At 43.1% G+C, this 60,948-nt stretch overlaps 3 protein-coding genes and 1 long non-coding RNA gene across 6 annotated transcripts; 1 reads left to right on the top strand and 3 right to left on the bottom strand.

Annotated features, from left to right (window-relative positions):
* Positions 1-6,204: 6,204 nt before the first annotated feature.
* LOC147912728 (leukocyte immunoglobulin-like receptor subfamily B member 4) lies at positions 6,205-8,773 on the bottom strand. Its single transcript, XM_087422328.1, has 5 exons — positions 8,758-8,773; positions 8,534-8,650; positions 7,734-7,786; positions 6,653-6,817; positions 6,205-6,573 (listed from the first exon to the last, which is right to left on the bottom strand). Exons 1-5 carry the CDS (start codon positions 8,771-8,773, stop codon positions 6,430-6,432), a joined length of 495 nt encoding a protein of 164 aa, XP_087278454.1. The 3' UTR covers positions 6,205-6,429.
* A 2,382-nt stretch (positions 8,774-11,155) lies between these two features.
* Positions 11,156-12,486, bottom strand: LOC147912727 (leukocyte immunoglobulin-like receptor subfamily A member 6). Its single transcript, XM_087422327.1, has 4 exons — positions 12,438-12,486; positions 12,177-12,212; positions 11,718-12,005; positions 11,156-11,559 (listed from the first exon to the last, which is right to left on the bottom strand). The coding sequence occupies exons 1-4, from the start codon at positions 12,484-12,486 to the stop codon at positions 11,189-11,191; spliced, it is 744 nt and encodes a 247-aa protein (XP_087278453.1). The 3' UTR covers positions 11,156-11,188.
* Positions 12,487-12,611: 125 nt separating this feature from the next.
* LOC147912726 (uncharacterized) lies at positions 12,612-40,903 on the top strand. Its single transcript, XR_015549421.1, has 4 exons — positions 12,612-12,678; positions 32,469-32,660; positions 37,006-37,131; positions 40,141-40,903. It is a non-coding gene; the product is annotated as an uncharacterized LOC147912726 (long non-coding RNA).
* Positions 40,904-51,588: 10,685 nt separating this feature from the next.
* On the bottom strand, positions 51,589-56,165 carry LOC101405632 (leukocyte immunoglobulin-like receptor subfamily A member 5). Of its 3 annotated transcripts, none has more exons than XM_087421179.1 (6): positions 56,036-56,165; positions 55,837-55,872; positions 55,367-55,651; positions 54,917-55,219; positions 52,081-52,131; positions 51,589-51,927 (listed from the first exon to the last, which is right to left on the bottom strand). In XM_087421179.1, the coding sequence occupies exons 1-6, from the start codon at positions 56,067-56,069 to the stop codon at positions 51,791-51,793; spliced, it is 846 nt and encodes a 281-aa protein (XP_087277305.1). In that variant the 5' UTR covers positions 56,070-56,165; the 3' UTR covers positions 51,589-51,790. The 3 variants fall into 3 exon arrangements, 2 of the variants coding, with proteins under 2 accessions (XP_087277305.1, XP_087277306.1); XR_015549420.1 differs by having other exon boundaries at positions 51,880-51,927; positions 52,081-53,221; XM_087421180.1 differs by lacking the exon at positions 55,837-55,872.
* Between the last annotated feature and the right edge of the window lie 4,783 nt (positions 56,166-60,948).

Below are 60,948 nucleotides of genomic sequence, written 5' to 3'. Positions count from 1 at the left end.
CTGCCAGCAGTGTTTGTGGGTGGATTGAGATCCTGCCTTATCTACTGTGAACTCCTCTCCATTTCTTTGTTCTTAGCTGCCCCGAGGAACCAGCTGTGCTGATTCCCTCAGCAGGACAGAAGGGGGCTCTCACGCAGCACCTGGAAAGGCTGCAGAAGAGACACTTACATTGCTCTCTCCCCCGCTTGGGAGAAATCGCGGGTGGAGAGGTCTCTGTGTGCTGAGCTGAGCCAGCTTGTGGGAAGGTGGTGCAGGGGGAGTGATGCTGTTCTCTCTACCCTTTCCAATGAGGTTGTTCTCAGATTGTGTGCTCTACCGGCGTGCTGAGACCTCACACCTGGAATCCAGAGCTTTTGTAAAGATATTTCCGTCTGTGGATGGTGGTTATATCGTGGTTTCTGTGGGCGATGAGTGTTGGACCTTCCTATCCCACCATCTTGCTGGTGTCCGTCGTTGTCATTTTACTTTGTATTTCCCTAATGACCAATGAAGGTGAGCATCTTTCCCTGTGCTCACTGTCTTTTCATAGAATTACCTCATCTTTGCAGAATATCTTTCCTGTAGAAATGTCTACTCAAGACCCTTGACCATTTTTTAAAATTGGATTTTTTTTGGTGGTTGACTTGTATGATTTGATACATATTCTGGACCAGACCATTATCAGATAGATAGTTTGCAAACATTTTCTCAATATGTACGTTTTCCTTTCACTTTCTTGATAGTGTCCTTCGATTAACACATATTTTTAGTTTTGATGAGGGTCAATATACCTATTTTTTTTTTGGTTTATTGTACTTTTAATGTTCTTTCCAAGAAAACATTGGAACGCCAAGGTCATGAAGATTTACCCTTATGTTTTCTTCTGTGTTTCATAGTATTAGCTGTTAAAATGATCCATTTTGAGGTCATTTTGGTGTATGGTATGTGATGAAGGTTCAACTTCACTCTTTTGCATGTTTTCTTTTTGCATTCAGTTATCCAACACCATTTGTCACAGACACCAAGTCTTAGCGATACTGTGTCTGTTTGTCAAGGTCAAGCAACCGGTGAGTTTCCTTCTGGGAATAGAATCAAAACAAGCCTGACTCCAACATCTAGCACCCTCTGCACACAGCTGCCTTCCACTGATTCCCCCTCACTGGGGTCTGAGAAGAGACTAGCCCATGTGAGTATTGTTCAATCTGGAATCAATCCCCATGTGATCCCTAAACCAGGACCTGATGGGGTTGTCCCCATCTCTGAAATAACCCCCAAGTCCATATTGGTGGCCTCCATCCCAATTCAGATTGTTTGACAAAAATGGAGTCAGAAATTCCAGTGGCCATTTAAATTTTTCAGTTGCATGTCAAGCGATACTGGGAAAGGTGTTTTCTGAGGCCCATTTTCTCCCCCAGGCAGGGACCCATTGTTTGAGTGGACTTTGTGAGGCTAATCAGGCAGGTGGTGGTGATGTTTTGAGGAAATCACGTTGCCATGATGTGACATATCTAATATCTAACACATCAACAGCCACTTTGTTGGAAGTTCAAAGCCTAGTTCAGGCTGTAGATTGCACCCCCTACTTCAATCCCAGCTCAGTAAATTGTATGGAAAACAAAGAGAGGTCACAAAATAGAAATGCAGTGTTTACCAGTATGAAAATTGGACTCATGAGTCACCAGTGAAGGTCAAGAAGAACATCACCAGATTTCCAGCAGTCCCTGTGTCTTCCATTTTGAATAAACCTTTCGACATTGCATTCTATTTAACCATTAAAAGGATTTTGTGGGGTTCATTCACTTCTTTTACTTATTGGGTTTATCTTAGGCATGCCTACATAATGACAAATGACATCTCTTTCTGACCTTTATGTAATGAAATGGCCCTGCTTGCCTCCTTTTGACAATCTTTCATTTACTCATCACTGTGTCTGAAAATCTATATACGTTCTTCTTTGTAGATTTAATCTGTGAGTTTGCAGTGTCATATGATATTCCATAGTAGAGATATACCACCATCTTCCTTATTCTAATTTATGTATTTTTTGTGTTTTATGGATGTTGGATTATTCTCTGACTGTGCTGAGCTTGAAATAGCAGCACCCTGAGAACCATCATGATGAAGGCAGACATGCCCATCCGGATGAGATTATCCACGTGTAATCTTGGTTGTTTGAGGCTAGAGATTGAAGATGTAGAGATCACAGTGGTCAGGGCAGACTGAAATCACCTCAGGATACCTCTGTGTTCATCCAGGGCACCTGCCTTATGTTGATAGGACTTGACCCTCTGTACCCCGCCCCATACTGAGAATTTCTCCTTACTCATTCCTCTTGGAGTCTGACTTGTTTTGTGATGGTCTGAGGGTATCAGCTACTCCTAAGAGCCAGAAACAGAGACTGTGGATGAGGAGACTTAGGAATGCTTAGGTAATCTCTTCTCTGATCTCCAATGAGTCTCTACAACCAGCTAATGCCAATCTCAACAGCTTGAGGTGAGCATCTCCAGGGTCTCCTCTTCTGACTAATTAGGAGACAAAGAAGAACATTCGGGGCTTCATTTTGTCCTGAGAATCAGGAACATGAAGGAGTGAAGGATTGGGTCTACCTTTTAGTTCCTCCACCTCAGCCTACTCCTTTCTGTCTCTGACTCAGGATTGTGTATCCCCATGTCACATTCCTTTCTTCTATCTATCGATCTATTGTTTTTAAAAACACACAATGCAATATCTACAACACTAGAAAATCAACCTAGGAGCAATGAATACCACAATCAACATAACCTACAATTACTCATTCAGTTTTTGGTCTATATAGGGTTATTTATAAGAAAAAAGCAAAATGAGATGTACCATATACTCCTGAGGGAGAAGGGTGGAGGTGTGGTAAAAGGGGGGACAGTTAGCCCACATACACCAAGTGAGTACTGTGAGGGTTGAGGTCCCCCTGAGCCCACACTCTGTTCCCTTCTGCCTGTGAGGAGGACCCCATAGTGGGATGGGACCAGGCTCCTCCCCCTTACCTGTCACCAACAGCGGCAGGGGGTCGCTGCACTCTGACCGGCCCTTCCAGCTGTGATATGCACACTGATGAGCTCTTGGATTTGATGAAGAAATTGGCCTTATCACTAGAGAGCTGTGGGGTCCCTGCATCCGCTAGAAGGACTCCCTTTATACAGGTGGTAGACATCAGCGTGCAGAGACCCCTGACACCAGATTGTCACAGGGCTTCCCTTGGTGACCATGAGGGCTGGGTGGGCCCAGAAGAGGACTGGAGGGTGACTCCTTGAAAGGAATCAGCCTCGCAGTGGCACGGGTGTCCTTCCCCTCAGCTTCCCCAGCTGTCACTCAAGGCCCCTCCCAGACTGGTCCGGACCCTCCGTGCTCTCCCCAGCTGCCAAGAGGGATTCATTGAGCTGAAGCAGGAGGTCTGGGGGAGGACCCTCCCACCTATTGCTGGTCCCGTGGACCCCCACACAGCCCTGAAAGAGTATGTAGAAATAATACATGTAACAAGTACAACGTAAAACAGTGAGGATAAAGAGACCTATATATTTGCAAGGTTTCTACCTTTCACTTGAAGAGCAAAATACTAACTCTAACTTGACTGTGTAAAGTCAAGTGTGTATATGATAATATCTAGCACAGCCATGTAGACAGCATTCAAGGAGGTATAGTTAAAACATCAAGAGAGAAATTAAAATAGAATATTAAAAATATTTTTTAAAGTCAAGAAATGATATGGAAGGGAAAATAGAAGAACAAACAATAGAAGAGAGAAACAGAAAAAAAAATAAAATGCAATTTTAAATCTAAATAACAATCTAATTGTAATTGTATTACATATAAATGGTCTATACACAGCTATTAAAAGGCAGAGATTATAAAATTAGTTTAAGAAAAAACAACCACAAATAAGACCCTACTATATGCAATCCAGAAAATATTCCATTCTAATATAATGATTAAAATCGTTTAAAAGTAAATGAATAAACAAAATGGGTGATCCTTGGAAACATTATGCTAAGTGAAACAAGCCAGACACAAAAGGTCATATATTGTGGGATTCCACTTATATGAAAAGCCTAGAATAGCCAAATCCTAGAGACAGGAAGTAGAAGAGAGATCACTGGGGGCTGGTGGTAAGGGGACATAGGGAGTTATTGTAAAGAGCTTCTGTTTGGGATAATGAAAATGCTCTGTAAATGGACAGTGGTGATGATCGACCAACATGGCAAATTTAATTTAATACCACTGAATTGCACACTTTAATACGGTTAAAATGCTAAAGTTTATGTCATGTGTATTTTGCCATATTAACAAAGTAGAAAGATAATAAATGTACTATACAAACACTAATCTAAAGAAAATTTAAGTGCCTGTATTAGTTTCCAACTGCTGCTGTCACAAAATAGCACAATCTTAGTGGCGTAAAACAGCATAGATTTACTCCCTTACAATTCTGGAGGTTAGAAGTATAAAATCAGGCTCAGTGATATAAAGGGAAGGAATAGGGACACATTCGTCTACTTCATCTCAATCCAGAACCGGAAGTCTGAAGTGTAATTAATTTCTATACATTGATCATGTATCCAGTGATATGGGAAAATTCTTTTCTAATTTGAGTAATACATCTTTATATTATTTTGGATTTTCTATGCATAAAACAGTGTAATCTGAGTAATATAATATTATTCTTACCCATTTCAGTGCCTATCACTTTGATTTATTTTATTTAGTTGGTTGGTTCCTCCAGGGCCGTGCTGACCGGACGTGCTCATAGGGACACACGTGGATAACTCCCATCATGGGGGAACGACTTCAGGTTCTCACCATTAAAAATGAGGTCTAGTGTTGATTTTTAAACACGGCTTTACAACTCATAGGAAATTCCCTTTTATTTCTGATGAGTTTTTATTTTCATTATGAATTGTTGGTGTATTTTATCAAAAGCTTTGCCTGCATCTATCAAATGATCATTTTTTTTTACTTATTCTGCTAATGTGTTGGATTATATTGATTGATTTTTAAAATTTTAAGCTACTCTATCCTTACAAAAAAAAAAAAAAAAAAAACCTCAGTGTGGTCATGATGTAATGATGTAATGTCCTTTTTATATATCTCTGAATCTTACTTGTGAATATTTTGTTTAGTGATTTACATCTTTGTTCATGGAGAGATCTTCTCATTTTGTGATTTCCTTGTCAGGTTTTGGTGTCTATATTTTCCTAGGTTGATTTGGGGTGTATTTCTCCTTTTTCTATTCTAAGAAAATTTTTGTCTATGTTTGGGGTGTTTGTATGTGTGTGTTTCCTAAGTGCATAACTGTTTCGAAGAAATCACCAGTGAAGCTCCTGAACTGATACACTTATATATCGCAAAATGATTACCACCATAGCATTAGCTAAAACCTGCATCCCCTCACAGAGCTTCCATTTCTTTTTTGTACTGAGAACATTTAGGGTCTACTCTCCTAGCAGCACTCAATAATATGATACAGTCTGATTAGCTATAATCACCATGCTGTACATTTGATCCCCAGGACTTCTTAATCTCATAACTGGAATTTTGTGCCCTTTGACCAATTTATCCCCATTCCCCCAACCCCCACCCCAGTAACCTCCATTCTACTCTCTATTTCTCTCTGATCTTTTTACAGTCCCAGTTCAGTTGTGGGACTATTTTTGATTACAGAGTCAAAGTATTTAATGTACACATAAGGTGATACATATTTTCTCTTTATTCTTATATCCATTTTATCTAATTTTTATCATATGCTTGCATCAAATTGTTTTTAATGTTCTGTTACTATCTTTTGAAAGTCTATAGGATCTGTAGTGCCATCTACAATTTCATTCCTTATATTAGAAATGTGTGCCTTTCTTTTTTTATGGGGCACTGTGACTAGATATGGTAAGTTTGACTAATGTTTTCAAGAATGAACATTTTCGGCTTTGTTGATTTTTCTGTATATGTTTTTTGTCCTCATTAGTAGCTGGACTTATTACTTCCCTTCTTCTACCTTCATTTAGATTAATTTGCTATTTTTTCTAAATTACTGATGTAATACCTTAGATCATTGATTTTTTAGGCTTTTTCTTTTCTAATATATTCATTCATGGTTCTCAGTTTTCCCATTTCATAGGTTTGATTGTGTAATATTTACATTACCATCCTATTTAAAACATTCTCTCACTTCTGGTTTGGATTTCTTATTTCACTCATGGATTACTGAGAAGTCTGTTGCTTTATTTCCAAAATGTGGGGGTATTAGTTATCTTTGACTACAGAACCAAGTGAGTCCCAAATTGTCCCATAAGCTCCTTGTGGCCCATGTTAGGAGTCCAGGCTTGCTGGGGGTCATTAGGAGGTGTCCATTGGGGCAGCTCCTGTGCCTTCTGGGGTCCCTGCAGCCTTCGTCCCTGGAGGGTGGGGCTCTGGGTCCTTCCTGGGCTAGTGGATGGCCAGAGCAGCATACACGCTGGGCTCTGCTGGGGGATCCTCTGACTGGGAGGAAGGGGGTGTTGTCTTCCATCTAAGGGTCAAGTGGTTCAGCTGTGCGTAGGTCATGTCCTGGGGGTCTTCAGATACAGCAGCCTAGAGCAGGGGGAGAGTGGGGGATAGGTGTGTGGTTGGGGTGGGGGCAGCCTGGGGGCCTGGAGAGGATGGGACCCACCTGTCTGTCCATCTGTCTGTCCTCTTCTGCTTGTCTGTCCTTCATGTCCAGTGATTCCTCTGACAGGGGGGAAGGAGAGGTTGCCACTCCCCATCTGAGTCTTGATCTTGAGCGGTTCACCTGGGCATATGTCATTCTCTGGGGGTCTTCATCATGGGGGTCCTGCTGGAGGTGGACAGACGGACAGAAACAATGTCTCCCTGATCTCAGTGCTGACCTCCTCCAGTCAACTGTCCACACTGTTGCAGAGTGAGGTCACTTCCTGATGGAATCTTCAGGGACGTCCTGAGCCTTGGACATCTGGATGCTTTCTACCGGTCTGATTCTTATCCTAACACACTATTGCTCACTCATTTGCTCCAGTCACATGGCCCATCTTCCTGAAAAAGCATGTTGCTGCCTCAGGACATTTGCATCTGCTGTTTCTTCTGCTACACCCCCACACACTCTATCCCTTTTCCTTAGTTTATTTTCCTGAGGATTCCATCAGGAAGTGACCTCACTCTGTAATAGTGTGGACAGTTGACTGGAGGAGGTCAGCACTGGGATCAGGGAGACATTGTTTCTGTCCATCTGTCCACCTCCAGCAGGGCCCCTATGATGAAGACCCCCAGAGAGTGACATATGCCCAGGTGAACCGCTCAAGATCAAGACTCAGGTGGGGAGTGGCACCACTCTCACCCACGAGGTGAGTTCAAGAAGTGCTGCTGTACCTGCAGCACCTGAATGGAGCCAGGTAAACAATGAGGTCCCTGTGCACACTGTTGGGTGAATGAATGAAGGGAGCCTAAGGGACTTGCAGGTCATTCACTCATTCATGCATCCTCTTGAGACCTGGGGGTCCACTCCAACAACCAAAAGGTCAGATAGAGGATGTGGATCCAAGAAAGGGGATCATGAGGGAGGAGCCACAGAAACCAGGAGGAGTGAAGTCACAGCATGACGACCCAGGGTGCCCGAGAGGAGAGGTCAGTGTGCGACGCTGCTGAGAGTTGGGTGATATGAGGACAGGAAGTGTCCACTGGATTAAGTTTGACAACAGGAAGGTCTCTGGTGGCCTGGACAGGAGCAGGGGTCTCACCTGATGGTCCAGCTCCACGCCCTCCTCAGGCTGTGTGTCCTTCACGGTAGCATCTGCTGGGGCAGAACAAGGGGTGTGTCTCTTGGCAGGATTCCTGAGATCTCTCGGGGCTGCAGGCCCCCCTCTGCTCCCAGATGGGCCACTGAGACCCAGCGGGGAGGAGATGTGCCTGAGGTCACTCATGTGGGATTTCAGTCCTTCTCACCCCAAATCCCCAAACCCTCCCAGCCTATCCCCCGATGGCCTCCTGAAACCTCTGTGCCCACCCCCCCAGGGTGGCCCCTCCTCTCCTCTCACAGAGGGTCTCTTCCTGGGCCTCAGCAGCTGGGCTGGAGCTGGGGGAGGAGACGGGAATTTTAGGGGCAGAGAGGGACTGAGGGGGAGTGGGAGTCTGGGGGTCTCCTGGGCAGGAAACCTGATCTGCAGGCCTCTGTCCTTGGGCTCTGGGTCTGCAGCCCCTGCAGGGAGTTGGAGATCAGCCTGTCTCTGGGCTGGGTCAAGATGGACAGAGTCTCAGCCCTGGGAGGTCATGACCACCCGCCCTCCACACGGGATTCGAGAGGAAAGAAGGAAACCTTACACACTTTTGAGCATGCTTTAATATTTCATGAGATTGAAAAGATGAAAGAAATTCTTCAACGCATATATGTGCTATATTAAGTGTTTTCTTTAGGAATACTTGATTTGAAATTCTGCAAAGTCTATTTCTTGAGCTATTTTCCCACCTCCTTGGTTTCCCTCTGGTTGGTTCCCTAAGCCCACCTCTTCCTGAGACCCAGGTTACCGTGTTTCCTACTCACCTGATGTCCTGTGTTTGCCCTGACACCGGCGTCTGATGAGGAGGAAGAGGAGGAGGGAGAGAACCAGGACGAAGGCCACCGAGACTCCTATCAGATCCTTCAAGTACCACTTGAGACCTTGGGCATGAGTGAAGTCATGAATGAGCCAATGATGCCATTTAATTTAGAGCCTACTGTGTGCCAGGCTTCTGCTGGGACCCGGTCATCCATCTCCTCTAACTCACAGCAATCATGCAACATGGGACTGTCAACCTCCAACCCAATCACTTCACAGATGTGGAAACTGAGGCACAGAGAGGTAAATTGCATGCCCCAGGACACCCATCTTGAAGTGGCAGAGCTGGGACTGGAACCCAAGACTGTTGGTTCCCTTGGATTTTTTACATTATTTTTATGCTGTCCCCTTACCCTCCAGGCAGAACACCAGTGCAGAGACCTGTGCACCAAACGCGATCCCTCCCCCTTCTCCCCATCTCCCAGCCAAGGTCCATCTCCCACTCTGCAGATGCCTGGCCCCCCACGCGGGCCCTGTGTAGACATGGAGTGTGTGTGCATCTGGGAAGGTTGGGAAGGAGGGCTCTGTCCTTCCTGAGCTCTAACTGGGCCAGGCCCCAGGCTGAGGGCTTCCACCCTGAGGGAGGTGATGGGAGGCCTGCTGTGCAGAGAGGAACCTGGGACTCAGAAAGGTTCATGACTTGTCCAAGATCCACAGGTGGGAAGTAGCAGAACTGGGGTTTGAATCCAGGGGGTGTTCTTTCCCTAACTCCACAGCTGCTCCTGGGAAGGCTGAGCGCCCCTGAGCTTATGGAGGAGAGCTCAGACACCGCCTGTGTCCCCACACACAATGTCCAAGCAGCCCTCTTGCCCTCTGCAAGTGGAGAAATTTGTCTCCATGAGAAAGGTAAACTTTTCTCGTGTCACCGTCTCAGGAAATGGCTGAGCCAAGACCAGACCTGAGCTCCTCCCACGTTCCACCCCCAGACAGAGACCCTCACTTACCCCACCTTGCTGCTGACTCCCTTGGGGAGAGTTGATCCTCAGAGTCTCCTGGGGATCAGGATGGGATGTAAGTGGGTGGCTGCCATTCCCCCCACTTCAGCCCAGCTGCCCCTATCCCATGATGAGTCCCAACATCTCCCTCTGCCATGACCGCCCCATGCATCATCCACTCCCACAGAGTCCCTGGAGCTCTGTGGCCCCCTTGCATCTCTGTTTGACTCCTAGCTCCCCCAGGAGAAAAGCCGTGCCACAGCAGGAGGTCCTGATCCCTCTAGGATCCTGATCAGCCTCTGCTAGTCATCCACCATTGTAATCTCTCTGGGTGAGGGGCTACTAGGACTGTAGACTGGAGGAGGATCAGGAGGGGGTGCCTCTGGTCTTTTCTTCTTTTGATCAGCCCTCAGTCCTCTCTGGCCTCCTCCACTCACCAAACTCATCTGGACCTTTGGGATGAGGATGAGGATGAGGCAATGATGGGAATTTCTCTGACTTTTTCCATCCCTCTGAGAGGTGAGATTTCCCTCTGATTGACTCGCCTTCTGTGATCCCCTCACTCCCAGTGTAGAGCTCCCCTGGGGACAGGACCCTGAACTGACCATGAGGACACAAGGAAAAGGTCCTCACCTGAGATCAGGAGATTCAGGGGGTCGCTGGGGAGTGACAACAGGTAGGGGGCGGTGCTGTTTGAACCATAGCACTTGTAGGTCCCCTCATGATCTGAGGTCACAGGGCTGATGGTGAAGTTGGCCTGAAACGGTGCAGCCCTGTTCTGCAGATGAAGGTGCTCGGGAGGAGCAGATGACCCCTCCTTGGACAGATGGAAGTTATCCAGCCAGATCTCAGAGCGACACTGCAGGGTCACGTTCTCTCCTGAGGACACTGAGGGCCCTGGATGGGCCGAGAGGGAGGGTTTCTCATACATTCCTGGGGGAAGAGGAAGATCATGGTGTATAGAGAGCTTTCCTTGACCCTGAGCTAAAGGACCACCGTCCTCTCTCCAGGGACTCTGTGTGTGACACCCTCTCAGTTCCTCTCAGTCCCTCAGGGTGGGTCTCTTCTATCTCCTTGCCTCTCACTCCTCCTTTATCCCTTCCTCTCCCTAGACCACTGCCCCATCTCAGCCTCTGCTTCAGGACCCTCTCCCTGGACCCCATCACCACCAGGGGTGACCCTGGGCCAAGCACCCTGAGCAGACAATCAGGACATGGGGCTCCTCACCCGCAATCAGGATGTCCAAGGGGGCGCTGGGGACCAACCACACATAGGACAGGTTGTGTCCTCCGTAGCATCTATACTGGCCCCCATGGGTGCGGTTCACATGGCCCAGGGGGAAGTCAGGGTTGTGCTGCTCATGAAAACCATGGGGGACTGTGAACCCCTCATCCTTGGTTAGAGCGAATCTATCAAAGCTGGTCTTGGAGTGACACCGGAGAGTCAGGTTGTCTCCAGATAGCACCAGTGAGCCAGGGTGGGCTGAGAGGGTGGGCTCCCTGTACACATCTGCAGAGAAGGGACAGCAGGATTGAAGGGGATGCACACCCCACATTGCCCACTGGGGCCTGCAGTGAGAGTTCTCACTGGTCCCTCCCAAAGCCCCCTGTTCTGTGGTTCAGGCCCCAGGAGGCCATGTCACCGACCCCCATCACCCACAGGGCTTTACTGGGCACCGAGCTTAGGTGAGTCACTTTGGGGGTCCCAGGAAAGAGATGGTTCAGGGCATCCCTCACCTGTGACCTTGAGATACAATGGGTCACTGGGGTGTGACCACACATAGGAGTTGAAGCTGGGAGAAACATAGCATCTGTAGATCCCCCCATGAGAGGTATTCACAGGGCCCACAGGGAAGACAGCCTGCCCCCTCCCATGATAGGTCGTTGACTTCATGCGTCTGGGTGGGTCAGCTCCTCCTTCCTTCAGCAGATGGAAAGTGTCCAAGGTGGTCTCTGAGCTACAGGAGAGGAACACGTTCTCTCCTGATGCCACCACAGGGCCTGGGTGGGATGAGAGGGAGGGTGCACTGTGCACTCCTGAGGGAGAAGGAGGGAGCTGTGTTAAAGGGGGACCATCAGCCCACATACCCCAGGTGTGGACTGTGAGGGCTGAGGTCCTCTGAGTCCCCACTCCATTCCCTTCTGCCTGTGAGGATGACTCCACTGTGGGAGGGGACCCAGCTCCTCTCCCTCACCTGTCACAAACAGGGGCAGGGTGTCACTGAGCTCTGACCAGCCATTCCTGTGGGTGTTATATGCACACTGATATAGTCCTGCAGTTCGGGTGCTCATAGATTCAATGAAGAAAGCAGCCTTGTTGCTGGAGTCCTGTGGGGCCTCTGTTTTCAAGGGTTTGGAGACCCTCAATTTATACAGATGGTAGACATCAGCCTGCAGAGGCCCCTGACACCAGATGGTCACAGGGCTCCCGTTGATGACCACTGGGCTGGGGTCAGCCCAGATGGAGGGTTTGGGGGAGCCTCCTGGAAAGGAATCAGACCTGAAGTGTCAGTGGAGTCCTTCTCCCCTCAGCTTCCCCAGCTGTCACTCAAGGCCCCTCCCAGACTGGTCACCATCAGCCCAGACCCTCTGTCCTCCCCACAGCTGCCCACGAGTTCATTGGTCTGAAGCAGGAGGTCTGAGGGAGGACTCACCTGCTTGTACCCGGTTCCACAGGCCCTGACAAAACCCTGGAAGAGAGTTCCCTGTTAGAGCGTGTCCCCACCCCCCACCACACACATAGAAACCCCAGGCCTGGTCTCGGCCCCTGAGCACTGGGGTGAGATCTGGGGCTGAGAACACTCTCTTTCCCCAATAAGTTCTGCCCCACCTGACCTCCTGAGTTCCAGAGTCTCTCAGGAACCAAGACTAGGAGAGGAGGGAAACCTCTCTCTCCTCTTTTTCCCAAAACTCACCGAGGAAGACAAGGGCAGTGAGAGTAGGTGTCCTGGCGCTGCCTCCCATGGTCCCCAGTGGTGCTTACGACTGATAAAAACCCAGAGTCTTGCAGGAAAGACGCAGGGAGTGTGACAAGGTACCGGATATACGTGACACATCATGGGTTCCTCTTCTGTGGTCTCAGAGGAAGGAGAACAGCCCCTGCCAGGGCCTCACTCTGCTCTCCCTGAAGGACGATTCTGAAGAGACTTTGTTAAGGTGGTGTATCACATTGATTTATTTGTGGGTGTTGAACCATCCCTTATCCCCGGTATAAAGCCCACTTGATCACGGTGTATGACCCTTTTAATGTATTGCTGTATTCAGTTTACCAATATTTTGTTGAGGATTTTTGTATCTATGTTCATCAGTGATATTGGCCTGTAATTTTCCTTCTTTGTGTTGTTCTTGTCTGGTTTTGGGATCAGGGTGATGCTGGCTTCATAGAATGAGTCAGGAAGAATTCCGTCTTCCTCAGTTTTGGGGGATAGTTTGGGAAGGATAGGTATTAAATCTTTGAATGTTTGGTAGAATACTTCAGAGAAGCCATCTGGTGCTGGACGTAAGTTTTTGGGAGGTTTTTGATTACTGTTTCAATCACTTGTGATTGGTCTATTCAGATTCTCAATTTGTTCTTGATTCAGTTTTGAGGGGTTGTATGAGTCTAAGAATTTATCCATTTCTTCTAGGTTATCCAATTTGTTGGCATATAGTTTTTATAGTATTCTTTTTTGGTTCTTTGTGTTTCTGTGGTATCCGTTGTAATTTTTCCTTGTTCATTGCTAATTTTATTTATTGAGCCTTCTCTCTTTTTTCAGAGTGAGTCTGGCTAACGGTTTATCAATTTTTTTTTATCTTCTCAAAGTACCAGCTCTTAGGTTCATTATTCTTTTTTTTTTTTTAATTTTTTGTTTATTGCAGTAACATTGGTTTATAACATTGTAAAAATTTCAGGTGTACATCATTGTACTTCTATTTCTGCATGGACTACATCATGTTCACCACCAAAATACTAATTACAACCCATCACCACACACATGTACCGAATTATCCCTTTCACCCTCCTCCCTCCCCCCTTCCCCTCTGGTAACCACCAATCCAATCTCTGTCCCTATGTGTTTGTTTATTGTTGTTATTATCTACTACTTAATGAAGGAAATCATACGGTATTTGGCCTTCTCCCTCTGACTTATTTCACTTTGCATTATACCCTCAATGTCCATCCATGTTGTTACAAATGGCTGGATTTCGTCGTTTCTTATGGCTGAGTAGTATTCCATTGTGTATATATACCACAGCTTCTTTATCCATTCGTCCCTTGATGGGCACTTAGGTTGCTTCCAAGTCTTGGCTATTGTGAATAAGGCTGCAATGAACACAGGGGTGCATGAACCTTTGCCAATTGGTGTTTCCAAGTTCTTTGGATAAATACCCAACAGTGGACTAGCTGGATCATATGGTAGTTCTATCCTTGATTTTTTGAGGAATCTCCATACTGTTTTCCATAGTGGCTGCACCAGTTTGCACTCCCACCAGCAGTGTATGAGAGTTCCCTTCTCTCCACATCCTCTCCAACACATGTTGTTTCCTGTCTTGTTAATTATAGCCATTCTGACGGGTGTGAGGTGATATCTCATTGTAGTTTTGATTTGCATTTCCCTGATAGTTAGTAATTTTGAACATCTTTTCATGTGTCTGTTGGTCATCTGTATATCTTCTTTGGAGAAATGTCTGTTCAGGTCTTTTGCCCATTTTTTAATTGGGTTGGTAGTTTTTTTGTTGTTGAGATGCATGGGTTCTTTATATATTTTGGAGATTAAGCCCTTATCAGATTTATGGTTTGCAAATATCTTCTCCCAATTGTTAGGTTGTCTTTTCGTTTTGTTGATGGTTTCCTTTGCTGTGCAGAAGCTTTTTAGTTTGATGTAGTCCCATTTGTTTATTTTTTCTATTGTTTCTCTTGCCCGGTCAGATGTGGTGTTTGAAAAGATGTTGCTAAGACCGATGTCGAAGAGCGTACTGCCTAGGTTTTCTTCTAGAACTTTCACAGTTTCAGGTCTTACATTCAAGTCTTTAATCCATTTGGAGTTAATTTTTGTGTATGGTGTAAGGTAAGGATCTACTTTCATTTTTTTGCATATGGCAATCCAGTTTTCCCAACACCATTTGTTGAAGAGACTTTCTTTTCCCCATTGTATGTTCTTGGCTCCTTTGTCAAAGATTAGCTGTCCATAGATGTGTGGGTTTATTTCTGGGCTTTCGATTCTATTCCATTGATCTGTGTGTCTGTTTTTGTGCCAGTACCATGCTGTTTTGGTTACTATAGCTTTGTAGTATATTTTGAAATCAGGGAGTGTGATACCTCCAGCTTTGTTCTTTTTTCTCAGGATTCCTTTAGCTATTCGGGGTCTTTTGTTGTTCCATATGAATTTTAGGATTCTTTGTTCTATTTCTGTGAAAAATGTTGTTGGAACTTTGATAGGGATTGCATTGAATCTATAGATGGCTTTAGGAAGTATGGACATCTTAACTATGTTAATTCTTCCAATCCAAGAGCACGGAATATCTTTCCATTTCTTTGTGTCTTCTTCAATTTCTTTCAGAAATGTTTTATAGTTTTCGGTGTACAGATCTTTCACCTCTTTGGTTAAGTTTATTCCTAGGTATTTTATTCTTTTTGTTGCAATTGTAAATGGGATGGTATCCTTAATTTCTCTCTCTGCTACTTCGTTGTTAGTGTACAGAAATGCAACTGATTTTTGTATGTTGATTTTGTATCCTGCAACTTTACCATATTCGTTTATTACTTCTAAAAGTTTTCTGGTGGATTCTTTAGGGTTTTCTATATATAAAATCATGTCATCTGCAAATAGTGACAGTTTCACTTCTTCCTTTCCAATTTGGATCCCTTTTATTTCTTTCTCTTGCCTGATTGCTCTGGCTAGGACTTCCAGTACTATGTTAAATAGGAGTGGTGACAGTGGGCATCCTTGTCTGGTTCCTGTTCTTAGAGGGAGAGCTTTCAGTTTTTCACCATTGAGGATGATATTAGCTGTGGGTTTCTCATATACGGTCTTTATTATGTTGAGGTACTTTCCTTCTATACCCATTTTATTCAGAGTTTTTATCATAAATGGATGCTGGATCTTGTCAAATGCTTTCTCTGCATCTATTGAGATGATCATGTGATTTTTGTTCTTCATTTTATTAATGTGGTGTATTACGTTGATTGATTTGCGAATGTTAAACCATCCCTGCATCCCTGGAACAAATCCCACTTGATCATGGTGTATAATCTTTTTAACGTATTGTTGTATGCGATTTGCTAGTATTTTGTTGAGGATTTTCGCATTGATGTTCATCAGTGATATTGGCCTGTAATTTTCTTTTTTTGTGTTGTCCTTGTCTGGTTTTGGTATCAGGGTAATGTCAGCTTCGTAGAATGAGTTAGGAGCTTCCCCCTCCTCAATTTTTGGAAGAGTTTGAGAAGGATAGGTATTAAGTCTTCTTTGAATGTTTGGTAGAATTCACCAGGGAAGCCGTCTGGTCCTGGACTTTTATTTTTGGGGAGGTTTTTGATTACTGTTTCGATCTCCTTACTGTGATTGGTCTACTCAAATTCTCTACTTCTTCTTGATCCAGTTTTGGAAGGTTGTATGATTCTAAGAATTTATCCATTTCTTCCAGATTGTCGAATTGGTTGGCATATAGTTTTTCATAGTATTCTCTTATAATCTTTTGTATTTCTGAGGTGTCTGTTGTAACCTCTCCTCTTTCATTTCTGATTTTACTTATTTGTGCCTTCTCTCTTTTTTTCTTGGTGAGTCTAGCTAAAGGTTTGTCAATTTTGTTGATCTTTTGAAAGAACCAGCTCTTGGTTTTATTAATTTTTCTATTGTTTTTTTGGTCTCTATTTCATTTATTTCTGCTCTGATTTTTATTATTTCCCTTCTTCTACTGATTTTGGGCTTTGTTTGTTCTTCTTTTTCCAGTTCCTTTAGGTGCATTTTTAGATTGTTTATTTGAGATTTTTCTTGTTTGTTGAGATAGGCCTGTATCGCTCTAAACTTCCCTCTTAGAACCGCTTTTGCTGTATCCCATAAATTCTGGCATGTCGTATTTTCATTTTCATTTGTCTCTAGGTATTTTTTGATTTCTTCTTTGATTTCTTCGTTAACCCAGTCGTTGTTCAGTAGCATTTTGTTTAATCTCCATGTATTTGTGGCTTTTCTGATTTTCTTCCTATAGTTGATGTCTAGTTTCATACCGTCGTGGTCAGAAAAGATGCTTGATATTATTTCAATCTTCTTAAATTTATGGAGACTTGTTTTGTGGCCTAATATGTGATCAATCCTGGAGAAGGTTCCATGTGCATTTGAAAAGAACGTGTATTCTTCGGTTTTTGGATGGAATGCTCTGTATATATCTACTAGGTCCATCTGTTCTAAGGTGTCGTTTAAGGCCAATGTTTCCTTATTGATCTTCTGTTTGGATGATCTATCCGTTGGTGTAAGTGGAGTGTTAAAGTCCCCTACTATTATTGTGTTACTGTCTATTTCTGTTTTTATGTCTGTTAATAATTGCTTTATATATTTAGGTGCACCTACATTGGGTGCGTAGATATTTACAAGTGTTATATCCTCTTGTTGGATTGTTCCCTTGATCATTATGTAATGCCCTTCTTTGTCTCTTTTTACAGTTTTTGTTTTAAAGTCTATTTTGTCTGATATGAGTACTGCTACCCCAGCTTTCTTTTCATTGCCATTTGCGTGGAGTATCTTTTTCCATCCCTTCACTTTCAGTTTGTGAGTGTCTTTAGGTCTGAAGTGTGTCTCTTGTATGCAGCATATATATGGGTCTTGTTTTTTTATCCAGTCAGCCACCCTATGCCTTTTAATTGGAGCATTTAGTCCATTGACGTTTAAACTAGCTATTGATAAGTATGTACTTACTGCCATTTATTAACTTTTTTTTTCTCAGTGTTTTAATAGTCCTTCTCTGTTCCTTACTTCTTCTATACAGAATTGATGGTCACTTTAGTTTGACCTCTGTCTGAAAGCTGTACTCTTTACCTACCCTCCTCCCTCCTTTTATGTTTTTGATATCATATCTAACCTCTTTTTTGTGCATTTGTATCCATTACGTTCTAATCGTGGAAATAGATAATTTTTCCTATTTGTGGTCTTCTCTTTTCCCCTTAAATCAGTCCCTTTAACATTTCTTGTAACACTGGTTTCTTGGTGACAAACTCCTTTAATTTTTCCTTATCTGGGAAAATTTTGATCTCTCCTTCCATTTTGAATGATAACCTTGCTGGGTAGAGTATTCTTGGCTGTAAGTTTTTTCCTTTTAGCACTTTAAATATATCGTGCCATTCTCTTCTAGCCTGTAAGGTTTCTGCTGAGAAGTCAGCTGATAGCCTTATGGGGTTTCCTTTGTATGTAACTTGACATTCTCTTGCGGCTTTTAGGATTCTCTCTTTATCTTTAATTCTGGACATTTTGATTATGATGTGTCTTGGTGTGGGCCTCTTTGGGTTTATCTTGTTTGAGGCTCTCTGTGCCTCCTGTACCTGAATGTCTGTTTCCTTCATTAGGTTAGGGAAGTTTTCATCTATTATTTCTTGAAATAGATTCTCTGCCCCCTTGTCTCGCTCTTCTCCTTCTGGGACACCTATAACACGGATGTTAGTGCGCTTGATGTTGTCCCAGAGGTCCCTTAGACTGTCCTCACTCTTTTTAATTCTTTTCTCTTTTACCTGTTCACCTTGGGTAATTTCTTCTAGTCTTTCTTCCAGCTCACTGATCCGTTCTTCTGTATCCTCTACTCTGCTTTTGAGTCCCTCTAATGAGTTTTTCATTTCCAGTATTGTATTCTTCATTTCTGATTGGTTCTTTTTTATATCTTCCATTTCTTTGTTGACATTCTCACTGAGTTCATCTATTCTTCTCCCCAGATCAGTGAGCATCCTTAACACTCTTAGTTTGAACTCTCTGTCAGGTAGGTTGCTCATTTCTGTTTCACTTAGTTCCTTTTCTGGGGTTTTGTCCTGTTCCCTTACTTGGAATGTATTCTTTTGCCTCCTCATTTTGCCTCTTTCCCTGTGCTTGTGTCTATGTATTAGGTAGGTCAGGTATGTCTCCTGCTCTTGGAGAGGTGACCTTATGTAAGTGATGCCTTAGGAGGCTTCCAGTGTGCTTCCCTCAGTTCTCAATGTTCCAGGGGTGGCCCCTATGTGGGCTACGTGTGTCCTTCTATTGTGGCCTGTTAGCTCTCCCTATAGGCGCCCAGGGAGGCTGAGTTATGCTCCTGGCCAGCTGTTGTAATGCTCGGCTGCTTGTAGTTGTTATGGGCCCTTCAGTCTCTTTATCAGGTGTGGGGAGCCCCAGCACAGTTGGCTGTAAGTTCTAATACCACATTTGTGTTGCAGTATTTCTTTTAAGTGAGTAGGCCCCCAGTGTGGCAGGTTGTTAGGCTCAGGGCCTTAGAATTGCTGTAAACCTCTAGCCTATTAGGTCTCTTGTCAGCTCTCTGAGGATTGCAGCTGGGTGGGGCTGCCCTCAGGCACAGGAGCACCCAATTGTTTCAGGCTTTGGAAGGTGGGGCAAACCTCCTATGTGGGTCTTTGAGAAGCACAAGTCTTCTGCAGCTGACAAGCCCTGTTGCCCACAGGTCCACACACACAGTCAACACAGTCCTGCCCCGTGTGAGCACCCCGACCTCCCCAAGTGGACCCAGTCTCTCCACGGCGGGAGCCCCACACACTCCACCACCACCCCACACTCTCCACCCGCTCCTTGTGCACACCCTGCCCCTCTCAAGTCAGCTCAGTTGCCAGGCTGCAGAGAAACCAGTCACCAATCTATGCAGGCCCACACGTTGCCTGAGGGCTTGTTGTTGGGTGGGGCCAGTCTCTAGGGTGGGCTGCCTGCCCTGGCTGAGCTGGATTAAATCGGTGCTCTAGCGGGTGGAGCAGACCCTGGGCTAGCAGGTCTCAGGGAAAACTCCAATGGTGTCTGTGTCAGCACGCTCACACCAGGCCACAACAATGGCCGCCGCCAATGTCCCAGTCCCTGGAGAGGTCTCACCCCTCACCGAGATGCACTCAGGGCCTATTAGGTGAGTCTCTTGTCACCGAAGCACTGTGCACCTTTCTTTCTGGTGATTTTAGGATGCTTTCTGGAACGGATGAGTTTGTGCGCGGGCCCTTTAAGAGCCCGCTTTAGTTTCTTTGTGAACCGGGTTTTCTGGGGGTGCTCCCCAATGCTTTAGTAGCAGGCAAAGTCAGATATTATGCTGCTGGTCTCAATTGTGCTGGGTCCACAAAATGCCCACAGCCGGGGCCTCCCCATCTCAGGGCCCCGTGCCTCCAGGGAGGGTGCGTACCTGTGAGCTGCTCCCGGCGGCCGTGAAGCTGGCAGCTTGTGAAGGCGGCGTTTTTCCTCTCCGGAAGGTCGTCTCTGCCTCTTCTACCCCAGTTAGGATTGTCCGTTGTTGCAGGAGTTCCTCTTATCCAGTTTTCAGTTCTGTCTCAGGGGTAATTTTTCCACGAGTAGTTGTAAATTGGCTGTGTCCACGGGAGGAGGTGAGTTCCGAGTCTGCCTACGCCGCCATCTTGACTCCGAGGTTCATTATTCTTTTCTACTTTCTTTCTTTTTTTGGTTTCTATTTCATTTATTTCTTCTCTCATTTTTATTATTTCCCTCCTTCTGCTGTCTTTGGGCTTTGTTTGTTCTTCTGTTTCTACTTCTGTTAGGTGTAGTTTAAGATTACTTATTTTAGATTTTTCTTGTATGTTGAGGTGAGCCTTTTTTATTGTGAATTCCCATCTTAGAATCACTTTTCTTGCATCCTATACAAGTTAGTATGATGTATTTTCTTTTTAATTTGTCTCTAGTATTTTTTAATTGCTCCTTTGATGTCTTCATTGACCCAATTGTTGTTTAGGAGCATGTTCTTTAGTCTCCACCTATTTGTGACTTTCCCAGCTTTTTTCTTGTAGTTGATTTCTAGTTTCATAGCATTGTGGTCAGAAAAGATGCTCAATATGTTTTCAATCAAATTTATTGAGGCTTTCCTTGTTTCCCAACATACGGTCTATCTTTGAGAATGTTCTATGCACTTGAGAAGAGTGTGTATTTTGCTGCTTTGGGATGGAATGTTCTATAATTTTCTATTAAGTCCATCTGGTCTAGTTTTTCATTTAATTCCACTATTTCCTTTTTGACATTCTGTCTGGATGATTGATCCATTGATGTAAGTGGAGCGTTGAGGTCCCCTACTATTATTGTGTTGCTGTTAACTTCTCCCTTTAGGTTTGTTAGTAGTTGCTTTATGTACTATGGTGCTCCTGTGTTGGGTGCATACATACTCATAAGTGTTATGTCCTCTTGGTGGAATGTTCCTTTTATCATTATATACTGCTCCTCTTTGTCTCTCTCTCTTTTTTTTCCTTTTTCTTGAAGTCTACTTTGTTTGATATAAGTATGGCTACACCTGCATTCTTTTGCTGGCCCTTCACTTGAAGTATTGTCTTCCATCCCTGCACTCTGAGTCTATGTTTGTCTTTAGAGCTTGGATGTATTTCCTAGAGGCAACATATTATAGGGTCTTGTTTTTAATCCATCCAGCCACTCTGTGTCTTTTTTTTTTTTGTTTTTAGTGAGGAAGATTGTCCCTGAGCTAACATCTGTGTCATTCTTCCTCTATTTTGTTCATGGGATGCCTCCACAGCATGGCTTGATGAGCAGTGTGTAAGTCCTCCCCCGGGATCCGAAACTGTGAAGCTTGGGCTGCCAAAGCAGTGTGAGCAAACTTAACCCCTATGTCACTGGACCAGCACCAACTCTGTGTCTTTTGATTGGAGAATGCAATCCACTTACATTTAGAGTGATTATTGGTATGTGAGGGCTTAATATCGCCATTTTATCTCATTTCTGGTTATTTTATTTTTCCCTTGTTTCTCTTCCCATGTATTTCTGACTGCTACTTCAGTTTGGTGGTTTTCTGTGATGATTTTCTCTTTATTTATGATTTGAGTCTCTGTTCTGATTTTTTGTTTAGTGGTTACCATGAGGTTTGTATAAAACTTCTCATAGGTGAGATAGTCCATTTTTTGATAGTCTCTTATCTCCATTAGCCTAAGCAGGTTCCATCCCTTTGCTCATCCCCATCTAAGTTATTGTTGTCACAAATTATTCCTTTTTGTGTTGTGAGTTTGTGTTTAAAATGACGTCTTTATAATTATTTTTGATGCTTTTCTTCATCTTTAATGTTATTAATGAGTGTTTGCTAACCTGTCCTGATAGAGAGCTGCAATTTTCTGATTTTGTCTGTCTATTCATCTCCTTGAGAAGGCTTTGTAAACCTTTTCCTTTTTGCTTCAATTGTCAGGGAATTCTTGATCATTTCTTATATAGAGGGCTTCATGGTGATGCACTCCCTCACCTTTTGTTTATCTGTGAAAGTTGTGATTTCTCCTTTGTATCTGAAGGATAGTTTCATTGGATAGAGTATTCTTGGCTGAAAGTTTTTGTCTTTCAGAATTTTGAATATATTATTCCACTCTCTCCTAGCCTGGAAGGTTTCTGCTGAGAAATCTGCTGACAGCCTGGTAGAGATTCCTTTGTAAGTTATTTTCTTCTGCCTTGCTGCCCTTAATATTTTTTCTTTGTCACTGACTTTTGCAAACTTTACTACTATATGCCTTGGAGAAGGTGTCTTTACATTGATATAACTAGGAGTTCTATTAGCTTCTTTCAATTGTAATTCCAGCTCCTTCCCCAGGTTTGGGAAGTTCTCAGCTATTATTTCTTTGCACAAGCTTTCTGCTCCTTTCTCCCTCACTTCTCACTCTGGAATACCTATAATCCTTATGATGTATTTCCTAATTGAGTCAGATATTTCTCTGAGAATGTCTTCATTTCTTTTTAGTCTTAGATCTCTCTCCTCCTCCATCCGAAGCATTTCTATATTTTTGTCCTCCAGGCTGCTGATTCTCTCCTTCATAATATCAGCTCTGTTATTCAGGGAGTCTAGATTTTTCTTTATCTCATCCATTGTATTTTTCATCCCCAACATTTCTGATTGTTTTTCTTTACAGATTCAGTCTCTTTTGTGACAAAGTTCTTGATTTCATTGAACTGTCTATCTGTATTTTCTTGTAACAAATTGAGTTTTTTATGATCTCTTATTTTGAATTTTCTGTCATTTAAATTATAAATTTCTGTGCCTTCAGGATTGATTTTCGGGTTCTTGTCATTTTCCTTCTAGTCTGGAGTATTGATATATTTTTCCTTACTGCTTGATGGCGTGGACTTGTGTCTGTGTGTAATGATAGTATCTGTTCACAGATTCCACCTGCCAGCACTGGCTACAGATGAGGAGCTGTGTATTCTGAGCCTGCCATGATCCCTGGCTTGCTCACTCTCAGCTGCTGCTTTCCTATCATATGTGTGGGCACTCTGATCTAACCAACTGGCTGAGGTGGAGCCCCAGGTGGGCAGAGGGGTGCTTTGTTTTGCCTGTGCAGTCCCTGGGGTGTTGTCTCTCTGCCCTCACTATCTGCTCCTCTGGGGTGCTGGCTTGATGAAGACACCCCTGCAAGAGCTTCGTCACCTCTGTGTGGGGCTTTCTCACAGCTGTGAGGGAACTTGGAGAGCAAAGGTGTTCCCATGGAGGGCCGCTAATCCCACCTCTCCTCTCAGAGGTGCACGCAGCCCCATGCCCTGGGTCCCTGCCATTGGGGGAGGGAGAGGAGATCCTTTACCTCCTTCCACTTGCTCTGGGAGATTCAGCAACTCCACCTTCAGATGTATGTCTGCGTGGGTCTCTCAGACATCTTTTGTGTTGTGTGGATGTCCTCTGTTGGTATATGAATATACTTTTCATTGTATCTTAGTGAGACGAGTGTAAGAGAAGAGCCCACTCCACCATGATGCTGACATCACCCCTGGAGCAGCTTTTTAAGTGGCATCAGCTCAATTGCAGGTGATGTGATGGCAGGAACCCAAGGGGGCTAAACTTCAAATCTGCCATTGGAGCGCCACAGGGAGTTCACACAGCATCCCAGTACACAGGGTACTTATAGCACCATGAGATCTGGCAGATCACAAGGCTATGGATGCAGGGTCCTGGTACTGCAGAGCCCTATCTTCTTCTGGGCTCCACTAAGAAATGCAGCCTTCTTAGTCACCTGATAAGGAGATATTGCTTTTCTCGAGTATGGTATACACTGCTTCCACTATGCAAATCCTCATATCCAGATTTGTGTCTTTTTTTTAGTGTGAGGTATTACAAGGTGTGATACAGGGTGTGTCTTAGCAGGACTCAGAGAGCTGCACCTCTATAGAGTTCACTGTTTTGGCAGGCCCTGATTCTTTGGATTTCTTTTTTCTTTCTCTCTATTTTAAATCTCCCACCATCTGGAGTACATACCAGGGCAACCAAAGTACTCGCCACCCTGTACTCATCAGGTCAAAGTAACAAGAGGTCACCAATATTGTGGACAATGTGATGTTCTGCCCAATGTCAAGATGCTAAGGGTCCCTTTGGACGATGCTGTGAAAGAGAGAGTTAGTTTATCCCTGGACACTGAGCATGTACTGCAGTCCATCCCAGGGGAAGAAGAGCTGCTTCTTAATTACCAGATCCTACACAGAAGCGACCAGAGGGTGCATAATTCTGTCCTAGTAAATGCATCCATCCCGCAGAGCAGCTTATAGGAGTTAGTAGTTGGTGAGGTCTGTGGTCCTCCACCATCCACCACCCAGGATCCATCCAGTTTTTCAGGGACCAGCCTGGTGTATTAAGCAGGGATACGGTGAGCCCACTTCTTTAAGTCTTTGAAAGCAGCACTAACTTCTAGTCCACCTGAGTGCAGGGTTGTTTGTGATGACTATGCCAGGCACTATGGAAGTTATACTGTTGAGTATACAGATTCTGTTTCCTTTCCTTAAAGAGTATGTAACTATGTTTTGGAAGTCAATTAAATGAATTTTTGGTTCACCTTTTCCTTTCAAGGCTTTAACAACAATCTGTGTTTGGGCATATCCTGCAGCTCGTTTGGCCTGACTACTAAGGCCTGGCTCTTCTGGGGGTGTCTTGATTGCTCACAGTGTTCCACAGGTTCCCTGTGCTGCATGGAATTCAAACATCTCCCTTCACCATGTGAGCTCTGGGAATTAAAACTTTAATTTATCCTTACTTCCTAAAGTGTTAGTTGATTAACAAAGGATGTGAATATCATTGCATAAATTCACGTATGCTTGTTCTTGCTGCCTGAAAGTTTGAAAATAACGTGAGGTGAGTGTTGAGGAGGGAAAGTAAGTGGGCAGTTCTGACTCTCTGTCCTCTGCACTGTCCCAGTGTCCACGTGTTTTCTTCGCATTCTTCATTCTTCCTTCCTCATGTTCCAAGGATCATCCCTTTGTCAGGTCATTTCTGGGTCAAGAACTTCCTTTTCCATTAATTTAGGGGAGACCTGCTTGTGATAAATCCTCTTAGCTTTCTTTTACCTGAGAATGTTTTTATTTCTCCTTCATTCCTAAAGAATAATTTCACCAGCTGTAGAATTTGGGATCTATCGTTCTCTTATTTCTGCATCTGAAAAATGTCATTCCACTGCTTCTTGCCTTCACAGTTTCTGATGGGACGCCTGTTGTCAGCTGAGTGGTTTCCCTTTATGGTCTGGTGGCATGTCTGTCTCACTGCATTCAAGGAGCTTGTCTTTTGTGTTCCTTAATTGGGTCATGATGCATCTTGGCATGGATTTCTCTGGGCTTCTCCTGTTTGGGGTTCACGGAGGGTCATGAATATGTAGCTTTATGACTTTTGCTAAGTTTGGGGAAATTCCAGCCATGATTTCTTGAATAGTTTTTCAGTCTCTTCCTCTTTCTCCTCTGCTTTTAGGACTCGGAACCCATGGATGTGAGATCTCTTGTTAGAATCCCACAGGTCCTGAGGCTCTGTTCATGATCTTTTCCAGTTCATTTGCTCCCTGTTGTTCAGACTGAGTAATTTCTATTGTTCTGTCTTCACTTTTGTTATTTCCTCTGTCCTCTCCATTCTGTTGTTGAGCCCATCAGTGGAGCCTTTTATTTTGATTATTATAGTTTTAAGACCTAAAATTTCCATTATCTTCCTTTTTGTATCTTCTCTTTCTTTCTTGAGACTTTCTTTTTATTAGATTTATTTTAAACATGTGTGTAATTGCTCATCAAAGCATTTTTATTATGGCTGCTTTGCAGTCCTTGTCAGATAATTCCAACCTCTGTGTCACCTCATCTTAGCCTCTGTTGACAAAAGTCTTTTCTCACTCAAGATGAGATTTTCCCGGTTCTTGTTAGAATGAGTGATTTTTTAAATTGAAGTCTGTACATTTTGGATATCACAGTGTGAGAGTCTGGACCTTATTTAAATCTTCTGTTACAAAGACCTTTTCTGACACATGGCTGGGGTCTTGACTTATTACTGCCAGGTGGAGGGGACAGTCCAGGTCCCTCACATGGCTCTTTGACAACTGCTGTGTCACTCCTGGGGTCCTAACAGTCTTAGCCCATCTGCTGCCTTCTCTGCACTGTTTGGAGTATTCTGATGTTTGTTGTATATACAGGTCCAGGAGTTTTACTGTGCCTCATGGGGGGTTGGGGAGACACACCTCTACTTCCTCTTTGTGCAAAACTGGAAGTCTGAAATGCAACTGATTTTTATATATTGATGTGGTATCCAGTGACATTGGATCAATCCTTTTCAAACTAGAATAATAGATCTTAATGTGCACACAGTTTTGTAATCTGTGAGTAATTAAGTTTTATTCCATCCATTCAGTGCTTATTATGTTTTTTTTTTTTTTTGCTTTACTTAAGTGGTTGGTTCTTCCAGTGCCCTGCTGAATAGAAGAGGTCATAGTGAACAGTCTCGTCTCACTTGAAATCACAGGCAGAAAGATTTCAAGTTTTTACCTTTAAAAATTATTTCTAGGGGCTGGTCCCATGGCGTGGTGATTAAGTGTAGCATGCTCCACTTGGCAGCCCGAGTTCAGTTCCTGCGCACAGACCTGCACCACTTGTCAGCCATGCTATTGCTGTGACCCCCATACAAAATAGAGGAGGGTTGGCACAGATGTCAGCTCATGGCTAATTTTCATCAGCAAAAAAGAAAAAAAAATTCTGTTGCAGTTTTTTAAAGATGCTTCAATAAATGATAGGAAATTCCCTTTTGTTTCTGAGGAGTTTCTTTTTATTATACATGGTGATGTATTTTATAAGAAGTTTTGAATCTGTTGCTGTGATAATTTTTTTCTATTTTTTCTTTTACGTTTGAAATGTATTGATTGATTTTTGAATATGAAACCAACCACGCATATTGGCATGGTCACGATACATTATCCATTTTATATATCGCTGAATGTTGTTTTGGAATTTTTTTTGTAGGAATCTACCACTAAGTTCCTGTGAGACAGCTTCCTGTGATTTTCCCACTTTGTACTTTCCTTGTCAGGTTTTAGTAACAATTTTTTTTCTGGCCTGATAAAATATGTTGAAGGAATGTTATCTCCCCCTTCCTTATTTTCAGAGGAAGCCTATTTAAGTTTGGTATGTGTATTATGTGTGTGTGCCTGTGTGTGTGTATACGCATGCGTGTGTCCATGTGTGTATGTGTGTGTGTGTATGTGTGTCCTTGTGTGTATGTGTGTATTTCATAAGTGTGTAAGTGTTTGGAAGCATTCACCAGTGAATCTTCCCAGACTCAGATGTTTTGGGAAAATCTTAATTACAGATTCAACATATTTACTATATAAGATAATTCAGATTTTCTATTTATTTTTATCCATCATTTTGGTATATTGTGTTTTTGAGGATTTTGTCCATTTCATCTACATTTTCTAATATATTGGCATAAAATTGTTCATAATGATTTCTTATCTATTTAATTGAAAGTCTGTAGGATCTGTGATGCTGCCCTGACAATGTAACCTGCCCCTTTTCGCTTTTTTCTTTGAGCAGTGTGGCTGGGATTTATAAGTGTGATTAATGTTTTCAAGGATGAGGTTTTCTGGCTTTATTGATTTTTCTCTATTTTTTATTAGTCCTATTAGTAGCGACTCTCCTCATTATTATTTCCCTCCTTCTATCTTCATTTGGAATAATTTGGTATTCTTTTTCTAAATTCTTGGTACGATAGCTTAGGTTATTGATTTTTTTAAGGCTCTTCTTGCCTAATATTCATTCACGGTTCTTAATTTTTCCCATTTTGTAGGTTTGATGTGTAATGTTTACATCATCATTTAATTTAAAACGTTCTCTCACTTCTGGTTTGGATTTCTCATTTCACTCATGGGTTACTGAAAAGGCTGCTGCTTTATTTTCAAAACGTGGAGATACTAGTTATCTTTGATCACAGAATCAGGTGATCTCCAAAGTGTCCCAAAAGCTCCTGGTGGTCAATGGTAGGTGTCCAGGCTGGTTTGGAGTCATTAGGTGAGTGTCCATTGGGGGAAGCTCTTGTACTGTCTGGTGTTCCTGCAGCCTCCCACCCTGAAGTATGGGGTCTAGGTTCTTCCTGGGCTAGTGGATGGCCAGAGCAATGTACATGCTGGGCTCTGCTGAGGGCTCCTCTGACTGGGAGGAAGGGGGTGTTGTCTAGTGTCTGAGGGTCAAATGGTTCAGCTGAGTGTACGTCATGTCCTGGGGAGCTTCAGACGCACCATCCTGGACCAGGAGGAGAGTAGGGGGATAGGTATGTGGTTGGGGTGAGGACATGTGCCTCAGGCCATTTAGGGTTGGATTTCAGTCCTTCTGACCCCGAATACCCAGACCCTCCCAGCCTATACCCCCATGGCCTACTGAAATCTCTGTGCTCACCCCAGAGGGTGACCCCTCCTCTTCCTTTCACAGAGGGTCTCTTCTTGCATCATCGGCTGGGCTGGAGCTGGAGGAGACAGGAGTGTTAGGGACAGAGAGGGGCCAAGGGCAGGGTGAGAGTCTGTGGTTCTTTAGGGCAGGAATTACCTGATCTGCAGGCCTCTGTCCTTGGGCTTGGGGCATGCAGCCCCTGCAGGAAGTTGGAAATCAGCCTGTCACGAGGCTGCGTCAAGATGGACAGAATCTCATGAGGTAATGACCACCTGCCCTCCACATGAGATTCGAGAGAAAAGAAGGAAACTTTAACACATACTTGCATGTATGTTTCCACATTTCATGAGTGAAAAGCTGAAAGAATACCTTAAATGTGTACATGTGTGCTGTATTAAGTGTTTTGTTTCTAGATTTTCCGATTTGAGATTCTAGAGAAGTCTTTTTTCTAGACTGACATTCCCATCAGGGCCCCAGTCCACTCGAGCTGCCTGAGCCCTGAGGTTCCCCACGAACAAGGGGGTGTGGAGCCTCCCCATCCCCTCCCACTGTCCCCCTTCCCACTCTCCACAAATGACCGAGGCAGAGAAGAGCAGAGAGGATGGAAACCGTGGTGCCTGCTCTGAGCACTCCCGCTGTGCAGATGGAGGAGACCACGCTGCCTGAGGGATGGACAGATGCACAGGATGCAGTAAGTCAGGGGCTGCTGCCACCCATTCGGGTTCCCACAGCTGTGGACCCACAGGAATGGACGGCCCCTCCCTGGGCCGGGCTCTGCTTTTCTCCAGAGCAGGGGCTCAGGAGGACTCCAGGCCCTCTGGAGATGTCTCAGCCCGGAGCTGAGGTCCCATCTCGTCCCCAAGACTCTTTCTGCCTGGCCTGAATCCCGCTTAGGGTGGGTGGGGACCCAGGTTCTCATCCTGAGCTGGTCTCTGACAGGATGGCTCTAAATAGGACACACCACTTATTTCCTCAGTGCCTCCCCAAGTGGAATTTACCTTCTGTCTTTGGCCAGTCCATAAATAAATATTTGTTGAGCACCTACTATTTTCAAGGCATTGGTGCCAGACGCCAGAAATACATCTGTGATCCAGGTAAACCATTTGCTGTGTTCTGAGAACTCAGATTCACAGAACATAGATATTCAAAGGCTGATATTACCATTAATTTATTGACAAAGATGAAATACGGAGAAATATGAGAGTAACTAGAGACCATGACTAGACAATGGTTAAGGGAACAGCTGTCTGAGGAGCGGGAGACCTATGGGATGGGACACCTACGAGAACTGTCCAGAGATGAAAGCACATTCTAGTGAACCCTAGAGACACGAGAATATCTGAAACGGAGGAAGAGAGGGGAAGGTGGTGGCTAACCATGCACGGTGCTGTCCACCACGTGAGGACATTGGATTTTATTTTTAAGAGAAATGGAATATATCAGCAAAGACTGTTATGATAAGAGATTTTTATGAAGGTCACAGTAGCTGCTATAAAGCAAATGAATAAAAATAAATAAATAAAAATGAACAATAGTTGAACTCCACTTACTCCAATACTGGTATGTCAATCAGTATTATAAATGATTTATGTGAATTTCTCATGTTAAACTCACACGCCTCTTAATGAGACAAAACACATTAACAGAGGATAGAAATCATACACAGTTTACCTTTGTGTCTATTTTGGACTGGGAGTTGGGAAGTAATTTGTTGGATCTACGCTCTGCAGGAAAGTTGATATGGGAATGCACAGGAGTGTTAAAAGGCCCATTGTCTGAGTGTGTGTGTGAGTGTGTGTGTATGTGTGTGTGTATTTCTGGTATGACTGCACTGTCTAGTTTGGGGGGAAGGAGAACTGAGAGCTGAGGGTGGAGGGTCACATCTGGACTGATCATGAACAGCCTTGAGTTCAGAGAAAAGCATTTGGAGTTTACCCTAAAGACAGTGAGGACCATGGAAGGATTTGGGTCAGGGAAGGGACAGATTCTGAAATGGATGTTAGAAAGACTGTGGAGGGATTCTGAAATGGATGTAGAAAGACGGAGGAACTGGAGAAGGGAGTGTGGGCCTGGAGCTCAGAAACCAGGAAAGTGGTGGATGTGACCACAAAGGTCAGATGTGTTCAGGTGTGGGTTTTGGACTGGAATCTGTGGATGGGGAGGACAGCAGGGGTCAGAGGCATTCTGGAGGCTGAATGGTTTTTATTGGGTGATTGGCTGAGAGGTGTAAGAGACAAGGAAGTGAGGGCGACCTTCCCTTCCTACCTTGGTTGACTGGAGACGTCAATGGTGCCCTCAGAGACATGGTCAACTGAGGGGTGGTGGGGACGGAGGGGCCTGGCGAGTTTGGTACAATACGCTTCTGCTCCCCCAGGAAAGCACAGCTCTTTCTCTTGGCCCTGGAATGTGGGTTTTATTTCTCACAAACAGCCCCCTGACTGACATGCTGGTTTCTGTGAGAAGTAGGACCTCTCTCTCTGTCACCTTGGGATGAATCATTTCAGTCATTTATGCCTCTTCAGAGCACCTTTAGATGTTGGGTGTCGCTCTCCTCTTCAGTCTGTGGAGCCTGTTCAGTATTCAGAGAATGATTTTCCTTATCAGAACTGTTAATTGAAGACTGATATTTATGTATATATGAGAACAAGAGAGAAAGTAGCCTGATAAAGATCATCAACCCATTCAAGAAGTGGTAGTGCCATAATTTATATTTATGTATGTACATATCTTTGTATTTATTGACTCACTAATCTATCTATCTATATCTATCTATCTATCTATCTATCCATCTATCTATATCTATCTATCCATCCAGTTTTATAGACATATAGCTGATATCGAGTATTATGTAAGTTTAAGGTGTACAGCATAACGACTTGACTTACATGTATTGTGAAATGATCACCATGATAATTTTAGTTAACATCCATCATCTCATAAAGATACCAAAAAAAGACGAGTTTTTTTCCCTGTGACGAGAACTCTTAGGATCTATTCTCTTAACGACTTTCAGATACACTATACAGCGGTACTAACTGTAGTCGTCACGTTTCATATTCCATCCCCTGTACTTGTTTATCTTACAACTCCGGTTTATACCTCTTGGCCCCCTTCATCCCGTTCTCCCTCCTCTCACCGCCTGCCTCTGCTAAGCACAAATCTATTCACTCCTACTACAAGTTTGTTTGTTTGTTTCACATTCCACGTGTAAGTGAGATCATACAGTATTTGTCTTTCTCTTTCTGATTTATCTCACTCAGCATAATGCCATCAAGGTCCATCCACGTTGTTGCAAATGGCAAAATTCCCTTCTTTTAGTGGCTGAATAATAGACTATTGTTTAGCTACTTGTTTATTATTGATTTTGTTGCTTGTGCAAGAGTGTTGATAAAATCTTGAAAAACAGTTTCTCTTAAAATGCAATTTTAAATAACAACAACAATTATACACAGAAGAGTGGAGCAAGTTCTACTTGATGAAAATTAGGTGAAATATGAACCCTGATCTTTTGTTAAGCTCTCCTACATCAGAGTGTGCCCCGAGGTCCAGGTGGCCTTGACTACTGGCCAGTCCCTTCCCCTGAGGGAGGTCAGCGGGAGGCCCTACAGATCCTAATTTCAAGGACAGATGGAGAAGGCGTGTGTGGTCCTGGTCCTGGGAGGGCTCTGTGGGTCCAGTATTTTGTCCCCCTCTCATCATAGAGATGACACGCATCTGCCTCGACCCCAGTTTCTGAAATTCACAGCCTCCTTCAGGTGAATACAGAGCTGGGTTAGCCTCTGGGGAGTGTGTAGACAGAGTCTCCAGGACAAAACAAGAGCCTAGGATCCACAGGGCATGCTGCTCTCCTTGTATTTCCAGAAGTCTCACCATGGGTCCCCCAGTGTCATCTCCATCAGCCCCTACTTCTCTGTGTCCCCAAGTCTTGGATAAAACACACTGCTTTTGGTCCACGCAGTAATGAGGGACTAGGGAGGACTTGCCCACATGTGCCCAGATCCTCTGGCTCAGACAGAATCCTGAAAGGAAACCACATCAGAGATGACTTATTCCCAATGGGTCCCAGGCTTTGATGTGCCCCATCCACTGAACCTTGTCATGTACCGTGAAACATCCCAGATTTCCACCATGACCCTCTTCTCCCTTCCCTTCCAGAACTCACCAAGACCCAGGAGGCTGAGGTATTTGGGGGACATGGTGCTGCTTCTATTGGACTGGAGGTAGGAGCTGAGCAAAGCTGACAAGTTCACAGGATGTGGTGGGCCGGATCCCCACACCACAGTTTGTACAGTTCACATGGTGCCAGTCACACAGGAAGATGACCAACTTCTTCTCCCCCTAAAGATGGTGGGTGCTGAGCGTCTGACTTGAGCCATGTCACTGAACACACCTCAGGTCTAATGTACCATATTTAGTTTTCCTAAACTCTACCATCATGTAAGGATTTTAACAGATCTTGCTGCCCTTTGAAAGCCATAGCTATGATTCACTTTATAATATACAATGTTCTCTTCCCAAGCTAATATATAAATATTGTTAATCTTATAAAACTCTTTGCAGAAGAGAAATCACATGTCCCACCTCATATGTTTTAGCCTAGGGTTGGTTGCAAATTCTTTACTTCTCCTGCTAAACAAAGACAGTTAATAGAGACTGTGGTTCTGCATGCTTAGAAGAGAAATGAAGAATTAAATTCTGACTTTTCTTGTTTATCTGAAATTGTTGCTTGTAACTCAAAACTCAGCTCTCTCTCTCCAATCCAAGGACCACATGTATATACAGACAAAAAGTGTGTAAAGATGTTTGTTGGGGTTTTTTTTTTTTTTAAAGATTTTATTTATTTTATTTTTCCCCCCAAAGCCCCAGTGGATAGTTGTATGTCGTAGCTGCACATCCTTCTAGTTGCTGTATGTGGGACTCGGCCCCAGGATGAACGGAGAAGTGGTGCCTCGATGCGCACCCGGGATCCGAACCCGGGCCACCAGCATCGCAGCGCGTGCACTTAACCACCAAGCCACAGGGCCGGCCCTGTTGGGGTTTTTTTTTTGCCAGAAAAATTGGTTAACATTGTTTATGTATTCAGATGCACACAAAAATGTGTAAGGTGGAAACTTGCAAATTCCAGAATGATTTTTGTGGTTGACCAAGCATGTCCACAACAATCAACTGTAAAGCTGGATGAAATGCTCCAGAACAACTATTTCAGGACTCAAGGGCATGCATAGACTGATCAGCATCTATTCATGGACACGACTGAATTGGAATAATGACAGAAGTTCTGTGGTGTTTTTACTGGGGGCTCTGATGGAGTGGTAGTTTACCCTGTCCTCACAGAGTGCATTTCCAGCCTCTGCTCTAGGGGGCGCCACCCTTCACTTGGAGTGTTGTCAGTGAGTGAGGCCATGTACGTGCCCATGTGCTGTTCAGGATTTGGAGCCTGACACAGGTCCAATTTCAATCGTAGATAAAACTCTTTACAAAATGTGGGTTCTGGGAAATTTATCTCAGTGGGTCAATGCTCAGAGTTCCCAGCATTAAAAGCACAGTTTTAAAGTGCTCCCATCTTGGAGGTGTATTGTGAGGACCCACTAAGAAGGTAGGGGGTCATGGTTGCTGGAAGAGTTTGATGACGGGCTAAGCTCATGTGTCCACACCCCCAGCTCAGACTCTGGTGAGGGACGCTTGCCTACCCCGTTTCCACAAAAGGCTGTGACAAAGGGACAATTTGCGGAGGACTCAGTGACCCCATAATGTCTCTGTTTGCCTCCAAATCTCATCACATTAAGCTGCATTTAGAACTAAATATATGCATTGCTCATTAATTACAGTATTAAAACATCTTTAACCAAATGACTTCCAATCAGTTTTCAGCCTCTGAGACACCTGCCCAGGTGCCAGGGTCCTGACTCTTAGCATGCCCCAGATATCTGGGTGCAGGTGTGAGGGAGGGGAGAGCAGAAGTTACATGGTCCTGTGGAGGACTGTCCCAGCCCTTGTAGGACCAGCCTCTCCTTTAAAGGACCAAAGCTGCAGGGGGTTCGCTGCACTAGAACCAGGCTGAAGTGGAAACCTGGGTCCCCATCTCTTTCCTCCAGTCGACACCATTTTTTCCAGGCTGTGTAGGGGGTGCATTTGAGGGCCCTGGCACCACCACAGCCCATGTTGCCTTGTTCTGGGGCAGAGGAGGGGGTCACAGGGTTTTACACTAATGCCAGGTTGCCTGGCTTGTTTTCTGAGAGCATCAACTCAGAGTTTCCCCATCAACAGTGTCACATGGATAGACAACCATTATCTCTCATGACCGTCTGCTAGGTTGTCTCCAAATAGAAATATATGCCCCCATGTATACCCATGCACACACACAGCTACACACACAGACACACACACATCCAGGAAATAGCAAGTTCACCTTCCAAGTGGTTTTACCTTTAAAGTGGACATAGAGGTGTTTGTGGAGAGTTCTCTCTGTGGGATTTCCTGTGTGAACACAGAGAATGAACAATGGTGTCCTTATAAGGGGCAGCATGATTTCTGAAAATGACACTCATCAGAGATGAAGTATTTGGATGAACACTGGCATTTAAAGTACGTCCCTAAATCTGCCTTTGATAATACAAAATACTCAAGTCCCAGAATCGTGTGCATTTTCCTCATGTTAACATGACACACAGTCGTGTGTGGCACGTCACACAAACAGCGGTGATTTTCAGGGAATCTTGTGCTGGGGATGAAGCTCAGGGCTCTGGTCAGACCCCAATAGGAACTTTGTTAATCCTGGATGCACTCGATCTCTGAGTTGGTTCAAATATTCTCTTTAGAGGATAGGAAAGGAAAAGGCTTGTAAGATCATCAATATCTTTAAAAACAAGTCCAAGTATCAACTGCTTTTTCTAGAAAGCAGGCTAATAACCAATATAAAAATTAAATAAGGTAAAATAAAGTAGCCATCATGAATTAGAATTGCTGAGTTGAGGGATAAGCAAGAATTTAGACCTGTCTCTGGGTACCTGATAAGAAACGCACTTCTGTCAGCTTGATCAAACTGACATTTATCATTTTAAGTAGTTTTCTGTCTAAAGACATAAAAGACATCTGGTAAACACTGTTCTAGGTGTGAGTCAATGTGAACCTCACTTTCACTTCAATCAGTCCTGTGTGGCTGAGAGGAGAGGCTGAAGTTGTGGAAATTAGTAAAAGAAACCTTAACTAAATTGGAGTTATGATGGCCTGTAGCGGGAGTTCTCATCCTCATCACACATCATCAATTACACCAAACAGGAAGAAGGATGGCTTGCATCTTGAGCAGGACATACAATTACTTTACTACAGAAGGAAGATTTCTCTCCCCACCTGGCAACAGCCCAGCCAATAAGAAATGCAGCGTCCCAGCCAATGAGAAGCCGCCGCCACTCTCAACAGTTGTTTTCCCCCAATGGACTTTCCTTGAGAATAGCCCTTCCCTACTCCTCCTTTACTTGGTAAAAGCAGCTCCCTTCCTTTGTTTGCTGGATTTTATTACGGTTCACCATAGCATGCACATCCTGAATTGCAATCTTTTGGTTATTCCCAAACAAACTCATGTTGAGGGTAAAATAATAGGCGAATTTGCCTTTTAAGTTGGCAAAGTTCACCGGACCATGGAGCCTGCATTCAGATTGTACAAAATACTGTTCTGCTTAAATGTGAGGTTCCAGATTGTGCTTCATATTGGGGCTTCCTCTTTCTGTCTATTCAGTGAACACGTTTTGTTTTTTGTTTAAGCAATGGTGGACAACAAGCCCTTACGCACATTCCAGGGAAACGGGAGTGTTCACAGTGTTTGCTAATCCTCTTACCTGAGGGTTTAGGGCAGCAGGGCTATTAATTTTCAGCCTTTTCAGTAGCTTTTGGGGGCACCAAGGAGAAGTGCTGCAAGGATTCATCAAAGCTCAGAGTTAACAATTCCCCAGGAAGAAGAGGGTCTGGAGAGGAGAGAGCACACTTTTGTTCTGATAAAGGGAGAGTCAGCAGGGTCCCATCTCTGAGGTCAAAGAACGTGGACAGAGACAGTCAAGCAATGGCTATCCCTGGGCAAGATCCTCATCCCTGGTGTGCTAAGGGCTTCTGCTCATTGAGTCCTAGAGCTGACAGGAGGCTTGTAACTTCAAAGACCCCCACATTCAAATTGGTGGTGTTGGAGGTGACTGCTCCTCATGGTGAAAATGCTTTGTGTGTCTTTGTGGCTGGAAAGTGCTGGATGCACCATGCCAGGGGTCCCTTCTGTTCCAGTCTGGGTCATCACTTACCCTAGTTGAACTGACCTGATGGGAACCCAGGCAGAGGTATCCCTGGATCACAGAGCAGTGTTATTAGGCCCACAGATGATGCAGGGGCTGTACCTCTAAAGTGAAATTCATAACCAAGAAGCAGGGCACACTTTTCACACGCAACCCTAGAGCTCAGGGTGGCATGGGGCCACCTGTAAATTGCAAGTCCTCTCTGGGGAACGGTGATAATAGGGCACCCATGACTGAGATACAAATGCAGCATCTGCCCCTTCACCCTCAGGTCCAGGACCCAGACATGTGATAAGGGACTCACTTGTCAGGTGGATGCCCTAGAGGCTGCCCATGAATGGCTATGACTCTATTCTGGGAAACACAGAATGTGGGGCTGCTAACTCAGGTCTCTGCTTGTGTTTTCTCGCATGAAGGACTGATGTTGATTGGTGCTGTGGCCACAAGGTGATCAGTGTCCTGAACTGGAAATTAAACCGTGACCACACCCTCCTTAAGTGGATAGACAGACAGAAAGATGCCCAGATGGACAGACGTGTTCTGTGAGTATGTGGGGTTGACCTGGCACAACAACTCCAGTTGTCCCTCCATCGAGACCAGCCTGGTTGGCTTACCTATATTCAGGTGTCCTATTCATAGAAAAGGCTGAAATCCAAAAATATAGAGAATATGATGGTCATATGGAACTTCTCAATTTTTTCTTACCTAAAATTTAAATCTGTCATTTGCTTCCTGAGAATTTGATTTATTCAAAAGTTTATGTGAGGGGCCGGCCTGGTGGTGTAGTGTTTAGGTTCATGTGCTCCACTTCAGTGGCCTGGCGTTCGCGGGTTCAGATCCTGGGCTTGGGCCTACACACTGCTCATCAAGCCACACTGTGGTGGCATCCCACACACAAAAAACAGAGACATTGACACAGACGTTAGCTCGGGGACAATCTTCCTCAGCATAAAAAAAGATTGTGTGAGTAAATAAAGTGAAAATAGGGGCCGGCCCCATGGCTTAGTGGTTAAGTGCGCACGCTCCGCTACTGGCAGCACAGGTTCGGATCCTGGGCGCGCACCAACGCACTGCTTGTTTGGCCACGCTGAGGCGGCGTCCCACATACAGCAACTAGAAGGATGTGCAACTATGACATACAACTATCTACTGGGGCTTTGGGGAGTAAAAGGGAAAAAAAGGAGGAGGATTGGCAATAGATGTTAGCTCAGGGCCAGTCTTCCTCAGCAAAAAGAGGAGGATTGGCATGGATGTTAGATCATGACTTATCTTCCTCAAAAAAAAAAATAGTGTGAAAATAAAATCAAAACAAGATATAAAAAATCTCAGGATCATTGGGCAATGTGGAAGAATGAAAACATTATGGAAACAAATCCCAGTCTAAAAAATTAGGAAAGCTTTAATTTCTCAAGTCATGTAAGCATTCTTTGTAGGAAGGAAAATAAAAGAGTAAAACACTTTTAAGAGTGGAAAATTATTTGATTTATTCTCCCATCAGAAAAAAGTAAAAGCCACTCTTAAGTACAACCAAATTATAGGAGCATCGGACATGGGAAGTCCCTTTTCAGGTCTCATTTATCATTTATAATAAACCATTCCTTTTTAAAAACTGCCTCTTATACATTGTTATTCTTGAGAGAATGATTTATGTTGTGAAAGCAAAATGAAACTGATTTCCTGCTTATGGGTTTCTTCTGAGCATCAGTTGATCTGCAGAGTAACTGTCCATCATGCAGTTTTTCAGTGAGAAGAGGATCTTGGTTATCATTTTTACCTCTCTTACCAAAACAGATTCTTCCAGGACCAACCTAGCAGTAGAATAGGCCTGGAGAGTCTGGGGTCACCATATAAAGAGCCTGACTTGCAGGGTGCTTGCCATTTATTCTCACATCCAGTGTCCAGCATTCGCCACTAGCTCCACATATCTCAGGCGATGGAGGAAGCATAAGCCTCCTGTTGACTCAGGGAGACAGAGAAACATTTTTTGCATGACATTAGATGTTTTCAGAAGTTGCACCATCATCTTCTGTCTGGTGGGGCGTGGGCATCTTCATCTTCACCAGGCGTGTGTTTCCCAAGACCTCCTTTGGGCAGGCTCCTGCTGGGCACTTGAGTCCCAGACAGTAGTCACACTCCATCCTGCTTCAGGAAGCTCATGGTCCAGGATTGAGGGGCCAGTGGAGAACTGGCAATTATAACTCAACATATTGGGCATGTTGGAGTGACGGCCAAGGCACTCTGGGGACAAAAGACCCATGCAACTAAGACCATGAGATATGGATCCTGGCATGAAAGTGATGTCTACACTGGGATGCTCAAGAAATTTAGAAATTTGCCAGGTAGAGGAATAGCGTGTTCTAATTCCAAGAGCTGAGTAACAGTTTATTGTATGTAGCAGTCTGTAGATTGTTTTGTGTGGATACCGAATCAATTAGGAAAAAAAGGAATTAAGGGTAAGATGGAGAGGTCAGAAGAAGCCAACATCTTGAGTGTATTGGGTGCTAAGGATAGATGTGTGTTTTTTTCTCCAGAAGACAGTGGGGATGTAGAAAATGTATAAGTAAGAGATGATATTCTCAGAGTCTGAGTGAAAATATACCTGGCAGGAATTTTCATGGAGTTAAGAGTTGATGAGACATTCTAGAAGGAGATTCTGCTTGGTACTCACATTCCATTAGATGTGGTCAAATCATAATAGATGTTAAATATTATCATTATTTGTAAGTCTCTCCATCAGACTGAACTCCATGAGAATATAGACCCTATGTCTTTAAATTTGCATCAATCTAGAACAGCTATTATGTTCTGCAAGGATGAAAATGTTGTATATTTACTCTGTTCTCCAACACAGCCAGCAGGTACATGGGGCTTCTGAGCACTGGAATTGTAGCTAGTGTAGCTGAGGAACTGAATTTTAAATGGTATTTAATTTAATCTATTCTAATTTCAATTTAGATAGACATGCATCGGTAGTGGCTACCATATTAGGTAGCTCAGACAGAATTTACTTTGTCTCTGTAAAATTTTATTGATTAATTGAAGAATTGACTGGTAGAGTACACACATCAGGCTCTCTAGATTTGCTTTAGTAGTATTTCAGGAAAAGTAGGATGATAATGATTAGATTTCCAGTATGTGTGGGTGAGTACAGGAAAATCTCTGGAAATTATTGGCTATTCATAATAGAGTCCTGTAATAGAACTGATCATTTAGTAAGAAGTACTTAGATTTTAAAGATGATACTACAAGTCTTGAGACTCTGCTATTGTCAGCTCATAGGTCTAGGGAGGGGTTTCAGAGGAAGAAGAGTATCCTTAGAGGAACTCCTCCTTGGAAGAAATCCAGGTCCTTGCTTGGTAATAATCTGTGTGCTTAGAGCCTGGGGCCAGGTCTGGCCTCCGCATGGACTTGGTTTACATTGAGTTCCATGTAGATACTGTGCTGAGCTGAGGGGTACTTAGGGCTTACGGAAGTGGGAGTCAATCCTCTCTGTGAGAGGCTACAGTGGTTCAAATGGGCATATATCACATTCTGTGTTTCTTCTGCTGCAGGATCCTAAGAAGAGAAAGGTAAAGCATAATGGACTGAGAAGTGATCATTGAAGGCAGAATGATTGGACACGTGGAGAAGCTGTGTTGTGGTGAGGGTTTGGGCTGGGAGAACTCACCTTGCCATCCATCATTTAGTCTTTCTTGGGCTCTGTTTCCATAATGGCAGCATCTGAGAGTGGAAGGAGTAGTCAAGATTCTTCAGAGGTGTCTTATATCATAGACATCAAGGCCAGAAAAATGTAGTGGTGTGCCCGAGGTAGCTCAGGCTGGTTACCCCACTACGTTAAAAAAACCCCACATACAGCCACAGGCATACATTGAATGCTCCAAGGTATTGTCCAAACTCATTGTCCTCATCCTATATCCTCATTTAGAAACTAACTCCTTTCTCAGGTCAGTGGATTCCCAAGAGTTGAGGAAGAGATGGAGGAGAGATGGAGGTGGTAGGTGAGTTGAGGGAAAGGACAAGGGTCGCATTGGTCTCTCTGGAAGATCTTCCATCATGGATCTCAGCATCAAAACCACATATTGGCTCACAAGAAGTGAACAGGCATCTTTGTGCCCCAATCACACCTCCTACTCTGCCCAGATGGCACTGTCCTCTCCTCCTTCAGACTTAAAGATTTTTTGAAGAACACCAGTGACAAAAAGGAGCAGCAATGAAAATGCCAGTGGAGATGAAGGCTATGGAGAGTCCAATGGGAATGTACAGCTTGCTGAAGTGTCCTTGAGGAAGATGTGCTTCTGTCAATAAAAAATGACAAAAACCCATATTTACTGGTTGCCTATTTGTGCCGGTACCTGCTGGACTCATTACATATCTTGTCTCAAACTCCCCCCATCTCTAAATTTGACCAATTACTTTCTCAATTTTTTAACACATGCACAAAAATCCAAGAGAAGTTATGACAGTGGTCCAAATCCCAAGAGGCACCGAGAGAAAAGCAGATCTCAGAAATCAGGTCTATCAGGCTCCAATGAGTCTTTTTCTGCTGCCCCATGAGACAAGACATTAGGTTTTTGCATGAAAGGGATCCCCCTGCATCAACCATAGCTGAACACCTTTACCTCCTGCCCCTTCTCAATCCACCGCAGCTGCACATACTGAGAGTTGAGATGGAGGTGGCCAGAGTTTAGAGGGTGCCTCTAGTTCACAGTTCTGTGATTTGAACTTGCTCTAAAAACTATTGCTGTACCCTTCCAGAATGACTAAGAATGGGGTGAATGGAGGTATTCAGGAGAGGGGAAGGGAGTGATCAAGTGCTATATTATATATTGAGCACCTTGTCTGTGCCTGGGCCCCTTCTGGGGTAAGCGGACATTCACATTTATGAATGTGTGTCTTTTCCTCAGCACAAGCCTTGGAGGGAGGCATCATTAGCCTAACAGTCTAGTTGAGAAAATTAGTTTAGTCACTAAAACCAGAAGAGCTATCAGTAGAGCCCAAGAGCCTGACTCTAAACTTCTGTCTTTCAAGAACTATGCCCTGCTCCCTCCCTAGGCTCCATGCCCAGCTGTCCCTTTCTCTGACAGCCCAAGTATGAGTTCCCTCCCAGTGAAGTAGAGAATCTGAGAGAAATGAAAATGCCCAAGGTCACTCAGCTGAGAAATACAAGAACTATGTTCTGAAATCTCTTTCTTAATGAATCTACCTCCACCTACTCAACTTCATTCCCAGCGCTTTTCTGGCCAAGTCACCATGATTTTTCTCCACAAGGGCTGTCACAGCCTCCCTCCAGGCTCATGGTTTCTACTCATGTTTCTTTAAATAAATTATGTTCACACCTGCCAATTGGTTCCCTCTACCTTTTCATGAACACCATGCCCCTTTTCCGATATAAATATTTTACTGGCTTCCCGTTTCAGATCGAGTAAAATCCAAGCTCATTGTCACTGCCTACCCACCTTTAGCTAACTTGGCTCCAGTCTCTCTCTCTCAACTCCACCTCACCCAGCACACGTCAGGCTCACTGGTTCCTTGAACCCACCAAGCTCATTCCCAGGTTGGATTCATGGCACTCGTGGTTCCATCTGTTGGGAATATCCTTCCACTAATCTTCTCAGGACTGGCTTTCCTTATCATTAGATCACATCTGAAATGTCACTCTCATTAGGGTCTTCTCTACCAGTCACTCTAAATTATCCACTTAAGCTTTCCATATCACATGACCCTATGCTAATGTATATGAATTAAAGAATCAATGAATTTTCATTCATTTATTCACCATACTTTTTCTCCTCCATCCACATGTCTGGAATATGATCCTCATGAAGATAGAATCCTTTTCCTTGTTAACTGTTGAATATTCAGCTAGTAGAATATTAACAGATGGACAGTACATATTTAATGTGTTCCCTTAAATCCTTCCCACCTCGCATCATTCCCATCCCCACAGACCCTGATTGAGGGAGGATGAGCATCTCTCCTGGGTGTGGGGTCAGGATCCCTGTGACCCCTTCATTCCTATTGGAAAAGGCCTCATTCCTAGAGCATGAAGGCTAAATGCCCCCTCTGAATCCCACACCGACCACAGTTTCAAATGCTGATGGAGAATTTGGGGATCAGAGTGTGAAGTTGACTAGCCCAAGGTCATAGAGCTGGGAGGTGGCAGAGCCAACACTCACACAGGAGTCCTCTGCCTCCCCAGGATTCATGGATTAAATTAAGAGACCTCTTTGCTCAAGTTTCGTGGTGCTTGGTTCTATGGGTGATGGGCAATTACCAGTAGATATTCCTAAGAAAAGAGGCAGAGAAGGGGTGGGCAAATGTTCTTCCTCACCCACTGAAGTAGAACCATTCCTCTGGAAGGTTGGTCTCCTGTCCACCTCTCAGTCTGTCATCCCCCTAAGAACTGATGGCGGCTTCTGGTCCCTCCACCTGAATGTTTGAGCAATGACTCCCCCTCTGTGATGTGATGGCGTAAAAAGGACTAAAATAAGCCTGGTGATGAAAGACAGCTATGATCAGGAGACAGTCTGCCCCCTCAGGTGATACATATCTGTGCTCCTAAACTGGGAAATCACTTGTGTGTCAGAGGGGCTTCTGGAAAACAAATGAGGGTGAGGACCTGATGCAATTTCCAGTCTTTCCAAACTGGATACAGGCTCTCCTCTTCCCGGGTCTGCCCTACAGAGGTAACACCTGCGTTCGGACATTATTTTAATTTTTATTGAGGTATAATTGACACATATTAGCTGTTTGTAATTTTAGTTTGTGCATTTTTACTGCCAGATAATATTCCATTGCATATATATATATCACAAATATTCATTATTTGTGAGATTTACTTCTATAGTTAGTGTCTAAAATGAATGAAACCACTGTCAACATTCTCATAAATATATCGTTGTTTATATGCACACATTTTAACCTAGGAGATACATCTATCTATCTATATATATACACACACATTATCACTTAAAAGGACAGATGTGTGTCTCTTCCTTTTAACTGATAATTGTTATTTACTCCCCAAACAGACTGAAGATAATTCTTATCTACTCTGCAAATTAACTGCAGCAATTTCTACTCCTACCAGAATAGTATTGAGATTCTAAGTACTTGGTATTTTCTCCCACAGTTGATTTTGCCATTTTTTTGGTCTCTAATATGGATGTACTAGAATTTTGACATCACAATTTCATCGATGTGGGAGTGTGGGGACCTTATGAAGAAGGAGAAACCATGAAAAGATAGGAGTTACCACAAATGTGGTGAGGGACTTGCATGGTCGATCAGGAAGAGGGTCTACTAGTCTAGGAACTGTGAGTAATCAGGTAACATTGTGTCCTGGTCACACAGATCTTATGTACCCTACAAGTATTTCTGAATTTTTCTTTCAGCGACAGGAAAATGCTCAGTAAAGGAGCGTATGAACACATTGCTGTTTTGAGAACACCACTTTGTAGGTACCGTTGTGTAAGAGGACTCTATTGTTACAAACAGTGAAAAGATCCAACATTAATCCAACCCCTCGATGATGATTGATCAGTAGTCTAAGTGGTTTACGAGGATATCGCATGCAACCCTTCCACAAATCCCACAACCAAAATACGTGAACAGTGGAGTGGGCTAAGGCAGGAAGAGTTTTTGGTTGTTATCATGGTCTAGGAGGTTTTGAACGGAGTTGGCTATGTTCAAATTAGTGCAGGAAGCCACCCATGAGAAGGGACAAATATGGCATTGACTAGATTATGTGTGTGTCTGGGGAGGGGAGGTGGTCAGCTGGGATGAGTTTGGTTTGTTGGGAGGACCCAGTTTTGCTGAGGCTGGAGACTTTAGCTCAGCCAAACAACCAAGCTCATGGATTTTCAGGCGGAAATAGTTGGAATTTACTTGAAGAAAAAAGGAGATCTGTGGATGGTTTTATTCAGGGTAGGGTCACTGACAGATAAGCTTGGGGCCATGAATACGAAACACTTCATCAAGGAGGGAGGGCCTGAGATAGGAGGTAGCAAGGAGGCTGATGGGGTGGTGCCAGCAAGATGTCTTGATTCTGCAACTGAACTTTACTGTGGTGATGGACTGGGGTCATGGAAAGTAGGGCTCAGGGGCAGAACTGTGTATTTTTTCATTGTATGTGAGATGGAAGAGAGTGAAGAATGGAGAACTCTTTCATTCTCTGCCTTGCTTGACAGGAGGAGCCAATGGGGCTATCACAGGGTGGATGACCCCAAGAGGAGAAGGAGGCGTGGGGAGATGTTTATAATACTGTCAACTGACTTATAGTGGGAACCACCACCTCCCTCCTTTCCTGGGTCTGTGGTTTTGTTTCTTCCAAACACTTCCTCTCTCTAACTTTCTTTTTTTCTATAAGCAGCAGCACTTTCTCTACCACTTTCCAAGAAAACCTCTGAGTCATTTCTGCCTCCTCACCACCTCTTGTCCCCCAAACAATAATTCTTCATCTGATAATGTGAATTCTATCTCTGTGCTTTGAGCAAAAGCACTAGTTGGAGTCAATTTATAGATTTGCTTTTGTTGTTTTTCCATTCCTCAGTTGATGCGCATTTGGGCTGTTGTCACTTTTTGTCTGTTGCGAATATTTCTTCTATGAACACATTTTCGTAAGTGTTTGTTCAGATAGCTGTTTGCAGTTTTTTTCTTTTCTTTTCTTTTTTCTACCTTTTCTAAGGTAAAAGCACTTAACTTGAGATCTATCCCCTTTACAAATTTTCATGCACAGTACGGTATTGCTAAATATAGGCACACAGTTGTAGGGCAGATATCCAGAACTTACTACTCTTGCATATCTGAAACTGAGACCTAGAAGCGGAATTTCTAGGTCATATGTAAATTTGGGTCTAACTTTTTGAGGATCTGCCAGACTGCTTTCCACAGTGGCTGAAACATTTCACATTCCCACCAGCAAAGTATGTGGGTTCAGATTTCTCTACATCCTCATCAACACTTGTTATTATTTTTCAAATTATGGCCCATCTAGTAGGTGTGAAGTGGTATCCCATTGTGGTTTATTTGCATTTCCATAATGACTAATAAGTTGACCATCTTTCATATGCTCTCTCTGCATTTATGTATCTTCTTTGTAGAAATGTCTATTCAAGCCATTAGACTGTTTTTTAATTGAGTCTTTTTGTTGTTGTTGAATTAATATTCAACCTAATATTGTGAATATTAGGTCCTTATTAGATATATGACTTGTAAATATTTTTTCCAATTTTGTAGGTTGTCTTTTACCCTCTTGATAGCATATTTTAGTGCATGTATATTTTAAATATTGATGAAATTCAGTTCATGTATTTTTTTTTTCTTTTGCTGCTGGTCCTTTCAGTGTCATATCTAAAAAACTATTGCCTAGTCAAAGTTTATGAAGATTTATTTTATTTCTGAAAGAGTTTTATAATTTTAGCTCTTAAATTCAACAATTTTGTGCAAATTTTTGCATATGGTGTGTGTACAGATCCAGCTTCCTTCTTTTGCAGGTGGATATCCAGTTCTTCCAATACAATTTATTGAAAAGACTATCCTTTCCTCATTGAGTGGTCTTGGCACCTTCATCAATAGTCATCTACTCATATGTATGAGTTTGTATCTCGTCCTTCGCTTTTATTCCATGCAGCTGTATGTCTGTCCTTATGCCAACATCTCACTGCTGTGATTCCTGGAGATTTGTAGTAATTTTCAAATGAGGAAGTGTGAGTTTTCCAACTTTGTTCTTCTTTTTGTTTTCCAATATTTTTTGGCTTTTGTGAGTCTTTTACTATTACCTTGAATTAGAGAAACAGCTTTTTCATTTCTGCAGAAATGGCCTTTGGAATTTGATAGGGATTGCACTGATTCTGTAGATTGCCTAGAAGAATATTGTCATCTTTACAACGTTTAAGCTTCCAAGCCATGATCCTAGGATGTCTTTCCACTGATTTAGGTCTTTTCAAATTTTCTTCAGCATGTTAAAAGGAAAAACCCTGCAATGTATAAGTGTTGTACATTCTTTGATAAATTCATTCTTATGTATCTTTTCTTATGAATGCTCTTATGGATGCTCGTTGTGTCACCTAAACTGATTTGTTGAAGTCCTCAGTGCCACTATCTGGGAATGTGATTTTTTTGGAAATAGGGCCTTTGCACATTTAATCAAGATATGATGAGGTCATACTGAATTAGGATGGTCCCTACTCCAATATTTCAGTTGTCCTTATCAGAAGCAGAGAATAGGCACATAAGGAGAAAGTCATGGAAGACAGGGATACATGAGGAGATGTCAGCCGTGTGAAGATGGAGGCAGAGAGCGGAGTCAGGCTGCCACAAGTCTAGGAGTGTCTGGGGCCACCAAGAGCTAAGAAGAGGCAAGGAAGGATTTTTCCCTAGAGCCCGAATAGCCAGCATGGGCTTGCTGACACCTTGATTGCGTATTTCTAGTCTCCATAAATATAAGAGAATAAATTTGTTTTAATCTACTCAGTTTGTTGTAATATTATGACAGTTCTAGGAAACTAACAGAAGGTGGAAAAATATAGTGTTTTCAAGACTCAACTCTGTTATCTGGCCTCCTGGCCTCACTCCTGTACCTTCACTCTTTGGATCTGTGAGTCTGAACGTGTTGCCGTATCTCTAAACCTCGACTTTCTCAACATATAAATGTTAACAAGATTCGTATTTTCCTCATGAGGTTTATATGAGGTCCAAATTATTTATTACGTTGAAAACTTCACAAAACTGCATGTTGCCTTGTTATCTGAATGATATTGAACATCATTATAGAGATATTTCTATGGGGATACCATGGGACTCAGTAGTACTGTGACCCAGGTCTTGTCCCTACAGTACTGTGAGGGGGTTGGGTACAGATGGGAGCCGTGTGGGAACACAGGTCTGTGTCCAGCTGAAGAGAGAAGCAGGAAGTGAGAGAGTGGACTATGGAGGTCCATGACCTGTCACCACCACCTCCAGGGGCACTTTCTGTTGGGGACATTTGCAGCGCCTGCAGTCACTGTGCACATGCAGTGACTGGGGACTGCTGTCTTTTTCTGGGATCTCAATGTGCCCAGTTATCCTGGAGCTCAGAGAGTCCCTCTTCCCCAGGGATGGATGGCCACATGCTCATTGCTGTGGAAACAAGCCTAAAAAATCTGGGATCTTGGTCCAGGGAGAGCCCTGGAGGAAATGGGAGACAATTTTAAAGGTGTCCCACATTTTTTCTCTTCTCCAGAAGGAAAGTCTAAGGGAAGAAACTACTATTTTTGGGGTATCAATTATTTCAGGGCCTGTCTTTGGAACTTTTCTTCTGTTGGAACCTCTCCACCACTCAAATATCATCTCCAGTTTTTGTGTGTGTGTGTGTGTGAGGAAGATCAACCTTGTGCTAACATCTGCCAATCCTACTCTTTTTTTGTTGCTGAGGAAGACTGGCTCTGGGCTAACATCCGTGCCCATCTTCCTCCACTTTATATGGGACGCTGTCACAGCATGGCTTGCCAAGCGGTGCATTGGTGTGCGCCCAGGATCCGAACCTGCAAACCCCGGGCCGCCACAGTGGAGCACGCACACTTAACTGCTTGCACCACTGGGCCGGTCCCTCATCTCCAGTTTTGATGACAACACCAAGGCTTAGGGATACTGTGTCTATTCCTCAAGGTCAAACCTCTATTAACTTTCTGCCTGCGAAGGGAATGAAGATGACCCCGACTGCAGCATTTGGCTTCCATTTCACACAGCTGAATTCCTTGAAATTACAGAGACTTGGAGTGAGGTATAGACCTGGACCATGAAGCTGGGAGTGAGGCTCTTGCCAGCTGTTCAGGACAATGGTTGGGTAGGACTGAGTTAGGAGGCTGTGAGATAGAATGGGCAAGAGCTTGGAGCCAGACTTCTTTGTAAATAGATGGTTGCCCCAATCTAGGGGGACAAATTACTTCATGAGCCTGAGATTATATTTACAAAGAAGGAGATGATCCCTACCTACCAGTTATGTGGTGAAACCTCAGCAATGGGGTGTGTGCAGCACCCCATCAAGGTTCTGGCACCCAGGAGGTTCTCAGAAAATGCAGTTGAGTAGCACAGTGTGCAATAACTGGATTTCCCATTGCCCTATACAGAGCCGACTTCATGGGTGGTAAGCCGTGGGATCCAAACTGAGCTAATGTTCTGCTGTCGCCATCTTGAAATTCGAACATCAGACCCTGCACTTTTATTTTGCACTGTGACCCTAAATTACGTAGCCAGTCCCATGTCCATGATTTTGTTTCTGTATTTGCTTGGCTTATTTTAGTAGTTACCTCATTATTACATCTCAGCTGAGTGGAGTGTAAGACCGGGAACTTGGTCCAGGGAACTGAGAGAGGGACCAAGTTTACAAAAATGAAAGGAGAAGGCAGCAGGGATGGATGCTGGCTTGATTTCCTGCAGTTTGCAGTGTGTGTGCGTATGTGTGTGTGTGAAATAAATAAAACTTTTTCTCCCTGTATTTTTATTTACAATCATCTATTCACCCATCTATTCTGTCAAACTGTATCTACGAATATCAACTATATTTCACACAATGTACCAAGCATGAAAAACAAAATATGTGTGTAACTGACATGGATTGTCTTCTCTGATCCCTACTGGTCTTGAGATGTGGCAGACATCAAATAATTAATTATAAACTATGAGTAACTACACACAATGACATGTGTTATGTGGAATAAATCCTTGGAGATTGGAGATTAGATCATAGAGGATTATAACACATTTGAGCATCATAGAAGGTCGAACCCAAGGAGGTGAAGTGAGAGGACAGAGCTGACAGATGTGGAGGAGTCTTAGCTGAATTGCACAGGAGTGTTGAGAATTCCAGGAAAAAGAAAGCAGATAGATAAAGGTCCTCATTTGAAAGGAATCATGGCTGCTGGGCACCACGTGGACTGTGTTGTTCTAGAATCAGGTTTGGGCTGATTTCCCTGCAGTCCACACAACTTACACTCCAGGAAACACAGGATGGGCATGTAAGGACTCAGGCACTGCCCCAGCCCAGCTTGTCTGGTTCAGTGCAGATGAGGGGAGCAGACAGAATCAGACAGAACAGATTCACAGAACACGGCACATGAGAACCTCTGACCTGTGTTCTTTAGTAAAGGAGTGCTACTTCTCTACCATGAGCTCTATCTGATTCCTCCTCAGTGGGGTCCAAGAAAAAACCAGGCACCTTGATTGTGGCTCAGTCTTGGTCAACCCGATGGGTGTGATCCCAAACCAGTGTCCGATGGGGTTGAATCCCATCCTTGAAATCACCCCAGTCCATATAAGTGGGATCCACCCCAATTCAGAATTTTGGCTCATGATATGTTCAGAAACTCAAAAGAACTCATTCTAAATTCTTAATTGCATGTCATCTGCTATTCACCACGTGTTTGTTTTGAGGCCCAGTTGTCACTTAGAACATGCCTCATTGTCTGATCAGGCAGGTGGAGGTCATGCTTTGAGGAAAACACATGACAATATGTGAAGTATTTGCTATAATAGATCAAAAGCTAATTTGTTAGGAAGTAGTCACTAGTAGGATGTGGCTCTCACCCACCTCACTAAATTGTATGGAAAATAAAGATAGCTTGTAGAATAGAAATACACTACCTACCAGTAATGACCAATAAACTTATGAGTCATCAAATGAAAGTCGAGAAAAATATTGCCAGTATTCCAGAAGATTCTATGATTTCCATCTTGAACAAAATCAATCAATGTCACCTTATTTGCGACCATCATCATGGATTTCAGGAAATTCCTTTCTTCCCTTTATTTGTAGGGTTTATCTTAGGTATACATCCCTAAATAACACATGATGTCTGCTTTTAAACTTTAGGTAAATGAGACAATCTTAAACACATAGTTTTTTATAATCTTCTTACATTTACTTACTACCATGTTTAAAGATGGATATACATGACCATTTAGAATACTAGTTTGCGCATTTTCGCTGGCGTACAATATTTGATTTTCTACATAGAACACCAAATTTTCTCTTTTCATTTTTGGCGCATGTAATTTCAAAATGATTTTGGCTAATATGAAAAACTCTCTTGTCAATGTCCTTGTGAAGGAATCCCGGTGCATATGTACACATTTTCTCTAAGGTATATGCTTAAAGATCATAGCTATGTGTCTCTTATCTTAACTAGATAAGTATCATCTACTCTCTAAATTCATGGATGTACTTTGTACTCCTACAAGTAATGAATTTGAATTCTATGTGCTCACTATTCTTTCCCAAAACTGATGTTACCATTTTTCTCTTTGCATCTCCTCTGGCTGTGCTGAAATTTTGGTCTTGTGATTTCCCTGAAACTGTGCCACAATATTAAATTAGGAATTATTATTACACATAAAATACAAGGAAACAGGTGCATTTTGGGGCTACCAAAGTGGAACTCAAGGTGTCCTGTTGCTTTGGACTGTTTTGTAAAAGTGAATTCTGTGCATCACTTCTGCACAACTGTTCATCAGGGACCTCACACTGGTATCTTGAAGTCAGCCATGACAGGAATATATACACCAGAGGAACTGGAAATTGCCTTGAATCAGTGTTTTTAACAATTTGTTTTTCAAGGAGACTAAAGAACTGTGCTATCACTTCAAATAACAATATCTCCATTCCAAGTGATGATATTTCTGAAGAAACTACACAGGTAGCATCTGATGAAAAGTGAAGGGTTTGTGGAGTCCAGAGAGGGTGTTAGGGCATCATTTTTGATTTACCTCCCTCAGGCTGGATCTTTGTTATGTCAATGTATTGATTTATTTTAAAAGATTGCATGTTCTGAGTGAGAAGATGGAGACTCCTTTTTACACATTTAAGGTATGTGGTAATTGCAAATAAAAAAAATATATTACATGAAAATGTATCAGAGCATGGAAATGTAAGGAGGTGTGGACTCAAACCTGCCATGTGTGATATATGCTGATTTCACAGAAATGGGAAAAGACAGGAGCCAGTGAAGATAACTCAACAGTGGTCAGAAAGGAAATTTCCATGGTTTATTGACAGAAGAGTCCAGACATCAACCCTGCACATGAACAATGATTCCTCCATCTCACAATGACCTGCAGACAGTTCACACAGCATATGCCCCAGATTTTCTTCCAGAAACTCCTGGGCACGTGAGATTTATATCCAAGGCTCTACCACTCTGAACAATGCATTTTTCTCTCTTGTGTTTACCCCCTGGCTGCACCTTGGAATCTTCTCAGGCTGAACTGAGACTGAAATAGCAGAATCCCAATGACCACCAGGATCAAGCCAGCCACACTCATCCGGATGAGATTCTCCACCGTGTAATCTTGGGGATGTGAGGCTAGGAATTGTGGATAAAGAGGTCACAGAGGTCAGAGCAGAGCAAAATCATCCCCGGATCCCTGGATGTCCACCCAGGGCACCTGCCTCCCTTGACAAGACATGGCCCTCTTGACAGGGACCAGATGCATAACTGAGAATTTCTCCTACTCACCACTCTTGGACTCTGACTTGTTTTGTGAAGGGCTGATAGTGTCGACTGCTCCTGAGAACCAAAAAAAAAAAAAATTGGGGATAGATGAGGAGTTGATGAGACTCAAGCCTTCCCCCTGGGCTCTGTATTCTTATAATTCCCTCTGTTTCTCATGACATCACTGTTATGCAGTCCCCTAATTTATTCTGTCTCTGCTGTAGAAGGGTTCCTTCTATTCTCATTGGATTCTTTCAGTCTCCTTTTGTTTTTTGAATTTCAAGTTTGCTTCTGAGTCATTAGGAACAGAGTTTTGATGTGCCCCAAGAGCTCATGGTCTCCCAATACAGAAATAACTGAGTTCTTTTATGCTCCCTGTTCATTCTGGGATATGGACCATGTAAGATAACACTTCTAGATATGAGACCTTCTATTTATTCAACAACTGAGGCCCCAGGATCCATGGATGAGGGGTTGGTGTCAGAGGCTCCTCAATGTCATTAGCACAGAGGGCTAGAAATCAGCAGCTGGTCCCCTTCACGCCATGTCAACCAGTTCCTTCCTTCCGGGGTCTACATTTTAGTCTTCACCTGGAAATTCATCATCCATTCATTCTTTCATTAATTCATTCTTCATACAGTTGGATATACTTACAGTGGGATACATACACACACACACACACACACACCATATACATATATATATTTTCTAAATGGTGACGTTAGTTCAGTGGGACATAAAACTGTGTTTCTGTTTTCTTAGAGTGGAGTCTATGTGGATCTATGATTCTGTGTGGATCTATCTATTGAGATCAGTTCTGAACAGCGTCTTAGTCAAGGTCACACTTGGAATTGATATTTAAATTTATTCCTCAGTAAGACAAGGAGTCTGAGAGGAGCCTCCTGGAGACCCAGATGAGGAGTGTCACAGGCTGCAGGACGAGAAGGTCCCCAGAAAAAACTCAGTCTTTTCTTCATTAAGGAGTAAAGTCATGTCCGTGGGATGTAGGGAGAGTCAAGAGGAGATGAGGGAACTGAGATTCAGGGGCTTGGTGTACTTGAGACAGGCCAGGGACGACAGCACAGAGGAGGGAGGCTCCATCATCTTCATTATTCCCACACTCATCCTCATCCTCATCCTCTCTCTGGAAGAACTCTGAAAACTGCTGTAAGGTTTCAAGGAGAGAAAACTAATCACATGGTATTTATCTCAAAAAACAACCTCTTCTCTCTCCATATCAAATCTCCAGAACCAAGGAAATCCACAGTTCATGTCTTCAAAGTCCAAGGACCAGAGAAAATCAGTTCCGTTAAAAAACTGGGCAAACGCACAAAAATAGTTAATCCTGCAAATCTATTTTAACCAGTTTTGACATAAAAACCAAAAAATGATTAAAAAATATATTATAGGTCAATGCTAATTATAGATGCTGTGTAAAAATTTTGAATAGGTTTATACAGTTCAGAAAATAGGAACGAATGATAGAGGTCATTCAGTGGGGTTAGGATCCAAATGTTTGATACCAAGAAGACTTTTAAAAGCATCTCACTGTGATTGTAAATCAAAGATAAAATATAATTTCTCAGGAGATGTACAATTGTCTGGAAAAGAAATTCAAATTTATTTTTTAAAAGATGTTTTTCCTAATAAATCTCTGATGTAAAAGAAAAATGAACTGAAACGGATAGGTCAATAATGCTGTACATAGAAAATATAGATTTCTGATGAATGTGCATTAAATAATTTGAGCTAACAGAGAAGATGTTTTCTTAAAGTGACCCTCAGCTACAGCTGAACACTTTTCTTTGTCATCCGTATCACATGTTGTTTGATGCAAAAAAATGGGTACACAATCTAGAAATAAAGGTGAAATTTCAATTGTTTGTGATTGATATAATTATTATCAGTAAATCTGAAGTGATCATTTGAAAAAGATCTTTTCTTATAAATACAATATACAAAAAATTTATAAGTAAAATTTAAAAATAAATAAATAAAATAAAAATATGATGAAATCAGAGTCTTAGTTACAACCTATTAAAGTAGTTGAGCAATTCCTAAGCTCTGAATAAAGACAATTTTATGAATAAAAATACAAAATGTGTGAAGTCATTAACAAATTTTCCTTTTAAGCAACTTTTACAAGATAATTTCTTACTGATAACTTATTCTACATAAGTATAGATTTAATAATCTCAATGAAAATAGGAGTAGAATGACCTATTTTAAAGTCATGAATCTTTATAACTTAAATTTGTAAATTTATATATGCAAATATTGCTATAAAATTTCTCAGAGAAAGAGAGAGCAATAACAGAAGTGTGCACAGAAAATGCAGAGTAGACGTGAGCTGCACACAGACGTGCTGTGCAGTGATCCCCTAAGTGACCCCAGTGAACTGTGCACGGTTCTTCCTTAGTCTCAGGTGTGCACTGAGTGGCTGGAGGCCTCCAGGTGAGCACAGGAGGGCCGTGCAGAGCGGTACCCGCAGGTGGGGATGGTTCTCTCTATAGAAGTGTGTCTTGTGGGACCTGGGACACCAGAGGCTCAGATTCTGAGATGGAGACATCAGGAGGCAAGTGGTGGGGGCCTGTCTTCTACCCTCAGTCTAGTCATGTTCCTCCTGGGTTCACCCACGTCTCACTCAGCCCTCCCTACTCTGTATCTCTGCTGAGATTCAGGGATAAGATGCCCCAGGAGTAAGAGGTCTCTGCCTATTTCCATCCTTTCACGGACGGACCCTTCCCGGTGGAACCGCCCAAGTGCTCCAAATATTTGCATCATAGTCAGAGCTCTCCTGTGGACAGAGCCCTGAGCTGACCCTTTGAGATCAGAAAGGGCAGGGAGAAGGGCTCCTCACCTGAGACCAGAAGCTCCAGGGGGTCACTGGGGACCGACCACACCTCAGGGTACTTCCTGTTATATCCATAGCATCTGAACGTCCACCTGAGGCTGGGGGTCACGGGGCCCACAGGGAAAAGGGCCTGGGGCTGCCCACTGGGGTGTCGCTGTGAGTCCAGGGTCCAGGAGGGCTGGTGTTCTCCTTCTTTAGCCAGAATAAACCTGTCAAATCCCAGCCATGAACCACACTGAAGGGTCACGTTCCCTCCTGAGGTCACCACAGGGCTCGGCAGGGCTGAGAGGGAGGGTTTGCTGTAGACTCCTAGGAGAGGAGGAGGCAGTGTGTTAAATGAGGTCCACACCTCCCTCATATCCCGCAGGGCTGGGCTGAGAGAGGGGAGACACTCCTGAAAGCAGACCCCCTTCCTGAGGGCAGACCTGAGGCTGGGACCCTTGAGTGTCCCCTCACCTGTCACCACCAGCTTCAGGGGGTCACTGGGATCTGACTGTTCTGTGAGGCTGTGATAGTAACAGCGATATTGTCCTGCATACAGATCTGTCATCTGTGGAATGGAGAAATTGACCTTGTTCCCAGGTTCCCATTGGCTCTGTCTGCTCCATGGTGATGCACTTCCCTCTTTATCCAGACAGTACTCCTTGGCCTCCAGGGCCCCCTGACACCAGATGGTCACTTGCATCCACCAGGTGACCACAGACCCTGGCTCAGCCCAGACGGTGGGTTTGGGGAGGGTCCCTGGGAAGAAATTAGGGGCTGGGTCACAAGATATTCCCCACCCCCACTTCAACTCTCAGCCCCAGGACCTGCCCAAACATCCTCTATCTGTCAGCCCCAAACTGCTGTTCTCTGTCTCCAGCTACTGGGGTGGCGTCCTGTCCCAAGGAAGTGGTGGGACCTGGGACACCTGGAAGCAGACTCACCTGCATGCACTGGTGTCCTCAGGTTCACACTCAGTCCTGGAAGAGAGTTCCCTGTGAGAGATTTGCCCCTGGATCCTGAGCAGAACCTCTCCTCCCTATGAGCCGCCTGAGTCCTGGGGTCTCCTGACAGACCAGTTCCTGGCTGTGGGTTGGGGTCCCTCACAGACTAGGGCTTCCCCTCTCCCTCCTCAAGTCTCACCAAGGTAGAACAGGGCCATGAAGGTGGTGGTCATGGCGTCTCCTCCTTCTGGCCCCGGCTGTGCAGATGGAGGAGACCACGGCGCCCGGCAAGACAGACAGACACACAGGGTGTGGTCACATGAAGGCTGGTTCTCCCAGTCACAGATTTGTCGTATCAACGGCCCCACAGGAAGGGGAACTGCCCCACCCCAGGAGCCTTGTTCTCATTTCCAAGTCAGAGCAGCAAATATACGTGGTGCCTTCCCGAAATGCCCCTTCCATATGAGGTGACCCAGAGCACGTACTTCCCTCTCAGTGCTTCCCCCTTGGGGTCTCCTTCATCCTCAGCCCGTCCGTCAGAACATCCTTGTGGGATCCTCACCACGGACAGTGGTCATCCACATCCTGGAGATGCTTCAGGGAAGACGCAGGGTCCTCCTGCACTGCAGAGCTCAGATCAGCAGACACACACGCTCAACATCTACCTGTACAGTTCAGGTCCAGGTCATTGTGACAATGAGCACAAAGGAGAAATACAGTGAAATAAGGGAAGGAAACATTACTCTTCTCTTGGCTCCAGAGTGTGGGCTTTCTTTCTATTACAGCCCCCTTCTCGGACTTCTCTTTGTTCTTTCAACAACATCCACCTCCATCTGTCTGGGTTAGTGCTCCAATTTGGGGGACAAAACTGATTCTTATTTAAATATTCCTCCATCTTCTACTGCCCATGTGAACTTGAGAATTAACACCCAATCTCTGAGCCTCAGGTTCCTCGTCTACACCATGCTTTCATGAGCCCTCCTCCTCAGAGTGGTTGTGGGATCAGTGTTGCTCAGTTCATGGGAGGGATCAGCCATTGTTAATTTCCAGGTCTGATTAAGACATGTGGGGTTTGAAATGTGAGAGTATTGAGGTGTCACACTCCACATTAATGGTGGATGATTTATGCGCCACTCAAGAGCCTCCATCTGCTCCTAACCATGAGAAATGCTACTTATAATATTTCTGAAATATGTAGCCACAGTCAATTGCAGAGAAAGGGAAATGAAAGTTCCAAAATAGAGAAGGAACCACAACAAAAATATACCGGAGATGAGTGGCCACAGGTGCCTGGGACCAGCAAAGAGTCATTAGAGTGGAAGTTTCCACCTCTGTGTGGACAAGAGAGGGACCCCCAGTCCTCACAGGCAGGGAGCAGAGCAGAGCTTAAGGTGAAATTTGGAAGCTGTGTTTCCATCACACATGTTTGTGATTGGGCGCTGGATTATGTCTACCCATTGACCCAGCTCCATGGTCAGCACTGAGCCACATCCCATGTGAGTGTGAAACAGATTCAATTCAGTATAGTCCCACATGGGCGTCTATTCATGAGTGAGTGTCAAATTCATGCTGGAGCCATCCCTGCCAGGAACATGCCTAGTCTGATGCTAAGTTTGGGATAGTGGATGCCATGGGGCAGCAGCAGCTATCCATCCCTTTCATCCCTGAATGTCAAGACAGCCCCGGAAGAAACTCTCTATGGAAAATCAGGTGAGTGTCTAACAGGAATGGACATCAAATTATCATCCAAAAAAGGTTAAATAGCGCTATGAACGACAATCTATGAAGTCATTAATGGAGGCTCATATCCAAGGAAATAGAACACAAGGAATATGTGAAGTTCATGTTAATTTAAGCATGTATAAACACCTGAAAAAATAAAGAAGGAAAATGAATTCTTGAAACAACAAAGGGGTTATATTACAGAGGTACATATAATTTTAGAAATGAATTAGGCAAATATCTTAGAGGCAAAAATAATAAATTCATTTAACATACTCAAAATATTCTTTCCATCAAAGAGATGATACAGATGAAGATCCAATTATGAAAGTAGAATACAGTAATGAGGAAATTTTGTAAGATGCAATACAGAGAGACTGGAATGAGAAAATCAAGATGCATGAAATAGAAAGAGAAAGACAATGTACATTGTGAGTTTCAGGAGGAAAGCAGTGAGAACGATGTCTGCAGCAGTCCTGGAGGGAAATGGTGGGCATTTTACAGAGATGCAGAAGGAACATGTGAGTGCTGGGTGCATGGATATCAATGAGAGTTGTGTCTTGATATTTCATGGCAAAGTGAAGGAAGTTGATGGGAGCTGACTTTCACACAGAAAAAAAAATGCTAAACGGTATAGGAAAAGTACATTCAAAGAATAAATTGTGAGTGAAGAATTCTACATTCTCCCAAATTACTATTAAGGGACAAAGGTGAAAGGGTCAGCAAGGGAGAAATCCGTAAGTGCGAGGAGACCTGGGGCACATCTGACCTGTTTGGTCTCACGTCTCACATGTTAAACCCACCATGTCAGGCTTCATCTTCATGAGGGATGAGTAGTGCTTTTGGGGCAGATCCTTAACCATCAGATGTATTTTCCACTCCTTGCAGTTGGAGCATATACTTTACTTAAAATAACAAAATGTTTTGAAGTATCTTAATAAAAACAGAGAGTGAAAATAAGTCATTTCGAGATTTCTCAAGGTTTTAAACATTTTACTGTTTACGTGCTGACTGAAGCAAAACTAAAGTATATAATTAAGCCAAAAGAACAAGAGATGCAAAATAGAGAATGTGAGATGCAAAAGTGAGAAAAAGATGGCAAAACAAATAAACATTGGAAAATCATATTTATATAAACATACCCGTATATACATTTACATTTAATAAAGCTAAATCAAAATATTGGGAGTGTAAAGGTGTGTGTCTGTGTGTATGATAGAGAGAGGAGAAAGAGTGAGAGAGCTTTTAAAAGAAAGTAAGTATTGAGAGTTCAGCTAATGTGTAATGTCCTTTTTTTATCTACAGGAGAGGGTGAATAAAAATTGTTCAAAATTACAAATGCAAATACCAATATTAACAATGGGAGTAACTATCAAAACTTAAAACTCAATATATAACCTCCAAACTGGTTGATATAATAACATAAAACAAATAAATATCGATGAAACCAAAATTGGTTTAGAATTTTGAAATAAAGGTTAGAGAAAGCAGAATATCTTAACCCATAATGAACACACACTTAAATAAAATGGTGGTAATACTTTAAATTTATTCGCTTATTACCAAACAGTAAAAGATTAATGGACTTACTCCAGGTTTAGATCAAAGCACACTCCCCCAGAAAAGACCTGATTTATACTAACAATAAACTCTCATAAAACACAAAATTATTAAAGAGTATTTAAATAAATAATCATGTTATTTTCACTTAATAAAATAAGCTGATAGTTTTAAATATTCAAGAAAATTCGATGTAAGGCAATATGTTTTTATAATAAACTATTTATTATGAATAATATATTCACATCTAGTTATTGCATTCATAAACATACATTCATCTAATCACATATCCTTGAAATACATAAAACATAAGTTAATACATAATTGGAGAGCCCAATAAATATTTATAAGATAGATTAAGAAGGTGAAAAGAACATTTTTGTGAGAGTAAATTACACACTTAAATGATTGATCTAATGTCTAAAAATATTATTAAACTTTGCATTATTTATAATGTATAGAATATGCATAAAATTATTTGTGAATGTATGCGTAAAAACAAGTGAATAAATAAATAAATAAATAAATAAAATATGATGTTGTGTGCATAGCAACAAGGAGGAAATGCACATATTTAAGGCCCATATTGTACTTAAAATGTTAATCACTTGTTAGACAAAGAAGCAAGTATATCTGATTCTTTCCATATTTCTAGCATATACATTATGTTCCCTGAGTATGAGTATAGAGTGATTTAATTAGCAATCTGTAATAAGAAGATACTATTAAAAATTCAATACTTCATGAAATTAGTAAAATACTAAAACATGGAATGTTTAAATTTATGAAATATTAAGAAAAAAGGATGATGAAATTGCATCATGTTAAAACTTGGAGAATATCAGAATAAAAAAGAAGACATACAGAAAGACGTCAGCAGGATGGCGGAATGAGAGTTCCTACCGTCATGCTCCCACAGAACAATGATTTTGACAATCAAAATAAAAAATGGGTGAACATCATCTCTAAAATAACCCCAGTCCGTATTGATGATGTTACCTCAGTTCAGATTCGTGGGACATCATGAGTTCAGAGACTCACGTGAAGCTATTTTAAATTCCTAATTACGTATCTTGAGATATCGGATAAAATGTTTGTTCAGAGATTCGGTTTCTCACCTGGAAAGAGGCTCATTGTCTGATTAGACTCAGGTGAGTATGAACAGGTAGATGGTGGTCTTGTTTTGAGGGAACCTCAATGCCAACATACGAAATATTTGCTATAACAGATCAAGAGCAACATTGGTGGATATCCAGCGTCTAGTGAAGGCTATGGCTTTCTCCAACCTACTTAACTCTCACTTCACTAAATTGTATGGAAAACAAGCATAGGTTATAAATAGAAATGTGGTATTTATCAATAACAACAAATAGGCAGGTAAGTCAACAAATGAAGGTCAAGAAGAACATAGTCAGTGTTCCAGAAGACCTAGTGGTTTTCATCTTGAACAAAATATTCCAACATCACTTTATCGTACACTATCATATTTTTTAAATTGTTCTTCAGAGAGCTGGTTTCCCATTACACTACCTGACTTTCACATCAAACGCCAGTGTGCTCATTCAGACTATTGGTATTTTGGGAGAAACTATACCAGGTGTCATCTGATGAGGAAAGAAGGGATTGATAGGTTCAGAGAAGGTTTTCTGGAATTACTTTGGATTTATCTATTCCAATCTGCATCCAATTTTTACCCATTTGTTCAGTTATTTAAAACAGATTCTGTGTTCTGAGCTGAAAAGATGTAAACATCAGGGAATGTGGTAAATGAGAATAGAGAAATGTATAACATGAAAGTGAACTGGCCCATGAAGCTGAGTATAGGTGTGG

The sequence above is a fragment of the Ceratotherium simum genome, chromosome 33, assembly GCF_057802395.1.
Source record: "Ceratotherium simum simum isolate JZ-2026a chromosome 33, ASM5780239v1, whole genome shotgun sequence".
Lineage (NCBI taxonomy): Eukaryota > Metazoa > Chordata > Mammalia > Perissodactyla > Rhinocerotidae > Ceratotherium > Ceratotherium simum.
Note: the sequence above shows the minus strand (reverse complement) of the source record. Positions and strands in the feature narration are given on the sequence as shown.

Coding starts and splice junctions, on each gene's coding strand:
- LOC147912728 (XM_087422328.1), bottom strand. Junction 6,818..7,733: donor GCGTGGAGCTGGACCATCAG/GTGAGACCCCTG, acceptor GTCCACCTCCAG/CAGGACCCCCATGATGAAGA. Junction 6,574..6,652: donor ACAGACAGATGGACAGACAG/GTGGGTCCCATC, acceptor CCCCTGCTCTAG/GCTGCTGTATCTGAAGACCC.
- LOC147912727 (XM_087422327.1), bottom strand. CDS start 12,486: ATGGGAGGCAGCGCCAGGACACCTACTCTCACTGCCCTTGTCTTCCTC. Junction 12,213..12,437: donor CACTGCCCTTGTCTTCCTCG/GTGAGTTTTGGG, acceptor ACTCTCTTCCAG/GGTTTTGTCAGGGCCTGTGG. Junction 12,006..12,176: donor GTGGAACCGGGTACAAGCAG/GTGAGTCCTCCC, acceptor ATTCCTTTCCAG/GAGGCTCCCCCAAACCCTCC.
- LOC101405632 (XM_087421179.1), bottom strand. CDS start 56,069: ATGACCACCACCTTCATGGCCCTGTTCTACCTTG. Junction 55,652..55,836: donor GAGGACACCAGTGCATGCAG/GTGAGTCTGCTT, acceptor ATTTCTTCCCAG/GGACCCTCCCCAAACCCACC. Junction 55,220..55,366: donor CCTGAAGCTGGTGGTGACAG/GTGAGGGGACAC, acceptor CTCCTCTCCTAG/GAGTCTACAGCAAACCCTCC.